A 72089-nucleotide genomic window follows, 5' to 3' on the forward strand; every position below is an offset into this window, starting at 1 on the left:
TACAAATACAACTTGCTTTCTCACTCAAGCCTATCTTTGGTGTTGGAATGATAAGTGCTGCACGCTTAAAATATCAGCTGGCTTAGCTAGTTTTTCAAGGCTCCATGAATAATCAGAAAAAAGTTTGCTCAGGAGGACAAATCACAGCAATAACTGTAACTTGTGCACCATGAAAACTCATCTAAAAGCTTTCAGAGTGATCCTCGTGTGTGATGTCACTAATGTGAGAGGTATAAATTAACCTTATGATAGCTGTTTCAATATCTTTTTTGCTTTTAATCCTTTGACAATTCATATTTTCTTCTGAGAATATAAAATTATTGCAACTATAGAACCACAGAATCATATAATGGTTTAAGTTGGAAGGGACCTTAAAGACCATCTAGTTCAACCCACCAGCCATGGCCAGGGACACCTTCCACTAAATCAGATTGCTCAGAGCCCCATCCGACCTGGCCTATCTGAACATAACTTTGAGAATGGTATTAAAGAAAGGCCAGAGCCTTGACACTTCTGATTATTTTTTCCTATTATAGAGGAGATAGTTCAGTGTTTTCCAAAAATTACCAGATGTCTTATTAATTGAATCTTCTCTGCTGTTTTGTTTCTGGGTTTTGTTTTGGGTTTGTTTTGTTTTTTATTTTTTTTTTCACTAGGATTTTTTCAAAAAAATGGACTATCTGCCCTTATTTTTCCAATATATTTTTTCTGCAAGCTTATGAAATTTGCTTCAGTGTAAGCACTGAAAACTGGTATTATGGGACATGCACCATATAGATTTAACTTGCTTTCCTCATGCTTTCTTGACTTTCAAGCACACCTGCTACAAATTCCATTTGTGGAATGAAATATATCAATAAATCAGAATCTTTGCACCAGATTTTGTGGCTTATCTGCCATATGGAGAAATGTTAAATGAAGAGTTTAAGGCAGAAACATTTGTATAGCTTTCATGTATTTCATAACTAAATAAGCTCTCATACTGTGAGGTTGATATATTAATCATCCAGTACTGTGTCTGCTGAAGAAACACTCTGAACCAAGTAAACTTCAGAGGGAAGAAGAGATTCTGCATGAGCTGAATTTTAATTGGTATAGTGTTGGTTCTTGATATTGTAGTTCTGCCTATTTACAGAAATATGTGATTGCACACCACAGGAATATTTCATTACAAACTGCTTTAGGATACTATTTCAGGGTGATTCCCACTGATTTTCTTTGTGGTAAAGAGGAAGTGAATCAATATACCAGAATATTGTTAAGGTATGGCATGAAAACAAAAGGTATCAATGAACCGGGAGCAACCATTTGGACTCTGCAGTGATTAGAAAGATGAGTTGCAGCATCAAGACATAGGCCGACTTACTAAAGCTGTTTTTTTCTAGACATCCTGTCTCCAATGGTTTCTTTGAATGTCAAAAAAAAAAAACCCAAATCAAACAAACCTTTTGAGGAACAACATAAGGACCTGAAATATGTCCAGCAGGTGAACTCATATTTATATAAGTTAATCAGTTGAATCTTACTGAATCATATGGACAAGTTGAGAGAAGCTAAAACAGTACAACTTGAGCTTATTACAGAAAGGAGAGACAAAATCACCCCCTAACATAATGGAAAGGGTTCATCAAAAGTTCTCCCATCTGAAGCAAGCACCATGTTACCAATGTAACACAAGGAACTAAAAAATGAAGCGAGGATAGGTGCCCCAGTAAGCCAACAGGAGTTTAATCTTGTAGGTAGCTCATAATTGTGACCATCCTTTTTCAATCATGCACGATGCTAAAAGATAACTCATTCTGACTTCCAGTTAACTCATTTGTTTAAACAAGTATTAGGAGATTTGACCTAAAGAGAAAGATGTTGAAACTATTGTGCGCACTGCCTTATGGACAATTCACAGGTTCACAAAGTCGATGAACAATTCAGGTTTGAAGGCAGCTCAGGATCTCTCCATCTCACCCTCCTGCTTTAAGCAGGGCCAGCTGTGTTGGAGACCACATTGCTCAGAGTCTTTTCCAATCAGGCCTTGAAAACCTTCAAAGATTGGAACTGCACCACCTCTCTGAGCAACATGCTCCACTGCTTGGTCCTCCTCACAGTGAAACTACTCTGAATACTCCTTCAGCATCTAAACAGAAAAACCTGCTTAAGCATAGGGCAAGCAGTCAAATAAAATAAGATTTGATTTCATGAGAGCTTATTATTTTACTTTTATTATCCCATAAACTCATAAAAATCACCTTTTTCTTATCATTCATTTGTTCAGTCCAATACTCTGTCTTGAAGGATCTAAGCAATGAAAGGATCCATGTCCTGCATTTGTGAATACTTTATTCTCCATAAAAGCTTGATTTATATTATTACACAGGGGGAAACAATGCTAGAATTCTATGTTTGTTTTGGGTTTTTTTTGTGGTAGGCAGGCACCGGTGACAGATGGAAGATACATTTATTACCTTGTATATCCTCACCAGTAAGTGATCAAAGACCCTGTGTTAGGAAAAAAGTCAGTTTAAACACATTGCCTTGGAAAAGATTCAAGAGCTTTACACAGGCATCCATCTCTTCCAAATGATAAACCTTCAAAATTATTCAGTTAAACACCTGAAGGTTTAAAACTTGATCAAAAATCTTAAACCAAGAATGTGATTCAAGATGAAATTGCTACAATTTCATTCATGTTTATCTTTTATTCCTGGAGTTAAAAAACAGTATTTGAAATGCACTGCAAAAAGTGGAAATAGACACCAAGATATCTTACATATTTAGGAACTTCAGTAAAATGGTGTAAGTAGTAGCAAAAAAAAGAGGTGTATTTTACAAATGAACTTCCTATTCAAAAGAAATAATAGGGTTTTAACGAGATATAAGTAAGACTAATTTTTAAATTATTATTTTGAGTTTTATTTTAACTTTTTAAAAATTTTATTTTAACAATTTTAACTGTAAAATATCTGGTTACCTGTTTGCAGATACCATGTTTTCCATCCAACTTTGATTAAAAAGCCAGTGACTTACTGATAATCAGTGTTAAAAACTTTGTAAAAGGCAGTCTGGGATAATAGGTTAGGGAGAATTCTGTCTAATAAGAATATAATTCTGTGTTTTCATACTAGGCAGAGTAGGATGTTAATAACTTTTCTGGACAGTTGCTGGAATGAAGAATCTTTCAGCTGTGTGTGGGAGAGCTGCTGAAGACTGGACTGCAGTGAGTTTTGTAGTGCAATAGTTTTATTTTGTGGGTGTTGGTGCTCCAGACTAAACTAATGATCACATCAGTACAGCACTGAAAGATTGAACATGTGGAGTTACTGTCATGAGTAAAACACTGCTCTTGAACCTTTCCATACAACCAGTCTGCAAAATAAAGTGTCCTGGTGAGAATTAGTGGATTGAAGAGCAGCTATCACAAGAAAGACAGGAACTACCACTGCTTGAAAAATTTTGAAAAGTGAACAAAACTCAAGACTGAACAAAACATCAGGAAACTTATTCTAAGAGTTGGTACTTCACTCTCAATAGCTGGTCTCATTACGTCTTGTTCTGTGACTGAATTTGGTGCACTAATGTAATAATTTGAACACAGTGCTGCTTGCTGTACTGTTGCTCTGGTTTGATATAAGTGAAGCTACAGAGCAACTACAATCAGAATCACCCTTTCAGTGCTCAGAAACACTGACAGTTTTGGAGAGTGAGAGGGTGCTGCCCTTTTATATTTATTCAGACAACTAGCAAGTAGAAATTAAAGTGAGAGATCGGAGTCAAGGTATGTCTCAAGTGATTCCCACAGTTATATCAGAAGTTACCAAAATAATTACTTTAAAGAAGTCTGTCCTCAAGAGCCATGCATTCTGCCATCTCCTCTCAGGAATTTTTCTTTTCTCTTTTTAAAAACTGGAACCGCTGAGTATTTTTTCTCATTCAAACCATGGAAAATACTAAGGTATCACTTTTTTCAAATGATGGCTTGAATGGCTGCAATGAAAAATCCAAATTTGCTACATCTCTATTTATTTTCAAACCCTTAAATCTTTTCCAAAACCTCAGACTCAGAATGTCCCCTAGTGAAAATTGGAGACACCTAAACTGAGCCAACCATCACTGATTTATGCTCTTTGGTGTCTTTGTGCATTTAGTATTAAAGGCAAACCACTGGTGTCAAATCAATTTATTACTCAATTTCACTTATTTTACTTTTTTTTGATCTGTGATATTCTCCAGACATTGTGTGTTGCATTGTCAGTGACCTGATATTTTCTTTCCTTTTTCCTGTCATTTCTGTGTCTTCAGCCTTTTTTCACTGTACTATGTGTTGCCTGAGGAAGAACGTTTTGCCTTCCTCCACAGCTCTCTCACATTCGTATTCTCTGTCTTTTCACATCTATTTTTTTTTTAGTTTATGAGTGAAACCCTTCAGCATTATGTTCTATCTCAACCATTTTCAGACCTCTTAAATTCACTGGAGGGGACTTGATGTGATCTAAGTAAATGACAAAACATATGGAACGGCATTTATGATTTCTTTTTTATTTTCTAATGCCATAGCTTGTTTCTGTGCTCTCTGCAATTCAGCCTGCTGGCTCTCTGATTTCATTTGAAGCATCTGATTTATTTCATAGCTAAATGTAGCACCAAATGCCATCCATCACTTAATAATTGTAATGATGCAGCACACCTTGATTCAAAATACATGAGTGAAAAGGAAAACAAATGGAATGGATTGGCCTACAATGTAGAGGATTTCCTTTGGTCCGTATAGAATATTTTTTATGTTAATTAATCCTTGGGTTTTTTCTTGTCTTTAAAAGGACAGTTGTATCCTTTCAAATATTTCTTGAAAGAAGTTAAGCAATAGCTACACAGGTAATATAAGTCTTTAAAGCCTGTAAGAGAAGCCACTGAAAGTCATCTAATATTACAATAATTGATCATGGCTAAGCTAATATACTAGCATAACTTGTTAATTTTTATATCTACTTCTATGACCCAATGATTTTACTATTCTGTTCTCCATTTCCATTTTTTTACTCTCCATTTTTTACTCTCTTAGCAGATTCTAGAGATTGATATGGCTTCTGAAATCTGGTATATCTTTGCAGTTCTGTAAATCTATTTGGGAAAATTCTAATCTGCCATATCACTGCAGATATCTCTAAACTCTCTAAAATAAATGATTCTCTGCACACTGAAATTTTGATGAGAGATAATAATTTAGAAGTATTAATCTGAAAAATTGTCAAAGGATAAATTATTTACCTTGATATTTTAATTGAAATATATTTAATAGTATCATTTTCTAACTAAAAGTAAAACATAGAGTTTGTCTAATGCTAGAAATATAGGTAAAGACTCAGAGACTGGTATTAAAGAGAGACTGGGACATCTGAAAACTCCTGAGGTCCAGACTGGTTAAAAAATCTCAGAGGATCTCCCTTTCCATGAACTTTCACATGCACTTAATTCCTTCCTTGCTTGGTTATTTTGATTTATTCATTACGTAGCCTAAGGAAGTTCCATAGTGCTTCTGTACACAAGAAAAGAAAGTACAGCTTTAAAAAAGCTCCTTGTTCTTTGTGACATACTATTAGTTTATCCATCTGTCACTTGTTGGATATGAGTTGTAGAAACAGCTGGTGGAAGCTGGGAATTCAGAAATAAACTGAGGGATTTGTTTGGAGAAGACCAAATCAGAAAATGTGTAAAAAAAAATAATGCTGGCATTGAATGTTTTGATTAATAGTGGAACTGAGAATAATGCAGGATTATTCCATTGAGAAATGTGCGATAAATTAAATTTTCATCAAAATAAAGTGCTTGCTAGGACAGATTGAGAACCAGAATTTCACTTACAAAAGGGTAATTACTTTGACAGGATTGCTTCTGAATTTCTGTTATATCATATCTGCTAGAAAGACTGGTGAAGGCTGCTAGTATTTTCATGACTGGAAAGCAAGTTTTTTCTCCTAGTTTCTCAAAAAAAGATGTATAATGATGATAATGTTATTAGAAGAGAATTTTTAAGGGAAAAACTGTATTTGATAGAAAGCATTCAGTATTTTCTCAGTAAAGATTTATTTTACAGGCTAATTTTTATTTTATTGGTGACATTATAATTAATATCTTAAATTAAAAAATGAAACAATATAATACAGACATCTTAAGACTTTGTTGATAAAAGAAACATTTATCCAAAATTTGTTTAAACCACCAAAACTTTCCTTGATTTTGAAATCAATTAAAGAGTTAGATTTGTTCATGTCACCTGACACTGTTGATTTCAGTACCTAAACTACGCATACTAGATTTCCTTTTCAGCCAGAGGACAGAAATAAGACTTTTAGATGCAATTTCTCAGAGGTTAGGGCTGGGGTTTTTTTTATATCTGCATCTAGATATAACAGATTTTCTTAATTTGTTGCAAAAGAATAGCTTTTATTAAATTCTTAATCAATAATTTTGCCCAGAAAAGCTGTGTATGCATGTAGTATGTTTCTAGGGGAGAAAAAACTTAGAATCTGATTGTTTCCCCTAATATTTATAATCAAGGATATAGTAATTTAGAATTTCCTTCTTGTAAAACTAGTGGTATTTGTTAATATTTTTCTCATTAGACTGTTTCCTGACATCAATAAGTGTGTTTAAATATTCATATAGTGAATGACTGGAGATTAGAAATAAATCATGTGTATACAAAATTTTCAGAAATTTTGGTTAGAAAATGCTGTAAATAGTTTTAACCTTTAGCCTGTGTCATTTTGCTTGTCATTCTACTAGTTATTTTTCTCACTAACAGTTAAGTCACAAATCTCACTTGCTTAATGTTCAATAAAATATTTGCCTCCAAAGACATAATTTAATAGTTCAAACAGAAACAAAAATCAGGTACTTCAGATAGCTGTTTCCACACTTACTTTCATTCTCTCTGGGATACATATATAATCTAAGATTCTTCTCCCACTACTTATAATCAGGTAATTAATAGTTAGTAATTAAGAATTTCCTTTCTGAAGACTTTCTAATGTTGATTTGAATGTATAAATACAGATGAGGATGTTTATATATTTATGAGAAAAAATATAACAAAAAGGAGGAAGCCATAGATAGAACACTAGCTCAGTCTGAACTGCAGCGCATTTTGTAGATGAAATCCAAAGTTTAACTATTTTGGAGCAAAACATTTCAAAGTTCAGTGTACACTAGCTCTTCAAGTAGCCCAAAAGAGCTCATCTGACTGCCTCACACAAACTGAAAACTTAAGGCTTCAGAAAGTCTTTCAAGAGAAAACAGTAATTTTGAACTCTCCAAACAGAGTCTGTGATTTTCTAAAGTGCATTGTTTAAATGAAACTACATTCTGCTGATCAAGACAGTCACAGACAGTTCTGGCTCAAGTTCAAGAAACCAAGAATGCTGAAGCTTGTTTTCTCTACCTGTAGAGAACTGTATCGCTCTTTGGATAAGATGTTGTCCTACCAAATTTGAGAAGTTGGCTATGGTCCAAATCAAACACTCTCTGCAGGCTCTCTTTTTGGCATCTGCACTCTACTTTACAAAATACCAAGACTAAGACAGAAAAAATTAAGGAAGTTTTGATGCTTTAAAGATCTGACAAAGCTTGATAAAACCCATGACCTGCCTGTTTTTTCTGCCTGGAATGTTAGACAGAAAGTCTAACTATGGAGAAGTCTGAAGCATTGCTCCCAAAGGTGAATGAACCTGGCTGCTTTCCCGAGTCCACATTGGAAATAACTGCACAGTGAAAGCCTGTTTAACATTTTTCTTACTGGCATTTATATGATTATATATTTAGAACTCTATTAACACAGACACTAATTCACTGGGAATGAACTAATCCCATTTCACACTTTGAATTTATGGTTGGTGCCAAAGATTGCAAGCTTAGTTACAGGATTTTATGGAGCAGTCTGTCATTCATACATTTATTTCTGGTGGTGCTGGTGGGGATTCCTAGAACACTTGTAAGAAGGTTAATCCTATATATTTAGCAATAAACCAGGTTGTAGTAATTTCTAACAAGTTCTTGCTTGCTTTCTCTTTACTCTTTCATTATCTGAACCCCACCAGATCTGCAAAGTCTGTTCTTTGAAGAAAAGATACTATGAAGGAAAAGACAGACGAAATAGCATTGTGGGGAAGATACAGGAATGATGAAAGAATGCAGAAAGAAGTATGGGAGATGGTTTCTTTGTTTAGCCTTTGTTTTGTCTTCTATGAGTAAAACTCTTGGTTTGCTGCAGAATTAGTCTTTGTACAACATTATAGAAGACATCCAGCAAATTTAATGAACAGTTCTGAACTCTAGGAATAACTGCTCAGGCAAATAGATAACATATCGTAATTTTCTATGCAAAATGAATAAGGTCTTCACTACATGCAGAACCTCTTCATATAATAAATAACTCATTGCCATTTGAGGATATAATATCATTGTGAAAAGGACCAGTGAGGAAATGAAATATGGGTTATTGAATACACCAACAAAGGGTTTAATGCTCTTAAATCCATATCCACTTTGTATATAATATTTTCATACTGTTTATATGGTTTTTGTATCTGTTTTCATGAATTCTTGAATTTCCAGATATATGTGTCCCTGCTTCAACACTATTTGGTAACATTCTCAGAGACAAAGCACATCAATCACATGTTTAATTTCTCTTTGTTTCTAGAACTGAACTTTATACTTTACAAATACTGTTTTGTGGAATGAAGCTACTACTTGAAATTTCTGTTTTCTCATTGTCTCACTCTCAGTTTTCCATCTCTTGGTAAATAAACTACACAGGCAAATATCTATTAGAAGAAACAATTTCCAAGGTCCTTAACAACACCTTGTCAAGTGATGACCATGGTCAAATAGCCTTATATCAGCCCAATGTCAAGAAAGAAAAGTCTAGTTCTTTCACCAAAGTGAATTGCAGATGTGGGAAGGCATCCTTTTACTAGACTACTAGCAGTTTGCTTTCTTTTCTAAAATTACTTAATGGCATCTCTTCCTAGACCCTAAAACGCTACCCTAACACAAACCATTGGATGAAACTTGGGAAAGAGAAAACATGGTTCACAGGATCTGAGCACCTAACTTTCCTTGTACGAGCACTACTTTAAATATAATGAAACATAAGACAACTGTCACAGAATTGGAGGAAGAGCATCATATTCCTCCCTTTGCCCCTGCAGTTGTCCTATACAGCTGACCTTAATTCCAGAACATGTTGTGGAGTGGTTTGTCCTTTACAGCTTTCTTAGGAATCTGGGACATTGAAATTCCCTTTATCATTGCTCAGAATGAGCTTCTGTTGAACTTCAGAGTGAAAACAAAGAAATTTGTAAGCGTAGAGAATGCCTGAAAGGAATTTGAAAAGGAATCTCAACATAAACGTCATGGATGGCGAGTGAAATACACCAGTTTTAAACTGATGGTGTTTATATCAGAGGATTAAAATCTAATTTTCAGGTCATTTTAGCTTAACCTTTTTTAGGAAATACCATTTCTGGGATGTCATTTGCCTCCTGTTACCAGCAGCAAACATTTTATTAGCCACTTTATCTGGAAGGCAAAAAAAAGAGGGGCAAGAAAATCATAGATCTCAAAAGAGACATGTTCAAATCATACAGTTACACACAGATCTAATGTGTAGTGGCACCACTGAGAATTAAATATTGTTGCATAATCTAACTATACTCACCTTTATAAAATATTCTGTGTTCATTAAATTTTATGAGCCGCTGGTAGAAAGAATGTAGGTTATTGCATAGTACATATTTTCTCACATAGAAAATCCACAGCTATTTCTGTGTCTTGTATGTTATAGTCATTCTGTTGAGCCCAACAGCAGAGATAAAGTTCATGTTTAGCTAAAAAGCTTCTTATAGTGGTTAAGACAAGCTAAAACATGATACTGTGGAACTAACCAGGTTTTTAACATGCAGCAGTGTTTTACCAGCATGAAGTGGTATTAAAAGTTCACATTATTAGTACTTTGCAACGTTATATGCAAAGCTAGTTGTAAAGGGCAACGTACTATTTTATGAAAAGGAAGCTTATTGGTAAACATTCATGAGCTTTACACACAAGGTTACTCTGAAATGGACACCTGCCCATGTTTTGCATGAAAATACTCTCTTGTATAGTTCATATAATATCCCATCAAATTCAGAAAGCATTGTGCAAAATATCTCAGAAATCTTTTTTAGCTAGACTTTATAAAAGATAAGCAAACTAAACCAGAAAGGAACCAAAGGTCCTCACTGATTCTGTTTCCAGAAGGGCTCACAATTTCCAGCTACATGATTACCATAACAATTTGTTATCCTAAACACAAGTACATTGACTAACCTGGAAGTTGGAATTCTCCATTTTCAGCTAATGTAAAATTCCTCTGAACACCTTCACAGAATTATGAATATAGTGGCGTGAATACTTAGGATTTTTCTGTGAGCCACAGAAAAAAAACCTGAAGAATATTTTTTCACTCAAAGAAAAATAAAGGCAAAATGTGTTGATTATTATATCATTTGCAGCTTTATAACTCCACCAACTAACAAACGATGTTCAGTCTGCTTCGTCATACACTTTATTTCATATATTTGCTTTCTTAAACCTAAATAGTATTTTGGCAAATTTCTAAATATTTTCTTTGCATATTGAAATCACGATTAGTCGAATTCTTATCAAAGATTCAGTAATGATGTACTTTGTGTGTACGAATCCACACCTGTTATCCAGAAGCAGTGATAAAATATTGATCCTTAAAACTGTCTTTAATGTAAAAGAGAAACTTTTTTACCATAAGCTTTGGGTTAGGATAATTCTGGGAAGAAAGGACATGACATGTTGCTTTAGGAAATAAAATTGGAATGTATTTGAAGTTGCTTATGGCTCGTTATGTCAAAAAGAGCCCTAAGCAAGACAGATTGGTGAGCCGACCAGGGGAGATGGTCACAAGTGCAGAGTAAATACAATTTATCATTTGACTCCATATTTTATCACAGTCCTGTCTGCCTATGTATCTCTGGTCCTGATCCTGCAAAACTGCATTCCAAAGAACATTTTCTCTTTGATGTAAATAGAAGTAGGAACATATTTAATCTGCCTGTTACAGTACTATACCCTGTGTATACAATATAAAACCTACTTCAGTCTTTCCTCCTTGCCTTTATCTAGTCCAGATTTCCTCTTGACAATAATGATACTTTGAATCTCCAAAGTAGTTGAGGAGGAGGAGGTTTTTGGGGGTTGTTTCTCAGGGTTCGTTTAACTTGTTCCATGTCTAGATTAATCTTTAAAATACTGAAAATTCCTGATTTTTGTTCTAATATGATTCAACAAAAGGAGTCAGAATAGAGAGCGTGATAAAAAAGATGAGGTTTTTAGAATTCTTAGAAAATAATTTTAAAGAAAAAGCCAATACCATTGGGTACAACCAACAGATTTTCAAAATTGTAGTTATATATGAAAATTGTATATGCACAATGGAATGTCATTCAGCTCAAGTGAATGTCACATGAATTTTTACCATGCTAGTCAGTTTACCAGTGATACTGAGAAAGCAGCAAAGTGTAAACATACACAGTGTTAAATAGGAAGTTCAGCAATAGAGAGAATTGATTCTAATCTTCTCAAGAAAATCTAAAGAACTGACATGTATAAACAGTTCCTAAAACCATGTCCATTAAAAAAACGATGACACAGATACAAAGTCCATCACTTTGTTGCAATCAGTTTGAACCATATCAGTCCATAGAATTAAGGTCCAAAGAATTTGAATGTGAGGTAGAAAAGAAAAAGTAAAATAAAAGAGTTCAAGAAAGATGTGGAGAAAAAAAAAAGAAACCAAAGAAATGTTCTTACATTGTAAGAAAGCATGTTTGGAAACCTTCCTTATTGATCTTGGAAAAGGAACTACTCCCCAACAGCAGTTATGGAGTTCCATTTGCTTGAATTTTTTTTTCTCACTTTCAGCAGGTGGTGGGAGGAAAGACTTGATTTAGCTATGATTAGCATTCTCTCACAGGAAATGTTTAAAGTATTAATAAATACGTATTGAATTTTGCAGTCAGAAAAATGTACAAGAAAATTGCCTTGAAGTATGTGATGAAAATCACATTTTACCTATAAACAGGAAAGAGGAATTGTTCCACTTTCAGCTTTGTGTGAGACTGTGTGTGCTAGCTTTTAGAATTGGATGGCAAAGAAGCACTGCAGAATTACTGTGCAGATGAGTCATTTTAGACACAAACAGAAATCTGACAAAGGTATCTGATTCTTAGCAGGAATTTCATTAATCATGCTCAGGGAAGTTATTTAAAGACTAAAGGGACCAGTCTAAAATTACTATTATAAAGCTTCCAGAAATATTAAACTTAATTCCTTCATTGTATCATTGTTCAGTACTTGAGTAGTACAGAAAATGTAAATAACACAAAGGGAAGACATCCTGAGACCATGAACAAAAGCTAAGACTGATAGTTGAGGTGCATGAGTTTTTGGGGTTATTGCATACTCCAAGTGTCAGTTTGTTTACCTGAGTTGCTTATAGTTATATTTGTCCTGTCCATGGTACTTCCTGTGAAACAAAGTTATTTTAAGTTAAAGCTCCTTACCTCTAGGACTTTATCTGGTGCTGTTGGTTGGGTTGAGAATCTATCATATTCCAATTATTATTCTTATAATATTTTATGCTTTAGTATAAGATTGGATTTTCTTGTATTATGTGAATGTTATTAGTGGTCATAACATCAGTTTAATTGCTGTGCTTCTAATCTAGACACAGAATGTGATTGTTGTGTGAATTGCTGAGCTTTCTAACCCCCCTTTTTTATCTGGTGTGGTTCTTTCCCTGTTTTAGTTTAATTTTTGTTTGTTTTTTTTTTTTTTTTTTTTTTCACTTAGACTCTCATTGAACTGTTCAAAATTTCAGGAAGGGAGAGGAGAAGCCAGACATGAAAAGCAACTGGGTCCAGAGGAGCCCATTGCAAAAATAATAAAATGCCTTGATGGGATAAAAGTCTGTGCACTAAAGAGAGCTCTGAGGAGACCTTTGTCTGAGGCCCTGGAGTCTCCTTCTGTATCACTTAATTGGAATCAGAATTAACAACAGGAATGTTTGCATATTATCAGCATGATCAGGACAAAGCCTGTGGTGCTGTGGGCAGACTCACAATAGAAGGGATTGTGGTGTGGTGTGGGAAGATAATGCAGAAATGATACAAAGGACCACAGGAACAAAGGCAAAATAATTTAGGTTTAAAATAGTTGTAACAAACATTTTATAAAAGGCGGTTGGATTTCAAACCTGGATAGATTTTTCTAATTAAAAGGAATGATTCTTGTTCAATTTTTATGCTGGCAAGAGGATTTTCTGACAAGAAAACTGTGAACAAACATCAGCACCACCACAAAAACTGAGAAACAATAGTTCTGTTGTACAGAGGAAAGTTATTTCCTGAAATGTAGCATATGCAGTTTTTTACTCAATCTGATTTTAAATAGTTTCCCCACATAGTTCTGCTTTTCAAGCATTCAAAAGAGGTGACAAACCTTCATGGAAAACTTTAATATTATTTTGTTCATAGGCATATATTTTCTCAGCTAACTGTACCACTGGTGAAAGCTGCCAGATTAGCACCCTTTGACACCAAAACATTTTGTTTACTCACTTAACAGGTAAAACATAATTAGTATTTCAGTGTGCTCCATTCCACAGGCTGAAAGGCCAGGCTGCTGTCCCAGAAAGCCTTAGCCATTGAAAAGAAAAAGAGGGAATATTTATCTCTAAAGTGTAAACAGCACTTGATTTTAAAAACACATGAGAATCTGAATCAGACCACACAGCTGAGGGACATAAGTGTTCTTTTTCTTAAATGGGCTAGATACTGTGTAAGTATTTTAAATGAGATAGAGTGACTTTTTCGGCAGCTGTGTCTTATTTATGTGGTTTTATCAACAGCAATAAAATTACAAATGATTTTATTATTTCTCAAGCCCCTGTTCATAAGTTGTGGGGAGTGCTTTCAAAGAAACTGCTGTTCACTGATGGAAATAGCCTACTTTAAATGCCTCAATGCCTTTCAGGGTGGAGATCAGTGGGAATCAGATGGAGAAATACAAGGAAGTGAGAAATTATGAAAGAGAATATTAGGTACACATTGATAAAGAAAAAAGGAAAATCATCAGCAGTAATGTAGGTGCTGGATTTTTTTGGAAGCATGGTGACATATGCTATAATTGGGGGACTAATAACAGTATATGACAGGGTGAGGCAGGAACTACTGGGCCTGAGACAAAAGTTTAAAAACAGAGGAAAATTATTCAGGATTTGATTTTAGGAAAATGAAATTAGGAGCATCCAATTAACACATCTAATCTTAGCAATTGGCAAGAATCTTGGAAAATGTATTTTATTTCTTTACTTGTCATGGATAACTGAAATGGAACCTCTCCTTGGTGTTTAATCTCAGAATCAGGTCCCTCATTTCTTCAGAAGAGGACTTGGATGTCCAATTTGCTGCAGTGACAAGCTGGTAGTGCCACAAATTAACAACACTGTGCTCTGAACTCTTTGTATATTGTGAATTGCTAGGTACAAAGGCAAGGAATATCTAAACATCTGTACGTAAAAAATTTTGACTTCGACCTCTCTGTACACGAAATTCCTTCCCCCTCCAAAAAAATCTCTATTTTTCACATGGATATTAAATGCATAAGCTGAAAGAGATGTTGAGGAAATACAGGGTTCTGTGAAGGAAACTACAGCCTCATAGAGAACTTGATAAGGAAAGCAAGAAGGGCTGTAAGGGGTAAAGGACTGAGTAGTGTGCAGTACATAAATCATAAGGGCTATACTAAAAAACTGGTGGTAAAAATGTCAAAAACAGCTTAGAAACAGGTAAAGGTTTGTATACCATGCAGGAAGGAAGTCATAGGCATTTTGAATCAGAAATTGTGTTGTAGTGTATACTCACAAGAGAAGAAAAATAGGATGTTCTAATCATTCTTAGTTACTGCTTTCGCATTTCAGGGTACCTGAAATATCCCTGCTTCTTCATCACATAGACTTTTTGTAGTTCCAAAGTAATTTATAGCTTTCAATTCCCTGTGCGTAATTCCTGTTACAAATACAAGAACCTCAGCCTAAATCAGCCTAATTCAAGGTCTTAATTCAGAAAGAAAAGGAATAAAGAAGCACTTTGATTCAGAAAAAGAGTGCGCACTGATTTGCAATCAAATCTATTAAGTCTAAGCCTGTCAGTATTTATGTTAAATGGCATTTGGACGTGACACCTCGGAACTGTGGTATTTAGTCACTAGGTATGTGTGTTACACCTTTGCCTAAAAATCACACCAATGTTTTTAGAAGTCAAAATCCTTCTGGATGCTTCTATTCACATTTGTGTGATGCATTTAAATGACTATAGAGTAAGAAGTATGGAACCATTTTTTTTTCTAGTCCCAAAAACTGTGACAATCTAAATTGCCAGTGCTAGAGTGGTTGACCTTCACTTTTGGTCTTCTTGCCCTCAGTTATTATAGAAATAACAAAAACATATTTTCACAGAATTTATTCATTTCAGCTTTTAATGGATACCGCACTTGTCACTTCTCAAGAACAGGGACCCATGGCTAACTCTCAAATGACAACAGTATAGAATAAATGTCATGTACGACTAAGTCATGATTGCAGTTTGGATCATTTTGTATTCTACCATCAGCATGCAAGACAGACACATAATTCAGACACTAATGTCATAAATCTCATAACAAAATGAAAATTGCAGGTTTGATTCCTTATGTTATCTCCTGTTATTATTATTATAGGAATAATTACTAATTTTTGGAAAAAATGTCTGTGTGATTCTGTGTGAAAGAAAAAAAATATTTAATACGGTAGGAGTGCAGAAAACAAGTGACATATGATTAGGGCAGAAGAAAACATATGATTAGGGCAGCAGTTTGTTTGAAAGCACTCCCCATAACTTATGAACAGGGGCTTGAGAAATAGTTTTAAATTGTATTTTAAAACTTTGATGAATGATGTTTTGTAGAGAGTAAGTTTTTATTAAGAGCAAGAAAGGTTTTCAACAGTTAAAAGGCTGTAGGGATAAAAACGTATCCATTTATTTGCAATTGAGAAACCATAAAGTATATCTGAATTACTATGGCTTTCTAAAAAGAAAACAGAATTTAATTATTTGCAGATTGAATTTTCCAGGAATTAAATAGTGCACATTTAGATTAGTGGCACCTCAAGTCCATTGTGATATGTAAAGTTAGTTCTTGATATGTGTCTTGCTTATGCATTATAACTATACCCACAGCAGTGGAGAACTTCAAATTTGTCATTATGTGTTTCCCTTTTTAGATCAAGTAAGAGAAAATGATTCTCCTACACTCAAAACAAAAGCTTTTAATTTTTTTATAAATTACATGCACCACCATCTCTTGATAATATGGATTTATGAAACAATTAAAAAACAATAATTCTGGTTAGAAAAGGTGGAAAGCTATGTCCAAAGCTTACACTATGTCGAAGGAAGAACAGTAACTGTGCTAACAATCTTTTTGATTCTCATTCTGAATTGTCAGGTGATATTTGTTTATCCTTTTAGAGTGCTGGAAAAATCCCTTTAAGTGTTGAAATAAGTGTTTATATATTTATATATCAAGATTAGTAGATTTTCTTAATTGTGAACTGAAAAGGGGAAAAAGTTTTATGTCTCAGAAAAATTCTTCTGCCACCCTCCCCCCTCTCCCCTCTCCCTACCACCTCACACCTCTGGTGAGAGAGACAAAAGGCAGATATCCCAAGGTGAGATTAAAAAAAAAATACTGGAAATAGCAATGGGATAAGGAAAGGAACAGAAACCAAAACAAAATTTAAAAAAAATAGAGGAGGATTTACATTTAAAAAATGCTCCCAAAGAACAAAATAGTAGATTCTTTGTGTGCCACCTTTTTTTTTCCTGAGCCTAAGCCATGCCCCCTTCCTTCTCAGAAGGGAGAGTAAGAGATATCTCAAGGCCAGTTAGATGGCGTACATTTAATTTTTGTTGTACAGACTCTGTGCAGATTAAGAAGCAGGTGCTCACCTCCATCTGTTTCTGATCTCTCCAGTGATTATCCTGGTGATATTTGTGAAGTCGTTTCGATTCTCTTCTGGCTTACAACCAGATTTTTATTCAAGTAAAAAAAAAAACAGGTCTCAGTGGAGGTGAACAAGTTGAGAGAAGTGAAATGCAAAATTAGCTCCACTGGGCTTGTCCTGCTTAATCAAAGTTCATTTTTCATTAATCTGGGTGATTTTTGCAGTAATCTTTGATACGGCAATCAAAAGGGAATCAGTTCAGATCCCTAAATGTGTAAGGGCAGAGTCCAGTGCCACAAGGTACCCAGTGCAGTGATGGGCATGTAGTCACCATAGAAGTGATACCATACAGTGTAATGTAGCAATCAGCGCTGTACAATTTAATTCATTCACTACCCTCAGCCACAATCAAGTCTCTTTGGGGCATACTTTGTACTCCCCATCCTCCCGCATTACCCACCAAGTGCATGCAGGCGCTTGAGCAAAAGAAATCCCACAAAGGGGTCTGCCTTTGCCTGAAGCAGGAATAACCCAGACTGCTTGCCCTGGCATATTTTATATGGGATGATCTATGGGAAGTTTGTTCCCTACCACATGCACACAAAAGGTTTGATTGGACAGGGTTGGCCCTATTGGCACATCCTCTAGTCACGAATAACTGGATGGTTTTTGCTTATTGTGTATTCTCAAGTTTGAAAGTCCCACCATCCACTAAAAAGTGTAATATTTTCAGCCTATTATATTGGTAAATTTTCCACATGCTGGTGAATCATATTGGATCCATATATCCAGAAAGAGGACAGGTATATTTTTATGTCCTCTCACTTTTGAGTAGAAGAGAGTTGAGAGTTGTACTCTACAAATACAGTGAAATCATATAGACTAAAATGTTATCTTGGAAGGTATTTAAGCTTCTTTCTGATTTTGTATAAGCATACAAAAGTGTTTTCTCTCAACAGAACGGTCTGACAACAAAAATAAACTTTCTGCCTCTTTTGGGGATTTCTACAAGAACAGGGAATACTAGGATGATAAAAACAGTATGTGTTAAATATGTGTCATTTGCCCAGAAAAAGATTTTCTTTTGGAATTGCTGCTAAGATAAGATGAAGTTTATGTAAAAATATCTGTGCCGAATTTCACATTGACATGAAACAAAAGAAAGAGAAAAAAAGTCAGCTTTTATATGTGTTCTGTTGTAGCCTAGTCTAGTTTGAAAATCTTCTAGCCTTTCCAACATGGCTAATAGTGTTATCCTTTATAAAGTTACCCTAAATCATGCTTTATTTGAGCTGAAGGAAAACAGAAATACATGAATGGTCAAATGGGAAAATTCTTGAACAGTTTATTTAAAATATGTTTAAATGACCAGCAGTAGTAGTAGTATTAGATAGTGTGATCAATTAATGCCACATGTCAAAATATACCTTAAGACTGTATAAACATGTAAATCAACAAGAGGCCAGATTCAAAAGACCCCATTCAAATAGAATGATCTAAATTGAAGTTGTTGCATTCTAGGAGGACACAGAGCTCTTCATACATAACTCAGATTGGAGAGTTGGAATGTCTGAATAATGATGTTTTGTGCCAAGTTATTCATGCCTACCTTGCCTCTTGACACCAAAAAAAAGAGTTTATTTTATTATAGTAGTATTTGATAATGTGAAATATATTTGTACCTAGACTGTGGATCAAGAGTAACTGTATTTTGTGTGCACATTTATAAATTCTGTGCTTCATGTGTACATTTACCTACTAACAAGAATTTTTCTGTATTTATAGAGGTTTATTCTGTGTTTATTCAGACTTACTTTCAAGCTTTATGTAATTCACAATTTTTGAAAGTCGAATATAATTTTCAGATTTTTAAATTTAAAATTCAAATTATAATTAAAAATTATAATTAAAATATCTACTTAAAATCACTAGAAATATTTAATTTTGCATGTAGCTGTGATTGTTTAAAAGTAGCAATAAAAGTTGAAAAATTCACACACTTTCATAAACCAGTTAACAGATAATAAAATCAGAAATGACACAATTTTAGTAGAGAGGTGAGAATGTCTAAAAATTTTGATATATTTATGTATGACAAGGGAGTTACAAAAAGAGTTTTTATTTTTTTCTCTTCCTAAAATATAGTTTATGATTGCAAGTGTCTTAGAGAATTTCTCTGTGTGTTTTCTGATTTTTATTTTATACCTTGTGTGGAGGCAGATTATGACTGAAAACAGGTTTTTAATTTCTCATTTAATAGCCTTTGGTAGGAGACCACATAAAAAATCTCGAACACATTACGTCTTTAAATACTTTCTAATAGCCATTTATCTATATATTGCTGCTTTGCCATGTTTAGTTATCCCCAGTTGCGTTACTTGTTGGCACTGGATGTTTTAAATTCTTCTCTCCTTTATTAAACCTTGTTTCATTTTGCCTTTTCTATTTCTAACTCCTCCTCACCTTCCTTGCCCCCACCACGTACACTCCTCCCCATCATCTCCCCATTTCCTTGTTGCCATCGGTAACTAACGCGTACTTCCATCTGCTCAGAGAGAGCAGAGGCCAGACCAGATGTGACCTGTGATTTACCAAATGGGACGCAAACACGAGGAATGCTGTCTGCCATCTGTTGATGCAGAAACCAGTAGAGCTGGACTAGCATTTCAGCAGAGCTCTCCCACCGAGGAACTGCAAAGCAAATTCATCTGTTTCATTTTTTTCTCCTCTTCTGACCTGACAGTTCCTCTGCATGAAGTGTCTTGCAATGAAGCTGTAAGAGTTTACATCTAAATGGCCGTGCTCTAGGGAGAATACAAGAAGGCTTTCACAGTTTATGCTTTATATTTCTGCCAGAAACAGAAGTACCAAGATGATACTTCTCTCTGTAGCAAACTGATATGTGAAGCTGCTCTTTGAAATGGATAAAGCAAACAGAGACCCTGGTTTTCCTCCTTGTCCTCTCCCCTTCTTTTTAGTGCACATGAAAGGGTCCTGAGACGCCTGAAGGAAATGAAGCAGGTGTTAGTAACAGACACCAAAAAAGACCCTTGTCTCCACTTCATTCTACTTCCAAATTACCCCACCAAGGAACATCTGGTTTCTGTTCCAAAAGAGGAAATGCACAATACAGAGAGTAATCCTTATGTGTGATCTTTGGTATATTCTTATGTACTGATGCAATTTTTATTGTACAAATTGAAAACACAAGAATGGTTTGAAATGATAGTTCAAGTCCCAAAGATTCAAAATGCAGCTGATGGCAAATTGGGATGCAGGGCTGTTCATATGTGGGAACATTTTCAAATTTAACATACTCATGATCCTATTGAATAGAACCTGACAATATTATAAAGGCCAGGAACACTTTCAGTGCTTTTCAATGTTTTATGTAAACTGAAGCACTATAAAGCCAGCAGAGATTTCTATCCACTTATTTTCTTATAGCTTGAGCAAAAGAGCTGGAGCAGAGGAGAAATGGAATGAGTAATTCACTTCCAGGCAACAGTTTTCTACTTCCAAGAATGCAGTTTTTTATACTAGTATGGATTACAAATAAGATATTCTCTGTTCTGCTCCCTGTAATTTTTGGGTTGACATTTATGGTTTTGAATGTTGCAGCTGGAAGAAACTTCAGCTTTAAGATCCTTGAAGATAACTTTGCAGTCCGGTGTGCAGACTGAGTCTATCATTCTCCCTGATATGGCTATTCCTTTATCAATATATTACAGCTTTATAGACAGCAAATCATAAACATTATGTTCGTTTGAAATTAGAAGAAAAAACATATTCAGAAAAGACAGAAAGGTCCAAGAACCTTGGTAACAATGTTCACAGCTTGCATTGTTGTTGTCCCTGATGTTCCTCAAATGTCCCTAAATGATTAGGACATCTAGAGCAAGTTCAGGTTTGATACTCAATTTTTCATCCACTGTGTTCAGGAGATAAACATCAAAATGATTGACTTCCTCTTTATACAGTGTAGAAGGGGAGGTGTCATGTAGGTGTGAGGGGGAAGCTAAGCAGATTTCCTTAAACAGTGATGAAACTTTTTCTAAGTGTATTTTAAACTGCTCACCTGCACAATCTTCTAGGTTCTGTCTTGTCACTTATTTTGAATCTCTTTGGTTTCTCTGGAGTTTTTTGGGGGTGGTGTTGTTTGTGTTTTGTTTTGTTTGTTACCTTTTTAATTATTTTTTTCCTTTATGACACTGAAAGCAGAATACACAAAATACTGCATCAGGGAGAAATAATTTTGTCAAAAAATAAGTCTACTTGCTTCTGCCTTATTTCTTTGTTGATAGGCAGTGATAAGTCATTAGCAAGCAGATTGTCAAAGCAACTTTAGAAAAGACAGAGTCCTTTCTAAATGAGAATTAATGGGGAAAAGAAAATGATCTTTTCATATTCTCAGCTCTCATAATGCATGGCAATTTATCTCAGGAAGGGTCGGGAATCAATTAAGCATGAATGATGTATAGGAAGGTGGAATGTGACCTTAACAAGTTGTCTCATCTCTTGTCTTGATGTTTCCATCTGTTTTGCACAAAAAATGATCTGATAATGTGGTAGGGAGGTAGATATGATTTCTGAGGGAACAGTCATTATGGGCCACTATCTTCCCCAGACCTGATAAGTTTAATCCAAGTTGCCTGGGAGGTAAGAAGTCATAAAATATTTTATCTGAGACAAGTGCAAAAATACTCATAAACTCAAAGGTTAATCACTGCACCAAAAGAACAGATGAAGGAGACAGGGCAGTTTTATGTTTCTCTGTGTGATGTCCTTATTAATCATGGTAGCCCATTTGCTTTAAGTATGCCTCATGTATTTTCTTTTGAAAGCCAAATGGATAGACAGAAAAAGAATTTGAAGACTATTACTATCACATGTTGAGCAGTTCTGCCTTTCTTATATCACATATTCAAGGGATTGCATTATAGAAAAGAGGTATTCTAATTCATTCAGTGACTAAGCAAATATTCCCTTCAGATAAAAACTTAAACTTCCTCCTCTGTGAATCGTTACAGATTAGAAATGAAATTTGAAAGACTACTGATTAAGAAACTGTAGAAAGATGGCTGGGGACTGTGTGGAAAAATGGCTGGGGGATAAAATTAGGGGAAACTAAGAGGTTATATTCACATCCTAACAGGATTTATAAAGGTACGGAAATGATAGAGCAAAATTATAGAATAAAATTATAGAGTGAAATGCAGCTGCTCCTTCCTGGATGGAATGCAGTTGGCATACTCACAGACTCTTCCCTGAAACTGTGATTCCCCAGAGCAACAATCTCCAACCATAGCACCTGCTAAGTGTAATGGAACAGAGGGTGGAGCAGAGCAGAAATTCCCAGCCAGGTTCTGTTGAAATCCTTGTAGGGAGGGAAACTCGATAGCACTTTGCAGCTGAGAAACTGCATAAAACCTGTCAGCCAAGGGAGACAGAAGATCCTGCTGCTGAGCCAACAGCTGTGGCAAAATCATTCTCCTTGGATGAACTTGGTTCATCATAGCCCAATCATAATATTAACACACACTTCCCCTCCAAATTTACCTGCCCTCAGTGTATGTCCACCCTTCACTGGGCATGTGCTCTGTATTTTTTACTGTATCTGAAAAGTGAAATGCAAAAGATTTTATACCAATCAGTGACAAAGGTGTTTATGACTGTAGTCAATCATGATCCACCTAAGCATAGGGAAGTAGTATATAAATAATATACTTATTTAGAATGGGGAGAAGATAAGGAAGACTCCCTTGCAACTGCTTGCATCAGTCAGTAGGCTGAAAATGTCTTCTCCATATGGATGCCTGCTGGAGATGAGCCACACTTCAGACATTATCACTGCCAATCCTCTAACCTTAACCTGTCACAAGTTTATATTAATAGAATGTTATTCTGTAAACAGTTGGAGTGAGTCCTTCCTAAGTGCTGGCAGTCACTGGTAACATTATAAAAAAAAATGAAAGACCCACTGAGGGGTCTCCTTTGCACTGTTGGTGTATGTCCCTAAGTGGAATCAGCCTCCAATCCAGCAGGACTGCTGAGTGGACGGTCTTCCTAACAGGACTCTGAAGGACTGGTCAGCACAAGTCTCGCCCTTCCCAGGGATTGAGAAAAATCAAACACTAAGGGTTGAGAAAATCTCCCCACACTAAGAATACACAAAACCTCCCCTTTTCATGTGACAGGGACACAGGAGTGCTCACACTGAAGAGATATGAACTGTATGGTTGGACTAGCAGTTGAGGGGGGATGTCTGTATGATGCAGCTACTGGTAGAGGTAAAGGGTTCAAATTTGGACAGGTATCCAGTAATGAGGACATTTCTCATGGGGACTGTGGTGACATCAATACTATTTAAAATCATCATTAGCAACTTAGACACTAGGATAGACTGCATCCTCAGCAGTGTCATGGGTGACATTAAGATGAGCTCACACAGCTCAGCAAAAATTAATGCCTTGTTTCACCAGAGGCAGTTACTCCATGCAACAGTGCATGCTTGGGGCTGAGCAGCAGAAAAATAGTTTTGTATAAAGGACAGAGTATTCTCAGTAGACAAAAATTGTGCATAGATCAGCAATGTACCCCTGCACCAGTGAAGGCTAACCTCAAGAGTGTAGTCAGTTGGTCAAAAAGAGTGTTTATTTCTTCTTTCTTTGACACTTAGAGACCAAATTTAGAACATCATATAAAATTTTAGGGTTGTCACTGCAAGTAAGACATTGACAGACTAGAACAAGTCAGTGGAAGACCATCAAGATGTTTAAGGGGTCAGAGCACCTGATATATAAATAGATTTTGTTCAGGCTGAAGAGCAGATTAAGTGGAGATCTAATGTCTGTTTTCACTCAATGAACTGGAGGATAAAGAAAAGACCTTACTTGATGGTCTACATCAAAAACATAAAAAGAAATGACCACATAATGCAGTAAAGGAAATTCAGGTTACATAAAAGAAAACCAGAATATTTCTTCCTTGTAAGTGTGGTGACACACTGGCACAAGTTGTTCAGAGGGGCTGGGGAGTGTCCATGTTTGGAGATCTTCACAACTTTGATGGAAAAACCCAATGCAAACTGATCTATTTTCTTATGTTTGACTTAGCAGATATTCCTCTTCTGACACAGTGGACTGGATGCTTTATGAAGGTCTGGCCTGGACCAGTATTCCATTATTTAAGGACTCCTTTCCATTCCCATTCTCCCTGTAAAATGATGTTCACAGCAGATACCTATATATCTCTCCAACTGAACTATAAGACTTGTTTTGATTTTTCAGATTGTGATGGTAATTTTATTGAAACTATCGTTTTAAGCTATCAGACTAATAGTAAGTAGACCGTGCAATGTCAAAGACTTTCTGCAAATGTAAGGTGAATGTAAATGAAATACAGGGGGAAAAAAAAACAAAACAAAGGATGATTTTATCTTACAGTGCAACTGCACTGAGAAGCAGATAGTATTTTCAATACAAATTAAAACAAGGGCCACTGTATTAAATATAATTCTTAGTTGAACTCTGAATGTCAAGAGGATTTCTGAGTTTGTAACCTCTTCTAATTCTTCAAATGTGGACTTTCCTTGGATGTCTCATAAAAGTAACAACAAAATAAAGAAGTTACATCATGATTCTGAATTTCTAGTTTTTAAAGACCTTGTTAAAAAACAAGAACTTCTTTCTGCTTTTCTGCATCTCAGTATAAATCCTTCTGAACAGAATTTGGTATCTACATTCTGTAGCATTCATGATTTATCCAACCTAAGTTCAGACTATTTTCTCCAAGAGAGCACAATTTTCGCTTTCATATCATGTAGTTTCTGTAAACAGCCATAGGCTGTTTGAGAGGAAAGACATTCAGGATGATTTTGTATTTTAATATAACCATTACAAATAGCTCAATACTTTTTTTCTCCTTTATTTTTACTTTTGAACTTAGTAATATTTTGCCGATGTCCTAGAAAACAATGTTATTTATGTTCTCCAATATGAGGAAAACATGAGACTAGGTCTCATTTTCAGCGCTGGCCTGGAACAGGATTTGAGTTACAGCAGTTCATAAATGACTTCATTTATATTTTATGCTGCTACACCAAATGGATCCAGCAACCTCTCTGGGGAAAGACTAGAAAATAATCTCAAAAGCATTACCCAGCTTATTACATTTTGGGCTTTGTTGCTCAATGTCATAATAAGAAATTCAAAACACCCAATCAGAATGCTTTAATTTGCTTTATTTTTGAAGAAATAATACACTTTGTAGTTGTTAAGAGGCAAGTAATTATTTTTGGAGCTTAGAATGCATAGAAAATGGTTCTCATAGAAGCAGAAGTTCAAAAAGTAATTTATTGAAATGGAACTTGAGAGGTTTACTAAATATAACTGCCTGTTCCCATAATCTGTGGATTGAAAGAAAATATTTCTTGGGTTTTTTTAATGTCAGGTCTGTGCAGTTCTGATAGTGTTATAAATTAGAGATCTTCTTTTGTTGTTAACAATAAATATCAGAAAACACACCTAGATTATTTTACATTTTTTCTTTACAAAACATAATCTTTTTTTTTTTTTTAACTGAGGGATCAAAACCTTAGAGAAATAAGAGCATTATTATTCAGATTTTAATTAAAATTGAGAAAAAAATATAGAAGTCCTTATTTGGGAGAAAAACAAACCAAGAATTACTAAGCCAAGTTTAAAGAGAGAGGGCAAATATACTTAATAATATATTCCCAATCAATTATTTATAACAATAACTGAAGTACAGTTGGATGGTGTAGCAGTGGATTCAGAAACTTTCTAAAAGTGGATTTATAAAGGAAATCTTAAAACATGTTTCTGTTTTAAACTACCACATCAACTACTTCTCTAGTAAACTGAAAGTGTTTCCAAGAGGCAATTACTCTGCTCTGTGTTGGGAGTCAATTCAAGATAACCTAAACACTCCTTTAGGCTTGAATGAATTTCTCTTCTGAGATGCATTTCTGGTTTTCTCTCTATTTGCTATAAAAGCAGCCTGGGTGACTATCAGGCTAGACAGACTAAATTATGTAAATGGGAGAATATTTCAAGTGCTATTTAATCTGTTTTTCATTTACTTACATTTCTATTCAAAGTTCTAAGGTGATCTAAACAGAAAATAATTTTGAGCTATAAGGCCTTCCCCCTTATGCTGGGAAAATATGGATATTTAATGTGTATTAATGGGGCTATCAACAAATTTAGAACTGTTCTGAGCCCTTCAGAGGCAGAAGTTCTTAGTTTGAAGGCACTGAATTCAAATTCAAACTGACTGTAAATTGTCACCTATGCAATATTCTGTTTATATGATCTTCAAAAATATGCTTCTCTTCAGTTCAAAGATAAAGCCTTTGAGACAGGAATATTACTTATACAATTTAAGGTCTAAATTCAATAGTCTATGAAGTAAAGATTTTATGAGTATCCAGACCCTATGAACCCAGTGTTCTTGACTCTGATTTTGGGAGAAACTTCTTCTTCTTAAAAGAATACAAATAATAAAATCATTATGAAATCAAAAATACAAATACTGCGAACAATAATGTTTTTAATAGAAAACTATGGCCTCTTAAAATGAACAGATAAGCGAACATAACTATTTCAAAACTAATTTTGACTATAAAGAAGTTATTGCACAGTTAATAATCATATTAATAGTTAAGTGCAAATTTCATAGAGTCAGGGAGGTTTTCTAGAATTTCTTCTTCCCAAAAGTATTTCCTTTTTTCTAAAATGTCACTTTGTGCTCATTATCCTCAGACAAAGAAACATGGAGTTGTAAGCTCCCGTCTCAAAAAATTTGCCCTGCAAATGTCAACAATGTTTATCCATAGACTGGAAAACCTATAATGTAATCATATTTTGTTTAGTCCCCCACACCCAGATCATTAATGCAGAGTTGCAGCTAAAGTTCAGTTTGGTAAAATGCTATCTTTAAGTAATGATATTTTTTGTTATTTTTACATTTAATTGGTCAACAAATCCCTTTTTTTCTTTTTTAATCTCTTGGGGCATACTTATCTGTTACCGTAAATTTCCACTTACTTAATCTCTTTCTGCTATCTAGTCAAAAAGATTATTGAAATACTGCCTTCTGTCTGTCACAGATACTTGTCTCATGCATGCCATCAATCCAGTATAAACCTGTCTCTAAGATTTCTCTCTTGGAGAAGTAAAAATAGAGAGAGGAAGCCTGGTCCTACAAGGACAGCACGGGATGCTTCTGTCTTCATCCCTTTTGTCTTTAATTATTACCTTTATTGACTCTTAAATTACAGGTTAAATCACAGAATCATAGAATAGTTTAGGTTGAAAGGGACTTCTAATAGTCATCTAGTCCACCACTCCTGCAACAAGCAGAGACGTCTTCAACCAGACCAGGTTGCTCAGAGCACTGTCCAAGCTGACCTTGAGTGCCAGGGATGAGACACCCAGCACCTCCCTGGGCAACCTGTGCCACTGCTTCACCATCATGATGTGGCCAGTGCACTTTGGGGACTCATTCTGCTGAACTTACATGCCTCATTTATCACCTCATTTCACCACTTTTTCAACTCTCACTCTTTTTCTCTTCATGGCTACTTCATTTTCAGCCTTCACACAGTCTAGATTTTTCACCTTCTATCATGAGATAGATGATATTTGGAATTATTGTTAATTTCCATAAAGCTTTTCTGTCATCTCAGAATCTCCAGTACACTGAGCTGCTCAATTAAATATTCTGCTGTGAAGTGAATTTTTGGGTGGTTTGTTTTGTCTTACTCCACTATTGTTTTGTTTATTTTGTGTGTGTGAGAGAGAGTTGATAATCAAATCTACAATATTAAAGCCTTTAAAGTAAGACCCATTGCTTCTGTTCAACACAAATATTGAGTTATTGAAAATGAAGCAAAATTTCAGCTGCTGGCAATCTCAAATTATAGGTATCAGAATTCATATTTGTGATTCAAAAGATTTTTTTTGTTCCCATTTGAGCTGAAAAATGAACAATGGATACGTCAATCATTCAATTGTCTCTGAAATTCTTTCAAAGCATAATTTCTAGTATTGGGACACAAAATTCAGAACCTAAATACCTTTGATTTAGAAATACGATATATCCTTCATAGAAAAAATAGTTCATAGTTCAGCTGAATTAGTAAGTCCCACTTTTAGTAATAAGAAACCAAATAAAAGTTGCCTTTAAGATTTTGAAGCAATTTGTAATAAGGAACACATAACACCTGGACTTAATTCACAGGTGCTGGGATGCTGAGTGATGCTTCCTCCACCTTTCAAGCTGTGGTCGTACCACTTCCCATAGCCCAACACCTTGTTGCCACATTTCTCCCAACATAGAATTGATTAAGATTTGAGATGTTAAACAGACATTTTTTTTGACCTCTGACCAGAAATACAGAACTACCTACAAGGAGTTAGAGAGCTTCATCTTACCACAGCAGATTACCCAAGGTTTTCCAGGATTTAGATATTTGCAAGGCTTTTTAGCTATAAAACCACCCCCAATGCTATATCTCATTCAATAAGAAATAATATTTCCAAAAATGCCTACAAGCTGACCATCTAAATTCTCACTCATATGCATTAGGTGGGAAATTCTTTTAGTATGTTTTATTGCTCTGGTCTTGAAAGTGCATTTTCCTGGTGGTAAGGAATGCAAACTTGTCGTTAAGCAACACAGGTGTTAACTGTGTCCATGACTGTAAAATATACCAAGTACTAAAGCTATTATTTTTTTTTCAATTATTTAAATTGAGTCATTTTTTATGAAACTACTCCTTAATTTTCAAGCAGGTCAAGGCAGATAATGAAGAAATACAGACTAAAGGGCTACCTGTACCTTACTTTCTAAGTGCTTTTGTACCTCCTGCCATGAAAAGTGACTTGTTGGTCAAGCAACTATGAGAATTTGGGTCTTCCATTTTCACTAGCCCTTGACCATTTATACCTATACCTACAGAATATAAGACTGAAATACATATAAGAACCTCTTAGTTTTCTACGTGTACTCTTCATGTACCTGTGCCTTCATTTAGAAGAATTTCTTAGGTTTCATGTCTTTAAAGTATCCTTTCTTCTCCATTTCCTTAATATATTTTTTTCCTGTTGAATTTTCCTACGTGGATAGGACTGTGTTGTTGATGTTTTAGACCTGAAGCTGTCAGCAGTGAACTGAAGCAAGGTATTTTTGTTCCTGGGACAGGTAATCAAGTCCTTCTTCTTACTGCATGGGAGACATTGCCACAGAGTGCAATGTAAACTGAGCACAGCTTGCTTGGGAGTGTGAGGTATCTAGTCAGTGGTTTGTTCTAAGGACATGTAAGAATTCTTATTTGGCATCTGTCTTTGTTTTCCTTTCTCAGTGTCATTTAATGTGCAAGTATTAATTTGTGTTATACTAGATATCAAATAAGGAATATTTTCCTACCCTGTTCATGAAAAAACACATCTCTTTTATATTTCCAGACCCGCTTGTTTACAATTTATAACATTTCCATACACCTTGCACTGCTCCCGACATAGTTTTAATACTTCAATTTTCTAAGTAATATATCTTAAAATATCTTCAGTTACATGAAATATAATATACATATATGAACACATACTAACACATAGAGGGTTCACTTTCATGTGTATATTTCTTGTTTTATAGGATATTTTTTTTCTTAGAATTTGCTAGTACCTGTTATCTGGAGTGGCAAAATCCAGTCTACCACCATTTATTGTCAATAAATATTTCTGATTAAAGTCTGGAATTGTTTTAAGACAACATTATTTTGTCAGAAAAAAACGTGGGAAAAATCATGACTTCTGCTTTAAGTTTAGACTTTTGCCTACCAGAGAAGACAGCACATAAATCATTGAAATACAGACACCTCTGTAACACTTTTCACAACTGCTTTCCTCTCCCGTGTGCTGAGAATATTTTTTTGCACTAGAAAAAAATTATGGTAAAGTTTCCTAAAAATCCTGCGTGGGGAATCACAGGATAAGCTCCTTTGATGGACAGAAAGGAGGACAGTAATAAAAAGGACTCAGTTAGAACTTTTTTGCTTCAGTATTTGCCCATGAGGCAGACAATCAATAATCTACAATAGCAGGGCAACAAGCTCTAACATGAAGTCTCTGTTTCAGCAGTCTGAGGCAGATAGATAAAGCTACAAAATAAACTGCCTGTGAAACAGTAAAATTTTATACAGCATAGAGTTCTTATAAAGGCAGATCCTTGTGAAAAGAAAAAGATATAACTTGAAAATTCTATGTTTTGGCTTTTCTTCTTTTAGTTTGAGGGTGCTTTCTAGAATGAAATTCAAATTGGAAGAGATTTTAAACTACCAAATCAATTGCATTTAGCTATTTAGTTTTCCAAGGAAGCTCTGTTTAGGTATATTTTATGCAAGAACACTGTTTAAAACAGGAATAAAACAGCATTGAAAATAGCCAAAATATCTGTCTCACTAGTGACATTCTTGCAAACTATTGCACTCATCACTGTCACTGTCTGCTTCAATGAAATGTTGCTAGCTATTTCCTTTTATCTGTAAAAGCATTCTTGCCCATTCTGTCAATGTGCAAAACCTCTTGATACACCTGCAAACATTACCATGTCCTTGATCATATTATATAATTTATGTTGCCCACAACAATGTCATCAAAACAAAACAGGCAAGGAGTGGAAAGCAAGAATTGCCCTCCTGCCCCGGAATTTCTTCAAATTACATGGTACATCTGAAACTTTGGGAAATATGGATAAGGTATTCCTGTGCCCCCTGAAACTGTCACAGGTTTTTTGCTGAAAAAGAGCAACAAAAATTTTCCATCTCATGAGGGCATGTGAGGCTGTCAGTACCAGTTGAACTGTAGTGGTTATTGTATGAACATTGCAAAGGGGCTAATTGGCACCTTTCTCATCATCACCAGGAAAGCCACAGGAAAGGAATTCACCAGTCCAGTGCAGGGAGAAGTCTGGGGCTATGCAAAAGGAAATGCACTGAGAAATCCCTGGAACTGTGCTTCAATAAGAATGATGCTAATTTTGATTTTAGTATTTGTTTTAAAATTTACAGCCTGTGTTAGAAATTAGACTTTATATTTTAAACTGCATAAGTTTTAAAATTGCTATTTGAAAGTACTTTCTAAATTGGTATTTTGGAAAAAAACCAACAAAAAACCTAAAAATATTTAAATACCTAACATTACATGGTTTTTTGTTAATATTTACTGCCATAGATGTATATATCTTCCTTTTAATCTGGTCAGCAAAAAAAAGTGTATCTGGTTTTTAGTACATAAAATTTCCTAAAAGAAAAAGTAGGAATTACATTCTCAAATCCACATTTTTATTATTTAGATGTAATGATCTTCATATATGTTGAACATTCAAAACTTTTCATTAAAAGGAATCACAAATGATCTGCAACTTTCAAATCTAGTTATTAGTTCAGCATTATCACTTATAATTTCGGAGCTAATTATTTTCTTCCTTCTACTTATAAGACAGATCACACTGATAAGGGGAAAAACTAATGACAGCATAAATATTAAAAAAGATTTGGTTTACACCATCAATATTTTCATAAGCAAAAGTAAATTGTTTTATGGAAGCATGTTCTGGGAGTCCCTCCAGGGAGCAGGAGGGAAGAGTGTGGCAATACACAAAACTAAACACATGCAAGATCCAACCTTGCCTGGAGTTGGAGGTAGATATTTTAATACAGTTTTCCATTTTCAGTCTAATTACTCAGAATTTTTTATAATCCAAATGGTAGATTTTTAGTAGACTTATTTCTGTATTTGCTTCAGCACAGTCTGTCTGTGAAACAATTTTCCGCATACTTTATCTAAGCAAAGTCACTGACAGTACATTCACATCTCTTTTTCTCTCATTTGTTTACCTTGAAAATATAAATATTAACTATCAGTAATATTTTTCCTATTTTTTCTGTTTTAGAATAACCTTTTTCCTGTCCCATAGTGATCCTGTCTTATCTAAAGAGAATGTAAGGCTCACAATTTAAACTGATTTTCTAGAGAATTTTATAACAAACATAGATGAAGATTTCTGATGTTCTACTGTGTTCCTAGCTAGTGTGGATTTTGGGATTTGGAAGCATCAGCTTTTTCTTGAAGAGTTACACAGTCAAAAATATCTAGTTTTTCTGAAATCAAGGGAGTGTTTCCTTTTTAATTGAGATTTCCTTATTAAAGCCATTTCATGTAAGTGCCTAGCATGAGGTTCTAAAATGATTTTGTAAACATCATATATACTTATTTAGAAAGAAAGAGAATATTTATTTTCTTTGTTTAAATGGCTCAAACACTGTTTACTTGTGTTATATTTTTAAGAGAGTGGAAAAACAGCCAGATGATATTAGTAAAGCATTCTAAAATACTACGGGGTTGCACATATGTAAAGTATTTTTGTGCAGCATACAAGTGCTAAAGTAGCCATCATTTTGTAGGTTGCCCAGTTTTTTCCAGTCTGTAAAATTACAGAGAAAAATAATTCCAGCCAAGGTTCTGGGGTAAAACAACATTGGACAGAACAGCAAGAATTGCAGTCAAGCTTAGAGATAGCAGCACAGCCTGTTTGTCAGTACTGTGAATGTTAAAACTAGAACATTTCACCCGAAAAATTGTTTGAGAAGGAAATATTTTAAGCTATCCAATAGCCACATAGAGAAAAAGTATCTGTTTTCATTTTGATTAAAATAAAACTTACAAGAGTTTTAAGCTAAGCTAAGACCAATATTCAGTAATATTAAGACAGAGTCCTTCTGTTCCCTATTCCCTAAGTCAACTTCAAGACACTGATGGACAGATCCCTGTTGCATTAAATTTTTTTAAGTTTTAAAGAGGATAAAATTCCTGTGTATTTATAGTCAGCATTGCAGTTACCTCTTTTAATGCTAAAATCCAATTCCAAAGACCTTATAGATAGCCATTGTCAAGTTTTCACTACTTCCTGATATCATTTATTGTGTCAGTCTTGGCTGGCTTGACTATAGCTTGTGCTATGCTAGGGAGATTTTGAACCAGCAACAGCACCAAGCTTTGGTCCCAGCTCAGTGTCTTGAGTCTTCAAAAGGATCAGGGTATGTTTTCCTCTGAGTGCCAGCCTCCCTGGTTTCAGTTGCTTATTGATAAAATACTGGTTATAATGATCTTGCTCTGTTCCTTATCTGGTCAAGGGTCAATAAATACTGCACATTTTACAAGAAAGAATGATGAGCTTTCTGACAGGAAATTAATATAAGGAATTTAAAGTTTATTTTATCCGAAACCGAGTTTGAATTTTACCTCCTAGCAGTGTAAGTCTGGTATAGATCATTGAGAATGAGCAAAAGATCCATTTAATCATTGAGAAGATGCTTGGCTTCAAAAATATTGGACATAGAAACTGAGAAAAATGTAGCCTGCCAGTTTTGATCTATATTGCAGACTCTGAGCAACTTAGCACTAGCAACTATAAAATGTTGTTCAGTCTTCTAATTTCTATTTAAAGGATGAATAGAATCAGCTTAGCTTGTGTGGAAACCTTGGCCAAAGGGAGAATTTTATTATTAGTAGTATTTTTAGACATGAAACTAGGTTTCTACAATCACAATGCTTTGTTCTTTCTGTTTTCTTATTTGATTCATCGTCACTTGATTATTTCAGGAACAGAATTATATTAAATATCAGATATAAGAATGTTTACTGATAAAATATTATTTTCCACTAATTTGAAGATTGCAAAATGTCTTAGTTGCCTGTTGTAATCACATAGTTAAAACAAGAAAAGCCTTACCTTTTACTCAAAATGCATGGCTATCACTGAGCATGGAGGACTTTCACTGTCACAATAAGAGGCCTGTGACAGGTTGTGCGATGCTTTATCTTGTACTAAAGTCACATCAGATGAGGGGAAGCTTACTGTTCAAAGGATTTTTAATTCTAATTATTGTTCTATTTCATTGCTTCAAGTAGGTTTTCTTCAATTTTTTCTTCCAATTAAGTATTACAGCACAGTGAGAAATGTTACCAGATCAATATTTACTGTTTCATGTTAGAGCTTGTATTGGATAGGTCCAAACTGAGCAACCCAGCTCAGCTAAATGATTCCAAATAATTCCAATTCAAATTGACAGTCTTTCCAAGAAATAGCAATTGAAAACAATTGGCTCAGGAAGAGTACAAAGCATATGTTTACAGTATTTTTTACCCATTTACTGAAACTGAGGGAGCCAATGGATGAAGAAGGTTGAAAATAAACAAAACTTGTTTCAGCTATGCATGGTTAGAAGATGAGTAGCCAGTTCATCAACTCACTGGAGCATGCAAAATTCATTTCAATTATACCTTTAATGCCAGGAGAAGCCTGTGTCACTTGTCTTTTGTTTCATTTACTGCTGCAATGATTTTGTTAATCTGTCCTATGCAAAGGAAGTTTACTATAATAATTTGTGCAGGCTCCTGAATATGTATTTTAAAGGTAAATAAAATTTTGACTTGATGATGCAAATGACAGTGACTTTTGAAACAAATATAAATTTGGTTAAAAGTTGCTGGATCTAGGGCCCAAGAAAGTTTTCCTCCCCAGCCTACTCTCACTGACTTTGGTGCACTTTTAGAGCCAGTGATGCCTCCTCAGTCTGATAGATGGGAAGCTCTCTGCTCCAGCTCTGTGCCCTCAGGTCCACCGGGTAGCAATGCTGGGGAGCTACTCAAAACATGCTGGGTCAATCACACGTACACACACACAGAGTGCTTACAGACATATAACTTATAAATGCACACTTATGTGGAGCAAAGAGGACACTCACGAGGAAAATCATCAGAGTTTAAGACAGAACAAATTGAGGTGATCAGGAGCAGGGGTAAATCAGACAAGCATGCTGACCAGCAGCCTGCTTACACATCACCGTTTCTTTTTTTCTCACCTTTTACCTCTTTGTTTCTGAAACATGTTCCTCACTTTTGCACCCCCTTTCACCCTGCCATTAGCGTATCCAATTTTTATCAACCTAAAATTCTCTTCTTCCTGGATCTTACAATAAATCTTATTCACATTTAGGCAATAATCTCCCTTTGGTTTGTGTGGCCTTCTGACTCCAGCTTATCCCAATGATGCATCTTGGTGGATTTTACACAAGGGACAATTGTTCTCCTTTGATACTCTTGGAGTAGCTGGTTTGGCTCGCTCTGTTTCACTAATTCCTGCACCAATCTATGTTTTTATTCTGATTCTGAGAGTTTAGTGTTGTTGCCTTTCAATTAGATAACCTATCAATGTCTAAGAAAGATTTGAACAAAAGATAACCACATACAGGAGAAAATATATTTTGTGGAAAGTCTATAATCTGTGGAATAAAAACAGAACACCACCACCACCACCCCAACAGCCTTTCTCCAAAATACATAAAAAATCAAAACAACAAACAAATGACAAAACCAAAACCAAGCAAAAAACCAAATATTTGGAGAACACAGAGTATATACAAGTGCTAGTATTTATATATTCTTTATATTCAGAAGGAGCCCTGCTGCAAAAACTTGCTGAGGAGACAAATTAGTGTTCTACCGGTGTGTGACAATCCAGCTTGGTAAACCGATTGTTGGAAACTTGAGAACTAAGGCAGAGTTGAAAGGGCCCTGGCTCTTTGTTTCCTAGACTGGATGTTTCCTCCTATGACATCTGTTCACTCTTTCACATGTCATACATTCCACACTGGCAAGAAAATCTCTCTGAATCCAACTTAAAAGTTCATCCTGTGCATTATTTTTGTCACTGCCAATGACAGCTTGTTTAATGCACCACTGCAGTCCCATCACTTTCCTATATTGTTTTTCCAATAACATTGTATAAGTATGAACAGAATTGAATAAATGTCTTAGAAAATTGACAAGTATATCTATGTGCAGAGCTAAAATGTAGAGAAGCTTGTGTGGGCTTCAGCAAACACTTAACTTGATAACTGCTATGGTAAATATAAATTCAAAGCATTAAAAGTGACAATATTATCTTGAAGTAATAAGATTTTAGAGCAGAATTTGATTTTACTTTTCTTTCCCCATAAATAAGGAATAAAATTTTCAGCTTTTTTTCCCCCTGAAAACATTTTTCTTTTGAAAATAAATGGATTAGGAAAGAAAAAAATGAGCTTTTCACATGGCAATCTGAGACTTCAGTTGCAGTGTTAGAACAGATATTAATGCATTTCCAATTGACTCCTGCTGATTGGAAATGTAATGGAGATTGCTTTAATGCTTAATGTCTTACCTTTCTCGCAGTTGGATTCATAGACACTAATGAAATAGGTTGGAAACACACAAAAGCCACAGTTTTGGTATTTGTAAATTAGGTCTATAGAAATCAAGAGGGTGGAACCACCTGATACTGAAAAGGTTGTAATTTTCATTTCAGGCTTACTCTTTGAACAGGTTAGATGGTCATTATATTTTATCCTTTGGTAGTCTGGGACTGCTGATTTTTAACACTTAAGGGTTTTTATCAAGTTTTTCACAAATTATGCCTTTTTCTGATCTCATTGATAGATTGATATTCATATATTTCCATACCAAAGCCAAATGAACTTATAAATGTACTACATTTCCCAGAGGTGTAGAAAAGAACTTCAAAGATTTGGAGGGGATTTGTATGATTTGTATAAATCAGATATTGGAAAATGTTCATTCATTTAGAAGAATATTTCCTCAGTGACTCCCTTAGTTTGGATTCAGCTTTAACCTCCTTGGTGTATTGTTTAAGGAGATGTGGTTGGTGACATAAAGCATACAGAGAGCAGTGACAGCTCAGGCTGAAGGGAACAGGGCTGCTCCCACAGGACTTGACACGGCACTTGGCACCGAAAAAATGGGAATTACAGAAGTCAGAATACTTCAGTGCTTTCCTGCAGGGTTAACCATACTCGCTCAATGAATCTTTAGGGAAGTGTCTGATAGTATTACAGCACACATGAGTGGCTCTTAAACGTCCCAGAAAATGTTACCTTTTGAATCCCAGCAGACCATCTCTGCTGCGGAACTCTGTTGAGTCTCAAGTTTTTCCAAGACAGTGACACATGAAATGTTCAAAACAGGAGAGGAGGGGGGAAGGGAGGAGAGGTGTCAAATATCTTTGGGAATGTGTGAAGTACTAGCTCTAGGGATTTGTTTTGTTTTTCTGCTTCAAGTACTAGCTCATATGAAGCTCTTCTGCTTTGTTAAAGCTGCCATGCCATTGCATTGAGATTTGATATTTGGTGGAACCCAAGTATTGTTTCAAGAATAATATCTCACACAGAGTAAAAACAAAAGCCTTTATGTGACCCTCTCTATCTGGCATTCTGAGTCCTCCCCTCGAGTACTATGTCCAGGTCTGGGCCCCTCACTGCAAGAAATACATTGAGGGGCTGGAGCATGTCCAGAGAAGGGCAATGAAGATTTGAGAGGTCTGGAGCACAAGTCCTGTGAGGAGTAGGCAAGGGAGCTGGTGTTCCTTAACCTGGAGAAAAGGAGGCTCAGGAGGGGCCTTAACTCTCTCTACAGTTACCTGAAAGGAAGCTGCAGCCAGGTGAGGGTCAGCCTCTTCTCCCAGACAAACAGGGCAAGAGGAAATGGCCTCAAGCTGCACCAGAGGAGGTTCAGGCGGGACATCAGGAGGAATTTCTTCACTGAACAGGCAGTTAAATATTGTAACAGGCTGTCCAGGGAAGTGTTTGAATCACTATCCCTGAAAGAGTTCAATGATACATTAATTCATAATTGCAATGGGACTGGCAGGCCCTGAGTGCATACTTCAGTACCCTTACTTTTGTACCTGTCTTAGCTTTCTGTATGTTGTACTTTGAAGCCTCTTTTGAATCTGCACAAATTAGAATTGTTTTGAGTTCACTGCAGTTTGCTGCATCGGGAAAGTGGTTTTTTGTGCAGTTTAATAAAGTTGCTATTTTTGTTCTCTAAATATTGGTAGCTTTCATGACCTAAAACCACTGAGATTGGATGTATCCCATATTTGCACTTAGAAGGAAAACATGAAATATATGTAATAGAATTGCTTTATATAGAATATGTAGAAACATGCACAACCAACCCAAAAGTGCAAATAAATCCTACTCTGACTGGTCTTCAAAGTATAGACATTTTTTGCAGATCATAACTACAACCTTGGAATTGTGCTGATTATTAATCTCTCCAGAAACTATAAAAAAATTATGATGAATAAGTTTGACAACGCGGGTTAAATTGAGTAACTTTGAAAAGTGTTTCAAATGAGTGGATCTGCTGAATATATTAAGAAATTCTTCTAAAAATTTTTTTAAATGTCAAAAAAATATTAAAGTGCACTTTAACTTGTCACAGTATTGTCAGCTATGCATGTTTTGGTATTTCTTATTCATGTTGGAAAATATTTTTATTCTAAGCTTTCTGTCCTGAGCACAATTACATGAAACTAAAATGTACAGTTATTTTGAAATTCAGAGGATTTTGATCTGGCCTGCTTGTTTTAGGAAGCACTTTACTAAAATTTTCTATTGAAAATGTACTAGGTACTTCAGGCTCCATTACACCTCTCCAGAAACAGACTGAGAGAAAAAAAAAAGAACTATTGTAAGGTATTTTCTGTTTTATTCACCTTGGTGTTGAACAAAAATGTTGTGTCCACCTGTATCCAGTGAAGAAATTGTATTAAAAAAAAAAAAGATAATATATAGCACCTACATTTTTAAAGGGTGTTAAATTACTTTAAAAAATGTAGCATTAATATACTGGCATATACTCAAACTGGTATAGTCCACAGAAGTGGAGAACAACATTGCACACAGCTGTGGTGATTTGTGTACTGACATTCACCATCTGTAGGATGGTCCTTCATATTTAAAATCTTTTTTATGGCAATGCAAATAAAATTTGGTTTTATGTGCGCATTATACTGTGCTGTTAAATGCTGTGGGTTTTTTTTTGTAAAAAAAAATAAAAAAAAAAAGAAAAGAGAATTCAAAATGAAACTTGGTCAGTTCTGAAGTCTTCTTTGTTGGAAATCTAGTAATGGAGTTAACAGTAAGATAATGGCCAGATGTTGATAAGCACAAGACTAAATGAGTATGCAGGAGTAGACTAACTATATTATATATTGTGGTGTAAAATGAAGAGATATTGCACTCAAAATAACTGCTGAAGGGATAGACATATTTGCACAAGAAGATATATGTATATATATATCTGCACAATCTTCTGAAAAATATTATCAGATCCAAATATGTTATTTGTTAGCTTTCTTAAATTTGGTTTAAAATTTTTGCCTGTGCTGTATATTTGGTGAAATATTGTCAAAATATAAGTGGTAGCCCCTTTTTTCAGCTGTGACCATTTTTAAAACAGGTTTTGATCCTGATGCCTAATTTTGAGATGAATTCTTCTGAAATAAACATGTATTTGAAACCCTGGCTCCAAAGGCACAATATAATATGTGATCACTTATATCAGATCAGTTTTAAATTAGTATGATTTGCCAATTCCATTGCTAATATTTTAGTTCTTCTGGCAGTTGTGTGAAACTGCACGTTTCAATGTTTGATAGCTACCATCAGTGTCAATGGGTTAGCTAAAGCAATGCCAGCACAGACACAGTGTATCTATTGAACAAAAAAATATTGAAACTCAAAAAAATTTTTTTTAGGAAACTTTTATTTAAATGCTTCGTTGAATTCAATGCAAGTTGCTTTATGTTCATACATGATGACAATTTGAGCTTCTGAAAGAGAACATTTTTGCCTCACAGTTGACTTGAGGCAACTGGAAGCTAAATATCTCAGTGTTTACCAGAAATTGCTGTTTTTCTAAACATCCTGATTGAACCATTTTCTTTTAGGAGAAGATACTGCTTTTGAAGGAGTTACCTCATGTTTGCATTTGAATGAACAGCTGTTTGGGGAATAACTTGTAACCAGTTGTAATGGAATGAAGCATGCTGCTAAACCTTATGACTTCCAGACTGAATGCCTAATTTTATGACATTAACCTTGTTTAGTAAATTAGCCCAACCTGTAGTCAGAAATTTCAGTGTTGAAATTTGGAAATACCCAAAACAAAATGTTCAGTGAATATATTAAAAAAAATCTACCAACTGCAAAGAAGTAATCCGTATCAGACAAGAATTTCAGGAACAAAATTGTATTTAATTAGGAATTTACAAGGATGCTTGCAGAAAATCTAGGCCACATATGCTGTCACTATATTATTATTTCCCATATTACCTCAGTTCAAGTGCTGTCTTAAAAGAAACAGCTTTTCAGCATGCTCAATACATTTTCTTCTGAGGTCTCAAATTCTGAAGTGATGGGTTTCAGACTTCCATGCATTTTGTCAATACCCATCTTTCCTGACACAAAAAAGATGCCGACCTGTGGGAAAGACTCCAGAGGAGAGCCACAAAGTTGATCACAGGGCTGGAACCCTTCTTCTTTGAAGACATGTGGAGAGGGTTGGGACAGTTCAGTCTAGAGAAGAGAGAGCTCTGTGAAGGCCTTATAGCAAATCCTAGGTCAAAAATGAGGGTTCCTACAAGAAAGAAGGAAGCAGAGCTTTTCACAAGGGTATGTAGTGATGGACAAGAGGGAATGACTTTAAACTGAACGTATTAGGTATTATTGAATAGATTAGCTAGTAGGAAGAAATGCTTTACTGTAAGAGTGATGAGGCACTGGAAGAGGTTGCTTGGAGAGGCTGGGGAATTCTCAGCCTTGGAGATGTTCAAGGCCAGGCTGATGGGGCTCTGTGTGACCAGATTTGTAATTACAATTGCCAAAGAACTCTTTTTTCCTTATTAAATATGTCATCACTGGGGAATTACCAGCATTTCTGATTGTCCTGGCTTTTGTCAGCAGCACATGTGTCTTGGAATCAGCTGGCATTGGCTCTGCTGGACATGGAGGAAGCTTCCAGAAGCTTCTCACAGAAGTCAACCCTGTAGCCCCTCACAACCAAATCCTTGCCAAACAAACCCAAATAAATTCTTGTTAGTGCCTTTGTTATCTGCGTGGAGGGATGTGGAGAGGTGTTTAGAAGAAAAATAAATAAAAAACAAACATAAAACCCCCAAACTGAAACAAAAACCATAACACTATTTTTTTTTTTTTCCCAGAAAAGTAGTTTCTAGTTTCTGATGAAAGAGTTTGGAGTTACTTCTTGTTTCATTGTTATTTTGTTTTTTTAAAACTGATGTCCTGAATTGTGGAAAAAAAGGTACTCAAGTTTACTTGGGGTAAGTTTCTAGTAACATAATTCCTTTGCACTAATAATTCAATAATTCAGAGAGACCTTTGTGAATTGTCTTCTAGTGATTATAGAAAAGATAGAATAGAGGGAATTGACTGAGTAAATGAATATTAATTTTAATCTAACTGTATGATTGAAACCATCTCATTTTAAATAATTTCTCTAGGTTATACTCACCTGAATCTATATGAAAAACAAAATTATACTGGAATGTTGAACAAAACAGACCTGAAGCATAGAAACATCTTATTTCTCGTAAACTAAAGTAAAAATGGGACCAGATTGACATTGATTTCCTATTCCTGGGTGTTTTTTTTTGTTTTGTTTTTAATTCTGCCATACCTGAATATCTCAGGGAAAAAAAATTGATAATTTAGAGGAACTATTTAGAGAGAGGAATCATCTTTTGAATATTTTTTTGTTAACAGTATGCAAGAGGCAGCTAGAGATGCTGTTCTGCATTTAACAACATCTTGCATACAGCTGTGAATAATTGTACCCATGCCAAGCAGGCTGTGGATTGCCATTAGATGAGGAAAATATTAGCCAGCTTATATTTAGTATCATAAATCTTGAAAACAGCAACAGGAACAATGCAAAAGGCTTTTACATGACAGACTTGATCTTTCTGTTTAAAGCATCATGGTTTCAGAAACTGGAAAAAATATCATGAAAAGGAATAGTGCATTTTCCCCCCAAAAAGGAGAATGCCTTCCTTAATACATTAACTCCCTTCCATTACATTAACTCGATTCCATCCTTACCCCATCTGTTTTAATTGACACAATGCAGTCAGTGAGCATTTGCATGAGACTGAAACTGTCCCCTGTTGTTGAGGGTAGAATATCTATTATTCATGCTGAATGCAAATTTGTCATCAACTAGAAACTGAATGTCTTCCATTCACATAGAACATATAACCATTTTCACTTTAGGTGTTCTGTCTCCCACCCACATATGTACATATGTATGTGCTGGTGATGTGGAGAACTTGTATAAATTTTCTTTTTGCAGTAAAACATTACTATTTATTCATGCAGAACCAGTCACTCACCCACCTGTCATGAAGAACTCCTAATATACTACTCACACTATTACAAAATCTGTCCATTTACTTTTTCTGGCGGTTTGACAGACATGACTGCGTTCCTGTAGACCAGTACGTATACACAAAGCAGCTGCTTTTTCCAGAAGTGGCTAGTTTGGGAAGACTACCAAACCCTCCTAGAAGAACTGCTGTAACATACTGTTTAATGGCCTCCACTCCATGCAGTGATAAATATTTTATGTGACCATTTTTTATCAATACAAAATTATCAGTAATTATAGGAAAACATAAAAGTAACTTCAAAAAATAGAAACACTTCAGAAGCTTGAAAAGACATTTGTTAAGGCTCGAGCTATTGTTGCTGTAAACAGAGTACTGCTGATAAATAAAGTTATTACTTAAGCTAAAATGCCTTAGCATAAAAAACACCTTTTTGTTGATGCAAGAGAAATTTGTCCTTAAGTCAATGCAACTTCATGGATCCCCAGCGATAAAATCATTAAAATTTCAACCAAATGCCCTTTTAAACTGTGTAACTTAATAGCAGCTTTGTTTTTTTCTTAGGATTTGCAACACAAACATATCCATCGTTAAGATACACATCATGCTGATGTTTCTTGCTAGAGAGGCTCAGAAAAGGTCAACACAGATTTGAAAAACAAAAAATTATAAACCTAATTAGAGTAGGGTGAGCTTCTTCTGACTTCACTTGTAAGCAGACTCTGCTTAAGTCTTCTTGGCATTTTCTTCCTTTATTAAAAAGGAAAAGGGGAAAGAATCATAATCCTACCTGTTGTTCAAAACTAACTTTCAGAATTCAGCTTTGGACAGCAACTGAGATATTTTATTTCCCAGGAGTAGATTGTGCCTTTTATTAAATTGATTAAGAAAGAAAAATTATTTAATTTAGTTTTTATGTGTTTTTCTAACTGTTCTAACTGCTCATTATGTTGGACGACTGATGATTTCATCATATATTGTGTTTTTTTTCCTAAGGCAAGTAGTTATTTTCAACTCTAAGACTTGTCATTATTGCTTATATATACAGAAGCTTTAGTTACTAGGTTATTATTTATTTGCCATAGAAAATTCTGAGGACTTTGCAGCGTTTCTTACTCTATTCTCACTGAACATGTGCATTTAATTCTGAACCTTTGATACCAAAAAAGTATTAACACATTCTTGTAACTATATATTTGCTCATTATTGCATTAATTAATGTCTGTGTAGTGTTGTATCAAAAATGTTAAGTTTGTGATGTATTTCACCTATAGGGAAATTGATCAGTATCTACAGGATCATAGAATCACAGAATGGGTTGGATTGGAAGGCACCTTAAAGAGCATCTGATTTCAATCCCTCTGCTTTGGGGCAGAGACACCTTGCTCTAGACTGGGTTGCTCAAAGGCCCATTCAACCTCCCCTTGAGCACTGCCAGGGATGGGGCAACCACAGCTTCTCTGAGCTACTTGTTCCAGTGCCTCACCACTCTCACAGGAAAGAATTTCTTCCATATATCTAACCTAAACCTACTCTCCTTCAGTTTGAAGCCACTGCCTCTTGTCCTGTCTCGACAGGCTCTTGTAAAAAGTTTCTGTCCATCTTATAGGTTCTTTCCAGGTACTGGAAGGTCACAATTATGTCACCCCGAAGACTAATCTTTTCCGATTCTCTCAACCTTTCCTCATAGGATAAATGGTCCAACCTTGTGTGTTGTAGTGTGTTCATTAAGTTCATTTAATTCCTCCCCCATTTTATGTATCTGCTCCCCCCCATGTTGTGTAAAATGGTTCTGCCCTGCTCAGTTTTCCCGCCACAGCCCTGCCAGTTCTATTGTCAATCTGTTAGGTTATATAATTCCTCCTCCCCTTTTTCCCTTATATGTATGCTTTTTCTCCTCCCTGGGCCAAGTCAATCACCCCCCACTCCACCTAGTGTTCCAGAAGCTTCTCCTCTTTGGGGGTTGTGGTTGGCTGTGGTCCCGGGGCCCCTCCCATACCTGGTACCTATTGGGCTCTCCACTATGTCATTTGTGTTAAGTTCATCCCCTCTTCTCCCCCTATTGGTCTTCTGTAAACCCCTCCCAGGTCCACTCCTTCCCTTTATAACCCCTAAGCACCCTTTGTTCTGCGTCATTCGCTGGGACATCGTGGGCTTTCCAATAAACCAAGTTTAGGCCCCTGGCGAGTGTCCAGCTCCTTCCTTCTCGTCGTTTAGCAGCGATCCAGTCCGCAGCCAGCACAGCCCGAGGCCTTGTGACGCCGAGGGGCGCTGGCAGGTTATGCAGCTGGGTGTCGGCCTTAACCTCAGCTAGCCGGACTCTTACCACCTCTGCCTTTGAAGGCCAAATACATGTTGCAGCACTTGTGATCAACTTGGTGGTCCTCCTCTGGACTTGCTCCAACCGTGCTCATCCTTCTTATGCTGGGGACCTCAGAGCTGGACGCAGCACTCCAGGTGGGGTCTCACCAGAGGGGAGAGAGAGGAAGAATCACTGCCTCCTGGTCAGGCTACTGTTGGTGCAGGGCAGGTTTGGCTTTGATGCTGAGCTCTGGATTTCTGAGCTGTGAGTGCACATTGCTGGGTCATGTTCAGCCTCTCATCTGCCAGCACCCATAAGTCCTTCTCAGCAGGGCTGCTCCAATCTATTAATCTCCAGCCTGTTTTGATACTGAGTGTATCTAATCCACATGCAGCACCTTGCACTTGCTCTTTTTAAAGCTCATGAGATTCCCATGGACTGACATCTCAAGCTTGTCCAGGTGCCTCTGGATGACATCCTGTCCTTCAGGTGTGTCACCACACCACTCATCTTGGTGTCATCTACAAATCTGCTGAGGGTGCACTTAATTTCTTAATCTATGTAATTAATGAAAATATTGAGTAACACTGACAATACAGACCCTTGAAGGACACCACTGTCACTGGTAACCATTGGGACTGAGCTGTTAACCAATGTGCTCTGAATGCAACCATCCAACCAAAATCTTATCCATCAGTCCACAGGGATCTACAGCTAAAACTGATATCATATTACCCAAGATTCTTTTTATAGTCATTGTAGGGACATTTCAAACTCAATATAGCCACCAGAAGTTGTTGTTTGTTTTTTTTTTTTTTAATGCACATTGTTGAAGTACTAGAGTATTTCATTGCTGTCAATGAGCCAGTGCTTGATTCTGGGGGTGCTTGTAAGGGAGTTCTGTTGTACATTTGATAGGATGATGGTAGAGGATGATTTGGGCATTCCATCATTCTTCTTGTACCTCCATCTGTGGGAATTTTGGCTGGAAGCTCTAGAGTACTGAATACAGGAGAGGAAAAATAATTCAGCATTTGGAAGTTCAGCATCAAAGCTCACAAAAAATACATCCAATGATCACCATTATAGTGGATACAAGCTAATATACCATCTGTATGCAGAAATTTGCTGCTCTACAACATTGCTTATTCATTCAAACAGAGATAATGAGATTGTTTAATGATGATCTTCATGCCACAGATACATTAATCTGCAGGGCACAGAAAATGAAACAAAACCCAAAAAACATCCCCTCTAATCACTTAAGGGAGAATGGATGATTTTTCTCAAATATGACAAATTTAGTATTTGCAGCACTAATACACCTATTAAATATATCAGAGTCTATTGACCATCTTATGGACAGTTTAAGCTTCATATTTTTATTAGAAGATGTCAAATTCTTTGTTTTATAAAATAATAAATAATATAATTTGCATGGGCCATCCATAAAATAGATTTTGACCATATTACTTTACTTAAAAGGATCGTGGTTTAAATGGACAATTCTAGAGAGAATTGGTCTCCTCAGATGGAATCCACCAGGCTTGTGAATTCATTATAAATGCCTGGAGAGACAATATTTGAAATCTGAAGTATCTATTTGAGGCTTAACACATCAATAACCTAAAAGGTTTAATTCTCTTTTTCAGCAGTTTGTGGTCTAAAACATTCAGAAACCCCATTTTTTTAAAATCACATTTAATTAAACTTCAAAAAGAAAAGACCCACAAGTAAGCTAGCTTAAATATATATAAATCTATGTGTATTTTTTTTGAACACCTTTAAATAATGAGGACTTAGCGAAAAATTAAAATATAATTTTATTTGACCCAGCCGATCTCTGTTTCAGACCTTGGCAAGATCATTGCCTGAGCTATTCTCATTTTTTAGTTGCCAGTCATGACTTCTTTTTTCTTTTAAAGTATCAATTCAAGAAACTCAGGAAGATTTCTCACAATTGCTTGGAGATCCAAAAAAATCAGTCATGTGTAACAAGCAGCAGGCCTGCAATAAGCATTCCAGAACCTGGAAGTCCTGAACAATCCTTTCGACTGTGGGTAGATTAACAGCATGCTCTGTGCAGAGAATGTGCTATGTCTTGGAAGCAGTGATTAATGAACCTACGCTGCCTAGCTGCCGTGTGCCTGTACAATATGCCTGACAGCTGGGGAAGTATCAGGTATATCTTTGTGCACGTGTGACTCCCCGGTACATCACATACCAGAAAAAATTGGTGTGTTTTGAAGAACTGGTTTTATGGCAGAGGCACGGGCCAGCTGTGATGCATGTGTGCAGAATGTCTGGTGCTTTCAGGCATTACAGACTTGCTGCACATGAGCAACCCTGTACAATCATCTCAGTTTTTAGGAGATCCCAGACAGCCCTCATTCCTCCTCAGAAGGACTGACTGTAAGGAAGTTAATGTTGACACTGTCTGTGTTTGACTCATCCAAAACAGTGCTGACAAAAACATCCATTTCAAATTGGTCATTTGTTAAAAGATTTCAGCATCTGGCTGGCACATATCACTGCTTGTCATATATAAGTTAGAAACCAAGATAGTGCCATCTTCACTCTCCTATCTTCTCATTTTTCTCTTCGAAGGATTTCTGAAATTTAAGAGGAGCTTCTTTTTTTCTTTGAATTTTGTGCTAAAAATAATTTCCCTAACACTGATGTCTCTTGAAGTTTCTTTTCCTTTGAGTCAAGAATGATGGCAAAAGATAAAGGTTACTGATTGTTAATGTCAATAACAGTTAATGTTAATAACTAATCTCTCTTGAATGGATATTTTTATGGATATTTTTGGATTTTTCTTCTCAGTAATAAGTGAGGAAATCATAAAGAAACTCTACAGCTTTAATAGTATTCACATTAAGAAAAACAGTTTAATTACCTTAGAACCATTTAGGTACTGACCAGTGCTGAATACAGAGGGACAAACAGTGCCCTGGCCCTGCTGGCCACACCATTGCTGATCCAGGCCAGGATGCCACTGGCCTTCTTGCCCACCTGGGCACAGCCTGGCTGATGTTCAGTTGGCTGCTGATCAGCACCCCCAGCTCCCTTTCTGCCTGGCCCCTGCCCAGCCCCTCCGTGCCCAGCCTGTAGTGCTGCAGGAAATGGCACTTGGTCTTCTGAAACCTTTATATTGTTGGATTCAGCCCATCTATCCAGTCTGTCTGGGTCCCTCTACAGAGCCGTGAGGAGTTTTATACTTTAATGGGTTTATAGCATAAATTAAGAAGTCATGTGGTTAAAGAAATATTCAGTTCAGAAATGTAGAATTGGACAAAGTAGTTTTAATTGTTTGTGTGTCATGTAAGCTTTCAAATTTCTTTAATGTGCTGTCTACTTTGCATTTTAGTTTGATGTGTTCTGTAACACTTTCATAATTGTTAATACTTTTTACTTACCTTTCATATTCTTCACCTTCAGTTTGATACATAAGTGTCTCATTTCCTGTTCTCTTGCTTTCTGTGGAATTTCTACTTCTGGAAGAGATATTATTGACCAACTGAAAAGAAGGCAATTTTCTAGAAACAATTCTAGCCCCCAAAACTGTTTCCAAAGTGTATTCCCCATCTAGTGCATGAAAATATAAAATGTCCATTTACTTCTTTAGCAGGCAAAGAAAGTAAATTATAAAGTTTGAGGTTTGACAATGGACTTTTCCCCTACAGCTTTGGGAATCATTGGCCTAGAAGCTGGCATTTCTGTGGTTCTATAGAACATAGCATTTACGGAAAGGTTAGCCAGATTAAAAATAGACAGTTCTTCTGGCAGATTTGTGTTAGTCCCCAGGCTGGTCCTGTAATTAAGGAGTAAATTAAATTGGATTAGCTTTGAATTTGTCTTGACATGCCATGATGATCAAGCAAAGGCAGTGAAGCAAGGGGTGGCCAATTATACTTTAAGTGAAAAGAGAATGTACACATTTGATATATCCATTTATATATCCAATATATCCATTTCTTAAATGCATTTAATCTCTCATGGTTACAACCAAGGCAGGAGCCAGATATTTTCTTTAAGCTGGACACAAAAAATTATAGCCTACAGCTTCAGAGCAGCAAGATAGATTCAGCCAAAAATTATTCTGCTTTCTTTTTTTTTTTTTTTTGCATTCAATAGCAAAGCAATTCTCTTTGGGCAATTAAACTGAATATTCAATAGCGAAACTGAAATAGAATAATCACTGAATAATTTGACTAGGAATCGTGCCATGAGAGGAACAGCTATTGTGACATCACGGGAACTAAATGTCCTGGAAAATTCATTTTTCTTTTATTCTGGAACATTTCCTTGGGTCTACTGAGTTTATGAGTGCCCTCCTTTGTGTTTGAACTTAATTTAAAATGGAGGTGTTTGATATCTCTCATGTGGTGCTTTGTTTTGTACGGTGTCAAAGCTTTGAATGGAAAGAATGTTCTTGCATTGTGTAGTGGAAGTTTTTAGAATATAAATTTGGAACACCTTTAAAAAATCTTTAGTTTTGGAAGTCTGGAGCCTGATGAGAAGGACAATCCTCATTCAGTTAATTACGAATGGCTAAAAATTACATATATGGTCCTGAAGAATGGAGAACCATTCTAAGAAAGCCAACTTATATAAGACATTACATTAATTTCATTCTAGGCAATTTTTTTCCAACATCTTGACCCATGTTTGCCTGTGAGAAGCTGGATACATATTCAAGGCCTTAGATAGCTTTTCTTAAGCTAGTCTGTACATATCTTTACTATTCACTGATAATAACTTTTGGTCTGATGACTGCTTACCCAAAGGTTGCTTTGGCATTGCTCCATCTTGATTGTCCTGATCGCTCTGCAGAGTCTTCCTGCCCTCCAGCACATCAACAGTCCTGCTCACCTTGCTGTCATCTGCAAACTGGTGGAGGGTAAGCTTGACCTCTCTCTCCAGATGATAAATAAAGATATTAAACAGAAAGGGCCCCAATACTGAGCCCTGGGAAACAACACTCGTTACAGTCCATCAGCTAGATGTAATTCCACTTACCACCACAGTTTGGGCTCAGCATTTCAGCCAGGTTTTAACCCACTGAAGATGCACCTGTCCAAGCTATGAGCAGCCAGTTTCTCCAGGAGAATCATGTGGGAAGCAGTGTTAAAGGCTTTGCTAACATTCAGGTAGACAGCATACATAGCTTTTTGCCCACACAAAAAATGGGTCAAAGTCCAACAGCTTCAGAATTCATCTTTACTTAAGCTTTTTTTCCTTCAACATTTGCTGTCCTTTATAAAAACATGCACATTCTGAATGTACAATTTAGAATATTTTTTCCTTTTGGAAATTGGATATTTTTCTTCTTTATTATAAGACTACAGAAAAAACTACAGACCAGTATCTATCCGATAAGCAGTTTCCATGTTTTCAGGAATTTTTTTTTCAAATTTGTGCTTAATATCAAATTCCTATCTTCATAATGGAGGAAATCAGAGAACATAAAATGTACTAGATAGGATGGCAGAATTCACTGAACTCCTGAAGCATGTACCTGCTTGGGAAGCCTGTCTCACTGCCAGCATCTGGTACAGCAGAATAAAGGAAGTCATGCCCCATCGCTGGCAGTGGTCAAGGCCAGGTTGGATGAGGCTTTGAGCAACCTGGTGTAGTGAAAGGTGTTCCTGCCCATAGTGGGGAGGTGTTGGAACCAGATAACCTTTAAAGTCCCTTCCAATGCAAGCCATTCTTTGATTCTATGATTTTATGATACTGCTAACAAAAAAATCAATGTGAATATTGACTGGTGGGAAAAAAGGGTTAAAACTGTGAGATTCAGCAAGGAGGAGGGAATAAATTTGCTCAAAGTGACCTTGCAGGTGAGACTGCTAAAACTGTTGGTATGAGCAAGCTACATTTTTTATGCCTTGTGTTGTTCATCCTCTGCCTGTTCTGAGAAGTGGAACTCCTGTGGAGAGATAACACACTTTCACAGACGTGCCCAAAGCCTTTTGTTGCAGTGAGCCCCTGGATCCCCTCCCCTTGCTAGGATTAGCTGAGCTGAATGGAACCTGGGTCCCCGTGTGTCTCTGCCACCTGCTGATGTTAGTGAGGTAATGAAATACACCCACTGTTTGCATTTCAGCTGTGCTTTGATGGTTGCCCTTGGTTACCTGTATGTGTTAATTCACACACTGACCGATAATATTTTCATTAATAGCAATTTTGGTATTTAGCATTCACAGCAGGTGGTCACCTAAGATAGTTCTAAATACTAATATATTTCTGACACTCCTTTGTACCTTGAAAAGATTTAGAGTAAAAAATCCTGGCAAAATGGAAAAAAGTAGGAAAAAAAAAAAGAAAATTCCTGTTACATTTTGAAATTTTTCTCTACTGCATCTGATTTTGTAAGCTGAATACCGTGAAATGAAAAGTTTAAAAGTTTTGGAGACAATTTAGCAGCCCAAAAAAAGATGAAAGTAAATTAATAATTCCTTTCAAATTACTGTTTGGGGACCTAACTCTGCACTTTCACCTTCAGGAGTGTATGTCTCAATAAGGCTGTTTACTAATGAACAGGATTTGTTATGATTACCTGATAGAATGCATTCACCTCATGGTACAAAACCTGAATACTAAAATGGCCCTGGTCAAACTCTGTTTTGTCATCTTACAAACAATTGTTTTGGAGGTGAGGGAGAGGAGAAGGTGTGAATATTTGTTGCAGAGATAACTGTCTCATATTAAATTCCTAAAATTGTTAGTGGGTGTATTTTTTTTTTAATCATCCATGGGAGACCAAATATAGGATAAATACTGGAACACAACCATGCAAAATTATGGTCAGAATAAGGAATAAAAATCCATATACATGAAATGTTGAACCTTGTGGTCCATCTCTCAAAAAAATTTTTATTTGAACTGTGAAGTGGACCAAAGATATGTCCCCTGAAATATCCCACCACCAGCAGAGCTCATTTGCCTGGTTGATTGTCCTGTCTATCAGGCCAGACACTGTTCATGTTCTTAGTTCATAGGAATAGGAAAGAAGTTATTTTATTCTCTATTACCAAGAGTATTTCAGCCATATGTGGAAGTAGGCAGGTGGGCTGAGATGTTCAATCCCAACCCATTCCTTCTATTTATATGGTTGATTAAGCAGCTGAAAGGTTTGGAATCTCTCATTTAATTGTAAAACCCATTCCTCTGCATGAACAATTCACTATAAATTAAATACAGCCTTCAGACCCTGTAATATAATTCCTCTTGTTCCCTAAAATTAACTCTTTCTATTTAAAGAGCAAAGACTGGCATTACACACAAGGAGCTGCCCATCAAGAATCACAATGAGTGAATCCTTGAGTTGTGTTTTTCATAAATGATAGACAGTGCTGGCACTGTACCATTAAAATCATAAATATACAAAATTTACAAAGATTGAGAGCCTTTCAGAAGCTAGATTAAATTCTTAAGACATCATTGTCTATCTCTCAAGCTCTACTTGAAGACAGACCAATGCAGATCTTCTCTATTTTGATTTGCAGCCTGTGGCACAGAAGTGAAGACAGAAGAGAAGGCAACGAAATTTCATCTAATTGAACAGGTGGCTAGGGAAGCCTCTGACTGGTGATGGATGAAAAGAGGGCTACTCAGTGAACATAAGAGGGTTAAAAAAAAATATAAAGCAAAGAGCAGACACAATATAAAGTAATACTGTTTTATCACTTACCATAATATTTCATTTCCATCAGTTAATACTCTATGCTAAAGTATATGTGTGAAATTTGTCATACTCTCTGAGGGGCATGATGATTTTCTATGCACAACAGACTTCCCACTTAGACTTGATACAGGGTTTTCTGTTGCTAGATAAACCCATTTTACGGTTAAGAACTACTAAATGGAAGAATTTGCTATTTGTTGCTCCTCACCCAACCCAAGATGAACAGTATCTGGAACATACATATCGCTGTTTCTCACTTCTTTTCCATATTTCCATCCTGTAACTTAGAGTTATAAAACTCAGATAATTGCAGTTGCAGGTATTGGGAGATAAAACTAAAAATTTAAGAAATTGGAATGTAAAATTGTGCTAAAAGAGAAAATAAAAGAAAGGACCAATCAATAAAATTGCTCAGTATTCTTGTCTTTATTATGCTGATTAATTAAAATAAGGGCAATTTGCTAAGCAGCTTTTGTGATGTTTATTATCCTGTTTTGATCAATGTCCTGGGTTTTTCACAATTCAAGCAGGGGCAAAAATAACAGAGTAACCATCCAAAATATCAGAAAAAAATTAGGCTGGCTCTTCTTTAAAATTTTGCTGATAAGATTCACAATGACATCACAGAATAGTCTAATAAGGGTCTTAGGGACACAACCTCTTATTTTCCAGGAGGAAAGCATGTGTTTGAAACTACTTTTGCCATGCACTACTTTTGCCTCTAATGCTTTTGAAAATCATCTGTCAAAACCAGTCAAAACCAGTCAAAAGTGTGAGAAATGAAATAAATTAGACTCTTATCTAGTTCTGTTTAGTGGGATGTGATTTACCTAAGTCACAATTTTTTTATTTACCCAGAAATGTTAGTTAATAAGGATGAATATATAAATTACAGATGATAGGAAAAGATTTATGTAATAAATGAGCTGGGGACATAATGGTGCTGTAAATAATAGACTCTATTTATACATAATTGACTTGAGCCTCAAAGATCCTGGCTCCCTAATTCATCCAAGATTAATGAGAGACATTAATAATGTCAGATTACAAAACTCTTAAAAGAGTGATAGGAACAAGATAAAAATATCTTTTCAAGTTTCTTACAAAAAAAAAAAAAATTATCCCCAGGTGCAAGTTAGTCACACTGTCATTTATAAAGCTGATGTATTGGTTTTCAGATTTGCTTTCTGAATTTTTATGAATTGAAACATGCTGAATTTATTCCCCAATGTTAAAAAAATTACAAAAAGAGAGAAAATGAATTATTTAATAACAAGAATGGTCAATCCTTTATTTTTCAACTCATTTTGCAAATAGAAGCTTCTGTCCACAAATTATTTCCTCTAGTTTTTATTAGTCTTTTACTAGCCTTTTTAGTTAGAAAAAGTTAGAGAAAAAGTTAGAAAAAGATTTAGAAAAAAAAAGTTAGAAAAATTTTTGGGATATAAAAATGTGTTTTGTGTTTTCCATTAAAAATTGCTAATAGCTTTTCACAATAAAAATTGTCTTAATTTTAGATTTGGATTGGTTTTATCTTTTTCTGGCCTGAAGCAATGAGAAGAAATCACAAAGCAGTCTCCTTTGCATGGAAGAGAGAATACCTCATCACCTATTTCAGAAAGCTGAAGAATCCTGAAATATTTCTGGGGTAAAATATTACAGATACAAATATTTACATTTGTGTTCACAATTGAGTTTAGACTATTTAGACAGACAGCTGAGATTTATGACTGAAGTAGCTTACAATGGCAGATGGTTTTGGAAAATAGATCACATTTCAATGAAGTAAAAATCAAATAACACAAGGCTTTTAAAATTGTTTTTTCAGTTTGTTTGTTTTTTTGGGGGTGCTTCTATTTATTTGTTTGTTTGTTTGTTTGTTTGTTTTTTCTTTCATATTTTCATCCCAGCGTTTCATACCTGAAGGGTTTTCTGATTTCCTTTCAGAAGAGATTTCAAATATTTTTTATTATTGTCTTGTTATTCCTACTATTTCTTGGTGGACTTTCATGGAATTTCTGTCAGAATTCCTTATAAATGCATAACTTCACTAAGACACCACTTTAAGTTTTATTGCATTCACCCTTGTACATAAACTGATCTGAACACGCAGCTCAGATTTAAAAAAGACACACAGTGGCACACTGGAACATGGTTTGGGCTGGTTGGTCAAACTTCTGTCCTGCTTTGTCTTTTCATTGGCCTCTGTCAATCATAGCTAATATACAATTGGATTAACAATTTTCATTGATTTAAAGGCAAAGCCAGGAATATTCCACCAATGGGTGTTTGTCCCACATAAATGTAGAAGATTTTGCTGATTAATTTGATTATTTTGTGTCAATATTTTCAATTTCATGGTGTAGTATGTGCCCTTCAGCAATTTGAAAGAGCAGCCTCCCTTTCCCCTGGACTTACAACTCATCATATCTGATGTGCCACTGACTGCACGTCAGTTTGCAAAGCCTCCACCTGTACACAATGATTATGCTTGTTGAATTAATCACATCTTCATTAGTTTCTGCTAATGAATTGCCAAATAATTGCGTACATTTTGTGGCCATGCAACTCCTTGATGTTAAAGACATTCAACTGTACATTTGCTTACTGAAATTCAGGCATGGCATGAGAACATGTAGGTACCCATATTCCTCTCTTCCTTTTTTTAAATGTGATATTACAATATGCTTAGAACATGAGTGGTATTTTTGTAATCCACTTACAGACACTATTTAATAACACAGGTTGAATTAATTTTTTAAAAAGGCATAGCTTTAAGACATTTAATAGCAGGGATCAATACGGGAAAGATAAACCTGGATATGGCTTTTCCTACTCTTCTTTTTACTCTAAACTAAGAGAAAACTTATTCATTATTGGTATAACTTTGTAGCAGCCTACAGAAGTCCTCAGGAGTAAGCACTAACTCATCACTGCTTGCATCTTAGCGTTTGCAATGGAGGTTTTTATTTCCCACTTTACATGAAATAAGCGGCTGCTGGAAGGCCATGGTCCCATATCCTCCTGTGACTGATCAGACCATTGTGGTTTACTGAGGGGCTGCAAAACTGACATTGGGCAGTGATGACTTTGACCCACCACCAGTCAAAGTGAAATTTGAGCCAGGTGGCCTAAAAGTCTCCTTGTTAGTTTTCTCTGTCACTGTACTAGAATTCCAAGGGTGGTTTTGCAGATTTATTGTAAATAATGCTGGCATTCCTTACCTACATGATAGGATGCAGTGTGCACACAATTCATTCAAGAGCTAAAGCTACCAGAAAAAAATTGCTGAGGTTTTTCTTGCTTTGTTTCTTACTCTACTCTCTGTAAATTACAACACGATAGATACAGGATGTAAAACTTAGCAAAGACACTGTTGCACACTTTTTCCAAAGAGCAGGCAGAGCATATTTTCCTTGCTAAATTTAATCTTATAATGTTGCATTGTAAGTGAAAACAATTGACTGTGCATAAGTGCATTAAGCAAATGCACTGTGGTGAACCAGTTATTACATTTAATCAAGTTTGAGGGAGATCTGGAATTCTCTCACATCTAAATCATTGATTTGGCTGCTTTTTGCAGCCAAATGGAATAAAAATATGCAGAAAGAAGAAGGAAGCTGTGCACTATATGACCAAAGATACCTACTGAAAAATACCACATTTTTATCTTGACATCCACAAAGAGTTCAGTAAGGGTCCACAGAAGATGTCAGTTTCTTTACTGTTTGTTTTCTACTGTTCTTTCATCCTTATGAAATCTTTTGCCTTGCACTCTCAAGAAATTAAACTACAGCTATTTTTAATTTTCATTTTAGAAGTAGTATGAACAATGGAATTAATATTAAATTATGACTTTGTCCTGAGCACTTGGAGGTGTATCTTCTGCATCTTTATTGTACTCTGAGAATCTGTATTTCTGTGTCCCCTCCAGCACTGCAAACCCAATTTGCATTATATTTCAATTCCACTAAAGTCTTATTTGGAAGAAAAAAAAAGGAGAAAGAAAAATATTTTGGTTTAGTTTTCTTTTTTTTTGTTGTTTTATTTTTCCAAAACCTCTAACTGGAAGACCTCATATAGCCAAATCTTCAGCTGCAATTATACTATGTAATTTTTTATGGAAAAAAGGGCAGTTCATTATAGGACAAGACACTCCATTACATCTCCGTGACTTTGTTTCTCTGGTTAGAGGTTCCAACAGTTATCATGCAGAAACTGTTTTTATATCTGTTAGTACTAGAATCTGCTACATGAATCTGAAATAGTGTAAGAATAGCACCTGGAGAAAGAGGAGAAAGTCAATAGTGATCTGAATTTTAGATTTTAGTCTATGAGCTGTGAAAGCACCACCCCTAGGAGTTTCTTACCACAGCAGATATATCTCTATTAATTTAAATTACCAAAGGAAAGAACCATGATGAGAAGCACAAAAAGTTAAAAAAATCCCCCAGCTTGGTTATATACATTGCTGCATGTATGGAATAAAATGGCACTATTTTATTAACATTAAACCAGATTCTATGAAAATACCAATTCTTGGTATGCTTGTTTTGCTTGAATATCAAAGCGAATAATGTTCAAATACTGAAAACAATTTTAAAAGTCTAGAGCAAATGCATATAACATAGGATGTGGACGGGAGTGTGAATGAGAAATCATCTTACTTGAGGGTATTTAAAATTGTGGGTAAATGTTCTTGATAAAATAGTAACCACAATATCCTCTGTATATGACCTACATGTCAGAAGAGGATGCTTTTCTGCTGTTATTGCTATGAGAAAAATGCTGATTTCAGTATTCTTTCTAGAAGCTGTTTTATATCTGAGAGAAAACTGAAATATATTATTACACTGTCTGTACAATTCCTGTCTTTTCATAATTTATTTTTTCTCTGTTATTCTAACATTTCCCTTGTAGCTGCTACTCCTTCTACAACATTATCAGGGATAAAGTTAAAGAATACTTGATTTGGGCAGCACTGGAACTTAAATATGAGCATTCTTGTAAACTAAGAACCCATATACTTTATTTTCTTCAATTATTGAACATAAATATTCAGCTTTTATGTGTTTCAGCTACAATAAAGGTGAAGCAAAAAGATGCAAAACCAATCTCTCACCTGTTGGAATATATGAAAAATCTCAGCACTCCCCTCTGTTAATTTTTATTTAAGGGTGAAGTAGAAGGGAATAAGATACAGATTTTAAGACAGATGTTTTCAGATCATGTGGACAAGAGAGATGACAGAGTCAAGTTCAAGCTCAGTAAAAAGGGTGATACCCCTGGTTTTGTAAGACTTCCCTGAATACAGATAAATAATTCCTGATGAAAGAGAACTTTCAGAGTGGATATCTCATAGCAACTCACTGAAAGGATGTGCAAGTTCACTTGCTGAGGATTTTCATTGTTGCCAAATTGTCAGGTGTTATTGACAGCCAGGTTCCACACACATAAACTGGATAGATTCAGCAAAACACAATGTTTTTATTTTCATTGGGCACTAGAAAGACTAGCAATAACTGTGTATCTGTGTATTCTACACAGTTGTTTTTGTTGGTTTTTGTTTTTTTTTTTTTTTTTTAGTGTCCTTTACAAGTAAGCTTGTAGGTTAGGTAAAAGGTCTGATTAATTTTTAATCTTATACATTCAAAATATACAGGAAAAAGTGGGTTTATACATGAGAAAAAAAATGGACAGGATGTGGAAATATCACTTCAATTTCTTACATAATTAAACCTCTTTTAAATAGACTTGTGTTTTCAGATTGAAATATTTCAGATAGTTTTATAAACCAAAAATAAAAACACATGTAGAAGAAACTAAAATGTATAATTTGAGTTTAAAATATTTGATTTTTTTAATTTAAAGGTTGTAAAAAATGTATTACAGCTACAAGATTCTGACAGAATAGCACCTTCCTTGTGAAAAATCCTTTATAGAATGCCTAATTTAATAATTCACTTTCTATTATATCTTAAAAGTGCATACAGTAGTCAGGACTTTGATTTTAAGTCCAAATAGCTTGAAACCAACCAGACATCCTCATACTAAAAATAAAATTCACAGGGAGAATAAACAACATTATTTATTAATTCAAATTAAAATCTAACATTTCAAAGACCTTAGATTTGTCATAACCTTGCACCACCTTTAACAGCCTCTGCTTTGCCTGCAAATTAGAGGCATTAAATACTCTGTTCTCCTGCATATGCTCAGAGCACAGCCAGACCTGCTCTGCTGATTCCTTTCAGGGGGGTTATGAAGGTGCTGACATCCAGGCCAATGCCAGTGTTCTGTGAGCTCACATGCAGGAGCTGACTATCTGTAGGTTCCCAGATTATTTCCACACAAGCCCAAAGGTTTTAATACACATCATAGGCAAAGAGATCAACCTTTTAAATTTCACTGGGCATGTTTTGACTTGTTTTTTTCTGCTAGAAGATGAATTTAAAATGATTGTAACTGTGAACAAAATTTGCTTATGATCCTTTTAGGCTTATGTGAAAAGCTCTTTATATTCTTTACACATTTCATGCTCAGAGAGCATATGACTGGCAGGTTATGATGGATTCTAAAATTGTTGATGTACAGAGTCATTTATCCTCAAATTCAGATTGTTTATCTTCTTCACTTCACTTACTTACTTCACTGTACTTGGAGTTATAAATCTGAAGAACTTTATCCTATAAGCAGAGAAAACTCATTTCATAAACACAAGGAGAATTTGGGGAGGTGAATAGAGATGATGCCATGTTAGAGAATCACTTAGAAATATTCTGACCAGACAGAAACAGTGAGAATATTTCATTGAGCTGCAAAATTAAGAAAGAAGAAAACTGCAAAGAAGAAAATAAAAAATAAAATGTATGCTTAGTACTTTAGAGCCAAGGACATAGGAAGATCACTGAAGATCCCATTTTTTTGTTGGAGAAGATGGTAAAATCACTTGTGCTTCTCACCTCAGTCATCTGACACATTGAAGTACTTTATCAAAAGTTTATGCATTTGAGCAATATATTTCTAAGGTAAGGAGCAGAAATGTTAGGAGATAACACGATGTTAATCTGCCTTTGTTGGGTCTGATTTAATTTTTCCGTGAGGTGGCTCTGCATAATACTTCATGAAGACATGTAGTGCTCTTTTTCAACTGGAGATATCAACTCTGTTGTGGAGTTCAGCTTGCCCACAGACTGTCCAGTTTCACCTTAAATGCAGCACAGTTTTACTGTGATGGACTTTCCAGTCATGTATTCTGGCAAGGCATTGAATTCTTATTTCTTTTTCACAGCATGTTATTTCCTGATCACTTGCACTGCAGGTAACACAGACCTGATTTGTTTCTACCTGTTCCCTGGAGGTGACTGAACCCATAACATGTAAGTGCTCACGTCATCAACAATATACAATTAGTATGGAGTGAAGGATGGGTTCATCTGAGGTGACTGCATATTTCTATATAAGCCTGTTCCCAAACCATTTACACATTCAGTGTGTCACGAATTCTTACACTGCAATAATCAGAGCTGGTGGTATTGTCCTCTACTAGTGTGACATGAACCCAAAGTGAGATTTGGTTTTATCAAATGTTAAAACCTATTCTTCTGCTTGTGACAGAATGCAGAAATAAACCATTTGAATATCTGATTACACAAAACTTCTACCACCTATCTGGAGAGAAAAGCTGAGGGCAAAAAAGGGAACTATGCTTTTAGTAATGATTCAAGTTTCTAGATGACAGCTTTAAAACAAAACATTTGGCTAATTGTCTTCAGGAATTTTAATTCATTCTTTGTATCCTGGCCCACTCATTATTTTGTGACTTGTAATGTCCTTCATGAATACAAAAGTGAAATATCTGGGGGAGGGGACAATAAAAGCCACATCATCATTCACATTTGAATATGTTTAGGAAAGCCGCTTGTTTATGAGCTTGTTTTATCCTCCTCTGTGCAGTTCAAATTGCTTTTAATTTTTGAATCTTGTGTATCATAATTAGTAATTGATTTCAGTTTTGTAATATCCTGGCTTTTATGATCATCATGCATACACTAAATAAATTTTACACAGCAGTCCCTCATAGTAGATGGCACTTCCTCTAGCTAACATAACATTCTATGCCTTTTGTAGTCATCTATTGAAATGATTTGTAGATGTATTGAGCTCATTTCAGTAATCGTTTGCCACAGAATTAAAAGAAATGCAGTTTAACATGAATTTTTATTATCAAGGACTAAATATGCAGGGGCTGGATTGATACTAAGATACAGAAGCAAGATGCTTTGCTATAAGAAAGAGTACATTTCATTATACATGATGTAGTGGCATGCCTCATTTATGAGGTCTGATTATGAATCTCCACTTGTTAGAAGGTGACTATAGAATAAGCATTGAAGGAGGACTTGATTGCACAAAAGTGCTAGGAGGAATATCAAAATGTCCCCTCTTTATCCAGCACTCAGAAATAGAGTTGAAGAGGATACTTAGGAAATGCCTTTCATCCCCAGAGACTGTCACATTTTGCAGCAACAGAGAGCATTTCTGATCCACCTGTGAATGCAGAACCCTTTTTCTAGCAGCACTGTGTACCAGAATGCTTCAAGCATGTGAACCACAGGAGGTTTTGAAAGATGGAAGATGATGCTGAATATGATAGTAACCCTGGCCACCTGAGGTACCCTTCAAGCCCCCAGCTATTTCAGCCTTACAGGTGGAGATATTGAATTCTTTCCTATGGAATTCAGCCAGTAGCTAAAAGTGTAGTCCTCATGTCTCATAAGACATAAGAGCCAGTGCCATTCCAGTACTGGACCTAATGACATACAAGGACGCTTATTTCCCTGTGATTCAGATTTAGTGTGTCTGCAATGGCTGCTTAGAGTTCATGTTGTACTCCCTGGGTATAGTCAACCTACAAGGGGATATGTATAGGGTCTAGCTATGTTTGTGAAATCCAAAGGGAAGCAAGTAAAAAGACAGCATCTTGTAATGACTTTTAAGTACTGTCTTTACTGATTGCTGTGAGAAAGAAATATGTTCAATTGCAGAGACTGCAGAGAGATTGAATAGTGAGCACCAAAGACACTCTGCATGCATTGATCACTATCCTAAACTTTTCAGGATATCTTTAATGATTAAACATGTATTAGACCTTGTTAAAGCTCAGGCATTCTGAACAGCTGAGGCTACCACTGGTTTTAATAAGAAACTTGTAACTAAATCCATAGGATCACAACATGTGAAAAAACCTTTTGGTACTAAAATACTCCATTCCAATTTTTTGTATCCTTTTGGGTCTGGGAGGACTGGGAATGGAGTACAATTTAGCCGTAAAGATAGCTTCTTTTAACAAATGAGGAAGAGCATTTTATGAGGACTCATTTCTTCCAAAAGTACATGAAACTGGCCTATTACAGTAAGAAACAGCTGTACATACATTGTAAGCTACAGATGTACACACAGATCAACAGTGTAAATTATGTTCTGAGTTGATTTATTTTGTCAGAACTGGAGACCGTTTTCATATAACAGAGCAGGACTTAGGGTCCTTGTTAGCAATGAAGGGAATATATTTGATGTTATGAAAACCGCTCTAGTTCCTACCTAAAAATCAACAGCAAAGAAACCTCAAAGCAGGAAAGTGATTTTATAATAATCACAACTGACTGCATTTAAAGCAAGGAATCTTCTTCAGAACTGGTTATTTTTCTATATTTCATATTGGGGATGGTGGGGGTTAGGATGGAAGAGTTGTTTACCAGGAGTAGGATGACATAACGTTAAGGAAACTTAATAGATATAATAGATATTAAGCAAAACCTTCCAGAATCTCTGGCTGTTAATTTCTATCTTTCCAGTTTTGTTCTAGCAGCGTTAAAAGAACAAGTTTGATCAAGGCTCACGTGTAAGACTGGGATTCACACCCCCATCACTTTAAACATCAGCTTTATTCAGTGATTAAACATTTCTGTGTCTTAGAACACAGAGTTCCAAGGTAAGTGTAATTTATTCCTTTGTCTCTTGGAAGCATTTGAAGTTTAATTTAGTCATGTATATATAATGAAATATTTAGAAGTGTTATCTGAATGTGAAGCAATGTAATGATCAGTAATCTAGTGCTGTTGTTAGTCTACTTATCTTGCCAATTTTAGGACTTACTTTGATTAGGAATCAAAAATCAAGCTTTTAGTAATAGTCTTGCAAGGGTTATTTTATTCTAATTTCTTGACATGAACAATTTATGCAGTGTGACTCTCTTCATGTGGTAAGGGTGAGTTAGTGGCCTGTATCAGAAAAAGGAGGTCTATATTAATATGAAATTTAGTAATTGGGATGGGAAGGAATAATAGAGCAAAATTAGGAATTAGGCCAAAAGAGTTGCAAAAACTGTAATGATATAATTACATGAATTCATAAACTTAATATATAATTCACTGTAAATAAATTATATTACTATTCTATCAGTCATACAATTCTAACACGGTTGGATTTAATAATTAGCTAAATAGAATTAGTTAAAATATTCCCTTCATATTTTTGGATTCTACCAGATAATTACAGTTACTGTGGCAAGAAGATCCATACATGACTAGGTTTTCCCAAAGAGCGGATCCCTAATGAAAGTCCTCTGAGAAGAACACTTTACTTTGAATAATGAAAGCATGCATCATGACTTAAATTATAGTGCTAGTGATTAAATTAAATCAGCTTCTCCCATGTTGCAGTGTTTCTAAAGATAATTACTATCCTCTCCTAAAGTAGTTTGTCAATTTGAACAGTGATTTGGCAAAGAAAGTTGCACCTGGACTGGTTTCTTGTCTTCTAAAATTTGAGATGTTTGCTATTCATGAGAACTGGCACACTGCAGGTAGCCATTGGCAAAAATGACTTGCTGTATAGACAATGTTTTTTACCCCCCTTTTATTGAATTAGTTAGGTTTGAGGCATTTTCAAAGGAAAAAAGAACCCAAATAGAACTGAAGGTATCTCAGTTTTGACTGATATATGCAGTATGTGTTACATAACTTCAGATTATCAACAAAATCATATAATGTTTCTTGATTGTATTAACACAAACTATAGTTTTCAACCAGCAAAGAAAATATATGAAGATGTTTTGACACTGAAAAGAGATTGGATGTGGTGTCACAGAGATATGACTTGAAGAAAATTAATATATTAAGAATATATTTTCAGAGAGCAAGAACTGAAATGAACTCAAAGCCTTAAATCAGCCCATAAACCTAATAATCTACATGATAGGAAATTAGCAAGTATAAGTTTTTTGCAACGTAAACAGCAACATCTGACAGAAATGGGGAAAATTTTAGCATACTCTGAGTCATCTCACAGTGCCTGTGGAAAGTGATAGAGTTTCAAAGGATTGCTTTGGGCTTAAAGGTCTGTAGAGAACCATGTGGTGAGCAGAATGTTTACCAGGAAGAAGTGATATCCATCTTCTCACCCATTCTCTGCATCATTTAAGAAACAGTTTAAAGAAAAGTTTCGGGATAATCTAAATACTGGGCTGATGCAATACACTGAGGTCACTTTCAACTCCTACAGGCAGAGCTGTTTGCATAAAAACCTTATTTTGCCCTTTCTTAATCACTTTCTAATGAATCCAGTGAAAGTTCAACTACATGTTTAAAATATAAGATTCTTATCAATAAGCATACGACCTTGTATTTTTGATGCTCAATGCTTTATCACAACGAGAGAACATACACTCCAGAGAGGTGAGAAGTGAGTGTGAAGTTACTCCCTCAGGAGAATAAACTGATATAGCACCAAAACCTGAGGGCAGGCTGTCATCCTTGACATAGCCTCTGATGGCAGAATATCCATCAGTTTTCTGAACTGAGTCCTCCCTAGCTTCTTTCCTTAGAACAGAGGGAAGGACAGCTGTTGGCAGAATTCAACCTAAATTTGCAAGTAATGAGAAATAACAACCTCAATGATAAAATATCCTTATGCGTTTTTTCTACTATGACTCAAAATCTATATGTCTTCCTATTACCTTAAAGACTTCTGCATATATTAAAAATTATCATTTTTGGTGAAATAGATAAATATTAATATTCTAAGATTATTACTGTTTTATAAGGAACATAAGAATATCATGGCAGATACAAAAAGAGAATCTAAAAGCGAAAACCAGAATCCTCCTGTCCTGTGTCTGTATTACTTTACCCTGCCATTAACATACACAGAAAATAAATACATTTTCAACCACCTGGCTACTGATCTAAGAATCTAGGTGTAGATCATGTCATAAGTGCTTCTATGTGATGGTTATTTATGATTAGTGCTATTGCAGGCTAAGCTGATGTTTTCACTAAATAGTGGCAACAGAGCCTTAGTCAACAATCATGAACATGAACATATCAGGATGTAGAGGCAGAGGAACAATGGCAAGATGTCTAAAAACAAAAAGTAGTATGGTGGGTTTTCGTAAAGCATAGGAATCCAAATCCCTATTACTGAAGTGGAATATGCTGTGCACTGTGGTCATCTTCATCTTTTATGCCTCTTTGTGTCATGAATACCAAGCTTGGGAGAAAATATTAATTGATTTTAATAAAAATAATAATTAAAATATTAATTAATAAATTTTAGGAGAATTCATTAAATTACTAATCTGCACTGTATTCACAGTGAAATGATGGTGATTTTTTCTGATAACTCTGAAAGCCACCCAATCCGTTGCAGAGGGCTTTTGGTGCTCAGACATTTGTAGCAGAATCACAGAGTAGCTGAAATGGGAGGAAACTTGTGGAGATCATCTCGTCCAATCCCCTGCTCAAAGCAGGATCAGCTGCATCGGACTGCTCAGAATCATGACCTGTTGGCTTTTGGGTATCTCCAAAAATGCAGGTTTCACTTTTTTGGGCTTCTTTGGTGTTCAAATATCTTTCCACCCAGAGGAATAAGCATGTGTGGAGATCCCATCGCAGCTGTTCCTGGCTGCCCATTCTTTTTCTTTTCACTTCCTTCTTCATTTTGGTTTTGTTTGTGTGAATTGATTTTTTTTGGGTTTTTAAATTTTTTTTTAATCACTGAAGTTAGCACACATACAAATCCCTGCAAATAACTTAGTGTTAAAATATTTTGTTCAATTCCTTCTCTTTCTCAGATATCCTATCATATTAGAATTTTTTCTAGGACTAAGTACAATGCTACAAGTCCAGAGTTTGAGCTGTATTTGCAGGTGAGCCACTGAGTTACTGAATAATGGGAAATAAATAAATTTTCCCACTGCTACGTCATCAGGAATTGCTAAGAACGGCTAGTTAAAATATTCAGGAAAGTGTTATGTAGAAAGTCACACATGATCACAGTGAAAGCTTCTGGTTTATATTGTATTATTTTATGATTTTTACTACTTTGGAAAAGTGCTTTAGGGTTTCTGTATTTTACTAAGTGGTTCATATTATTTGTAATAGAAAATGTGATACTGAAATTTGGTAATCTTACCTAGTATTGTTATCTGACATGATTATGTCAGTTCTGCTAATTCTGTGTTCCTTGGAACTGTTTGCAATAATGAATTGTCCAGATTTTTGATTGGTGTCACATGATCAGATAGATGGGGTAAAAAAAAAAAGACAGCCAGAAAGGACTGATGAGCTATTTGGAAGGAGGGCTGGGGTGTATCTCTGCTGCTCGAGATAATGTGATGCTGGTGAATGGAAAGTGCCTGCTGAACTGAATTGTACCGAGGGATTTCCAGAGCTTAACCTGGTCAAAATCAAACAGACATTTAAGAAAATTTGAAGTAATCATGACTGTAAGCAGAACAGGAGTACCTAGCAGTTACCGCCTCTATTCCATTATTTGAGTGTGATTAACATTCCATTAAGGAATGACAAAATTGCAGAAACAGCTTTCTCTGCATTTTGCTCAGGAGGGGAAGAGATGGTTTGCACTCTTGTTCTTTGCAGCTAGATACAGAACAGTATGCTTGCCTGATTAAAGACTGTGGATGATAAAACTGTTGATCACTGTGGAGTAGCAAAGTAAAATCCTATCGCTGCTTCAAATTTGCAGAATACAGATAGTGATTTTTAAAACCTGTGAAGGACACAATTTTTTATTTAGAATTGTGTACATTAATTAAATAGTTGTATTTGCAAATGGAAAATTGCCATTAGCAAATTCAATTACCCCATCAGCATATATAATCATTATAATTATGCACTCAAATGGAGTACATGCTCACTAAATTTTTAAATCTTATATCTGGCAAGGCCAAAGATATATTTAAGGTAGTACCTTCCTGTAATTCTTACTACATGTCTCATCTTCTAATTTATATTAATTGTTTCAAACCAAGCTTCATTCTTTACCTCATAAGATAGTGAGAAAAGTCTCCTACCAGCTTTTCTTCTAATTTCTTCAAACAATTTTTTACTCAGTACTTAGTTTTTGTTTATTTTTTGATTCTTATAAAAATGTGAATGTTATCACTTGCCTGGCATCCCAGCATAACATGCTGGTTCGTTTTGATTTGGGCTGTCAAGATGAACAGTAGAAGATTTCCCTAAACTCAAGCTATGGTTGGTGTGATACAAATATATAAATTACATATTTGGGTTTTTCTCCCTTTGTTATAAAGCTGATGGTTTAGCTTCAAGCATTTTCAATCTTTATAAAAGTGACTGTTTCCCAATGCAGAGCCAAGGAATTTCTTTCCATTCTTTCTAGTTATTTTATCTTTCAAATCTTTCTGAAAGTCAGAAATTCAGGTATTCTGAATGTATTAGAAATAAACAGTGAACGTACCTGTGAATCTGAATTTATACTAATGGAAAAAATAATACTAGAATTTAATCTCTCAAAAATTATTTCTGAACCATTTGATTCCTAACAGTGCGTGAGGTGAGAGGTGGAAGAGTAGGGTCTTCAGTCCTGCTGTTTTTATAAAGCCACAAGTCAATGTTGCATTTATCTGGAGTGCAATGCTTCTGTGAAATATCTTTGTTCCTATTTTGTACACAATAATCACAATTCAATACATGGTCTTCAATGTATCCAGGAGAAAACATTGCTTTCTCTTTACCCAAAATATATCTTTCTCTTGAAGAGTTCCATTGAGCAAAATAGCAGAACTGTTGGCCTCAATCTTGTTCCCATGAATGCAGAAAATCTTTCCAATATTCTGGACTCAAGCCAGAAGTAGTTTGAATTTCTTATAAAAAACTTGCGTGGAGCATGGAAAGTGAGTTCAATGCAGAAAGTTCATTTATAGCATGGATTGCTGAGATGCACACATTGCTTAGACAACTTAAGAATTCTGTAATTCTTGACATTTTTTAATTAGTAAAGTCAAGATGTAGAGATATATTAATATTGCAGTTAAAATTACGTAAGTAAAATGGGATGATATAATTGCATGTATAAATGAGCACTGTGGTCAACCAAATAATTTTGAACCTTGCTGTGAGTCCCTAGGTCTGGCTTGTATAAGGACTTTTTCTGTCAACTATAGATGGAATATATCTTAGATACCAAATGGAGCAGATGTCTGTAAGTTATCTCTGATTTTTGAACCATGCGTACTACTATGAGCAAATGTTCCCATTAAATCAATCACAAGTTGATTAAAAACTTTTATTACTGAGCTTTGAAAAGTACTCCACTGAACATAAGGATACAAAATGAGTACATTTTATTAAAAGCTGCATGAAGGGCAGAAAGAAACTGGTGTTCCTAAGACTGAAGAATTGTCCTTGACATTTCAGGGAACTGAATCTGTGATTGTAGATTAGATCATGACAATCTTGTTCACATCATCTAGTTTAAAAGGAAGCATAGTAACTGACTATACAAGAACACAAGAAAACACAGAACTTTTTCACTCTAATTTAACTCAAGTGTTGGCTTTACCCATGTCAGTTTTTCATTGTATCCAGGAGACACCACAGACAGGGCTTTGAAGAAGCATATCTGCAGATGAAAAGGCTATCAAGAGACACACAATAGGGCTGAAAAAGGTCTGTTTCATCCTCATCATCCTCCAAATGGTGTCTATTTTAGGCTAGCTTTAGAAGGGGAGCAGGATAGGCTTTGAAAAATTTTCCCTGGCCTATGGTGACAATAAAGTCAGCTACCAGTCGAATGTAAAGGATGCGAATCTTTATCTTTTGAAGTAACAAAAGAAAGTGACACAAGAAAAATTTAAGTACGGAAAAACAGAACACTTAGGACAATCTTTAAGGAGAGATGTTTTGGTCAAGATTCTCAATGTTCTTGTTTAACTGAGTCATTTTTAAAATCAAATATCCCATTCATATTCAAAATTCTTTTGAAAGATACTCCTCAACCATATTTGGTTGTTCTTGACTTTCAGATAGCTCATGGGAAAATACAAGCAAGTTATCTCAGTACAGAATGTTCTTGGGTTCATATTTGCAATTTAATCAGACAAAAAACATTGGAATTATTCAAGTTTGAAGAAAGGGAAAAAACCCATAAACTGAAAAATAACTTATTGAAATAAATTTCATGTAAAATTTTACACATCTGAAAAGAAATGGTAAGATGGATAGATCAGTTGTTATCAAGTTATGACCCCCACCAATTAATCCATGCAATTAACAGCTATTGAAGAGGGTTTTTTGTAATTGAGAATGATTCAGAGAAAGTCTATTTTCCCAAAACCTGAGATCCATGAGGTTGATATGCGATGCACTCTTGCAAAGATATTTCATGGCTATGGTTCAAATATTAACAAGGAATCTTAAAAAATGGTGGTATCAAAATGTGATGAATAGTCATGAAGATCTAGTGAGCACAAAGCTCAGTTTCCAGAGTCTTCCCATGATCATACAAATATGGGCAAAATAATTGGACTTAGTAAAGTCAAATACCTGTGATTTTGGTGTTTTAGAGACAGAAGTCAGCCCCTCTGACAGCACAGAATATGTCTAAGATAAACAAAATGTTCTTGCTTTATTTCTGTATTGGGTTGGCCATAAAAAATTTAAATCCTAAGTTATTGTATAAATTTGTATAAATTTACTTTTTAGTGCTGGTGTATTTGACAGAGAAGGAAATATGTGGAGCTGCACTTGTTCTCCCACAAGCTGTCTAACAGTTTCTAACTCACTGGTGATGAGGAGCCAATATTAAGACTGAGGCTCTGCGTCAGGCTGACTGTTGTTGTGTTGCTGGCTCTATGCTGAACACAAAAATCTCCTAAAGAAAAAGGGAAAGAAGATTGCTTAAACCTGTTATCAGCAGTGAATAAGGAGTCTTCAAGATATACTGGGAGTTTACCTGAATTTTTATGATACTATTGTTACTATTTATATCAGCTTTAATATTGGTATTAATATTGGTATAGATGTAACTATAAGGTTATGGAAGCAGGTGAAAACCTTGCTGTTCATACTAGTTTTTGAGTTAAGTTATTAAGACTTGTGTTGTTGAGGCTGAAGAGATGATGGTTCCACTTCTGGCATGCCCCCTGCTTGTCCTGTTGACAGTCCTGAAGAGATGATGATTCCACTTCAAGCATTCCCCTTGCATGTTTGCTTTCCAGTCTGATTGCATCTGATATCTGTGGTGTGTGGCTTTACTGCATAAGGACCAATGGCTATGGGGACAAGTTCAGTGCTTTTAACACAGGAGTGTGACTCCAAGGGAGGAACAAACAGCAGGAACAGATGAAGTGCTAAGCAGCCAACTGCTAAGACTGCTTTCTTGGAATACTCTTTTAGCCATTAAAAAAATAGCTAAAACCAGTAAAATAAAAGAAGAGTGAACCAGTGAATAAAACCAGTAAAATAATAGAAGAGGTACTTCTCACTAAAATGAGCTTCAAAGATTTCTGTAAAACAAAATCAACTTTCTTCTTTCAAAAAGATATCAAATACACTGCATCAAGGATAGGATTCTCTCCACAGCATTTGTACACATTGCTTTGATAGATTCTGGGGAGCAATGCTTTGAAGAATCTGGAGTTCAAAAGTTAAAAAAATTCTCCCATACTGTGATATATAGCATTTATGGCATTCAATAAGCTTTGCTTTGAGATGTATTGCTTTTCTTGTCATTTTTTTTTAAACAGAAAATAGGATGTAATAATGGAAATAAGAAAGGAAAAAAAACCAAAAATGGGAGCAGCCTTCTTACCTGTGGAATTCTTGGCTGGAAAGTATAACTTGGCTCTTCAGTTCGGAATCTGTCAACTTATTAATCAAAGATTTTACATTTCATATGGGTCAAATTGTTTCAGCTTTCCAAGCCTTAAGATTTCACCAGCAGTGAAGGGTCTGGAGTAAATGTCTTATGAGGAGCAGCTGTGGGAGCTGCTGATTTAGTCTCAAGAAAAGGAGGCCCAGAGAGGACCTTATCACTCCCTACAACTGCCTGAAAGGATGTTTTAGCCAGGTGGGGGTTGGCCTTTTCTCCCAGGCAATCAGTGACAGGTTACAAGAGGAAACAGCACCAAGCTGCACCAGGTGATAGTGGAACCCTGGAAAAAGTTAAAGATAGAATCTAAAATGTTAGGCTTTGTGCTTTCCCAGATCAACTGCACCTGCGTAAGCAGTATGATAAATTATATAATTGTTAGATGTGATGATTGTTTAGTAATTAAATGTAATTATTATATAACCATAAGAAGAATAGTGAGAAACTATGTTGGAAATTCAGAGAGGGGCTAAATTTATGTATACAATAGAACAATATAAGTTTAATAATTGACATGAAAGTTATGTAACGATAGAGTATAAAACATGATCATTTCGGATGTATGGTCGGAGTCAGATTTGGGTTGAATATACCCCTGACACCCAGAGCTCTTAATAAAAAGCACCGCATATAATCCCCCGTGATTATGTGTTTTTGAACGCTAACACAGGGAAGGATCAGGTTGGTCATTAGGAAAAAGTTCTTCACAGAAGAAGAAGCTCTTCACGAAAAGGGTGAGTATATTATTGGAACAGGCTGCCCAGGGAGGTGGTGATGTACCAACCCTGAGTGTGCTTAAGGAAAGACTGGATGTGGTGCTCAGTGCCATGGCCTAGTTGAAACATAGTGTTTGCTCATAAACTGAACTAAAGGATCTCTAATTTATTCTGTGATTTCTTTGTAAAGCTAGCAATATTTGCTTTAAAATGTATTTCTTGTAGTATTTCCCAGCTCCTCATTTTTAAGAGCTGCAATGTAGTAGCCCACTCAGTTTGCTATGTAATTTTAATAGGATGCAGTAAATATGGTGTCTATTTATCAATACTACTGGTGTGTAGACATACTTGGTAAAACAAATTTGTCTTGCTTTTGCCCTGTCCCATGGAGAGGAACTATTTCTGAAAGGGTAAAATAAAAATGAGATTTTCACATTATTGATTTATAGTCTTTAAAAATAATATGATCATGAACATCATATTTTGAGAATTAGCAATATAAAGGTCTATACAGGAGGAAAACTCAATGCACGCACATTGAAACATCTTGTTTTTAGCAGCAATATGCAAAGGACAATATGAAGCAGAAACATCAGGGCTGGTCTTAACCACTCTTTATCATTTAGAGAACTCCACCACATCCTGCTTTTTAATGCTGAGAGCAATTTGGGTAACCAAGAATGGTGTGCCAGGGACAGAGAGCAGCAAACTTACAGTATCAGTCCTGTGATTATGAGG

The sequence above is a fragment of the Ammospiza nelsoni genome, chromosome 6 (genome assembly GCF_027579445.1).
Source record: "Ammospiza nelsoni isolate bAmmNel1 chromosome 6, bAmmNel1.pri, whole genome shotgun sequence".
NCBI lineage: Eukaryota > Metazoa > Chordata > Aves > Passeriformes > Passerellidae > Ammospiza > Ammospiza nelsoni.